This window comes from Micrasema longulum, unplaced genomic scaffold (genome assembly GCF_059751315.1).
Source record: "Micrasema longulum isolate JH-2025_06_02 unplaced genomic scaffold, ASM5975131v1 h1tg000587l, whole genome shotgun sequence".
NCBI classification, from domain to species: Eukaryota; Metazoa; Arthropoda; class Insecta; order Trichoptera; family Brachycentridae; genus Micrasema; species Micrasema longulum.
Genome location: NW_028277783.1, coordinates 1 through 72,089, shown reverse-complemented (window position 1 = coordinate 72,089; position 72,089 = coordinate 1). Strand labels below are relative to the sequence as shown.

At 31.9% G+C, this 72,089-nt stretch overlaps 1 protein-coding gene across 1 annotated transcript; it reads left to right on the top strand.

Annotated features, from left to right (window-relative positions):
- Positions 1-29,371: 29,371 nt before the first annotated feature.
- On the top strand, positions 29,372-66,667 carry para (sodium voltage-gated channel paralytic). Its single transcript, XM_088228495.1, has 14 exons — positions 29,372-29,577; positions 32,768-32,868; positions 33,726-33,829; positions 41,805-41,981; positions 45,411-45,566; positions 47,119-47,324; positions 48,060-48,188; positions 48,915-49,006; positions 50,559-50,771; positions 52,238-52,298; positions 54,312-54,456; positions 54,778-54,942; positions 56,826-57,128; positions 66,357-66,667. Exons 4-14 carry the CDS (start codon positions 41,835-41,837, stop codon positions 66,603-66,605), a joined length of 1,866 nt encoding a protein of 621 aa, XP_088084621.1. The 5' UTR covers positions 29,372-29,577; positions 32,768-32,868; positions 33,726-33,829; positions 41,805-41,834; the 3' UTR covers positions 66,606-66,667.
- Positions 66,668-72,089: the final 5,422 nt, after the last annotated feature.

The window sequence follows — 72,089 nt, the reverse complement described above, 5'->3', positions numbered from 1 at the left end:
AATAAAATAAGGTTTGACAATACGCGAACGTTGATTCAAAACGAACACACAAATGCATATTATATGCACCTACATAATATATAAATAAGAATAACATATAAGTTTAATAGAAATGATTCGGATTATAAAAATCAGGTGTCACAAACAGTTGGCCCGCAGTACGGGGATACATAATTTTATTAAAAGATCTTCTCACTATAAAACTTATATTTGTTTAGGGATAGAGAGCAACGGAGAGGAGGATGCGGATGATGATGCTCACATCAAAAATATTAAATCAGTTCAACATCGATTTTTAGAAATATAGGTTGGAGGTTGGCTGGAGATAAGCATCCAGAGACCAATATTTATTTTACAGAAACAAACAGTCAACAATAATTAAATAACATAATAAAGATAAGGTTTTATGTCCGACCAGCCAAGTTTCTAAATAAAAATCATACGTATTAAATTGTGGTACAACAAAATGGTGTGTTTGTGTGTATTTGTATGAGAGTAAGTGTAGAGTTGTGAGGGTGTGTATTTGTGTAGGAGTAATTATTCAGGTGTGTGTATTTGTTCATACGTATAATGATTTAGAAACTAGCTTAAATATATCTTCTCTTCAAGACCGTCGAAATAAATCCGACCTTCTAGTCCTGTCAAAAATTCTCAACTCGCTCTTTGATGCACCTGAACTACTGAGCTGAATAAAATTTAATATCCCAACTAGAAACCTCAGACAAAACGTACTTTTTCATACCGATAACCATAGAAATAACTATGGTTTCCATTCCTTTATGCCTAGAATTTTTAGGTCTGCCAACAAACGTGCCAGTCTTGATTTTTGTACTTATTTATTTACATACATAAGTTAACTGTCCATTATTTGAGACATAAATTCCAACTCCATGGGACTAAAAGTCCTGCGTTGAGATGGGACTAGCAATTAGTTGACACAGACACATGAATATATCACCACAAATATAGAATCATAAAAATAAAAAATCATTTTAAAAAAATATGTACGATATGTACAATATGTATTTACATGGCACATCAATATGGTAAACAGTAAACTCAAACATTCGGAAAATCAACAAGGAGTTTTCTACTCAAATCCCTCACACTAAGGTAAATCCAGTCCTTAACTACTTTCTTGAAAATAGTTTTTTGTCCTTGAGAGCTAAATACGTTCTTTCAAAATATTAAACATTCTCGGTGCGATAAATGAGTTGTATATATAAGTTGTCTTCTTTCATAAGATCACTGAATCAAATTAAATTCCACTCCTACCAAGTCTACCATATACCATTGTGTCTTTCTGCTTTCTTTTATAATAATTTTATTTGTATATGTATTTAAATTGCCTCTACACAGATACCTAAATAACATAAACAAAAACGACGGGCTTAAATTAAACTCAACATGGTTCCCAGCACTTCATACTACAAAAAAGAATAGAAATGTGCCTACTGCCGACTGCCGACTGTGACACGGTACAAATTACTAGGACACAAGCACAAACTTTTATCTATAAAACACACAATTTACCCTGAAGATGGCTCCTGTAGAGGTAGCTAAAACGTCGGAACAAATCAAACACACGGTCTCACCCAAAGAAGAAACATATTGAAAAAAGTGACCGTGAAAAACTTCGCACCTATGCTATGTGTAAAAGTGTCTTTAAGGGTATTTTTACTTTTCCCGGAAATCGTCAGATGTTTATCCCTTTTCGCCTCCTTTTAAGCAAATAAAAACCCGCAGTAATTAATTAAAAGGGCCACGTACTGCCCCCTGTAGGCTGTAGGCTGTAGGCTGTAGCTCTCCACTTCTTGACTAAATAATGGCCTTATTATACACGGAGGCTACGCTTTCCATTTATGCATGCTAAATATTTCGTTCATTCATAATTACAGGCATTCGTTTCGTGAACAAACCGTTAAAGGACATTTTTTAGGTAATTGAAGTACGGGTGTGGTCTTAGCAATCATCAATTAATTTAAACAATCGATCAGATTTATTCCCCCAACGGTAAATTTATTTTCAAACAGCAGTCAATATTTGAGTATTCTAACAAATCATGGTAAACACTATACACTGTCCCTGTGTGAACTTCAGAAACAGAGATGACTCAAACAAAGTTACTCGATTGTGGAATAATCTATTCACTAATGTTAGAGACGCCACTTCTTTATTTACATTTACGTAAGGATTGAAATGTCACTTTCGAAATATTTTAGTTGTTCCTTTATCCTTCTTCTTTCCTTCCCATCCCCTCTACTCTTTTCATAGTTTAGTGTTATTTTTTTTTAATATTTTTATTTTGGCAATCTTTGTTTTTTATTATGTATAAAATCGTAAGATTCAATACGTCCATGTGTTTTTAAGTTTCTCAAACTGAACGGTAGAAAGAAATTGCCATACCCGCCCTTACGTGTTTATAAATAGTATATGTATATAAAGTGTAAAATAAATAAATAATCAAATCATAATTTTATTTATTAAATTTATTTATGTTTTATTAAGTTACTAAACTTTTAATCACATTACAATTTTTTATCGAAATTTCTCAAGAACATAGTTTTTCATACTAATTTGGAATATTTCAATGCTTTCTTTTTCTTCAATATTTTCAGCACGGTTTTAATTTCTTGCACAATGAGATTTGAGACTATGTTTTTATCCCAATTGCGAATCTTATCTTTTTTTATCCTAGATTCAGATGTATGATAGTGCTGGTTAAATTTGATTACATTTTTTTTATCCCATTAATTCTTTTCTACATAAAAATTACTACATTATATTTTATTTGTTGCTCTACTATGAATGAAAAACATACAAAAAAATTAACGTAGTTATGCAGAAAGCAACCAGTCCACAATTTTGAAAAAATAATATTTTGATATTATTGGATGCAGTAAGGTCAATTCTATGTTCTGCTAGAAACATCCAGACCGCTTTCATACAAAAAACCACCTGAAATAGTATCGATCACAAAAGTGGCATTTCTCAATTTGCAGAAAACTACCACAACATTAGAAAATCTTACGATACCTTAAAAATCATTAAATCTGGTCAAATACATAATAAGATTCTTGTTTGTAATGTTTAAAAAAACTTATGCAATCGAGCAATCTATTTTTCTATGGTCCATTCGCATTTATCATACCTATGCTGTGTTTGGGGTTTTGCAACTAAGAGCAAAATTTCTGAGGTGCAGATTATTCAGAATAGAGCGATCAGAAATGTGTTTCACCTACCGTATGATACTCATGTAAGGGACATTTATTTTGAAACAAAAATCATGCCTTTTAGCATGCTTTCCTATTTCGAGATAACTGACACTATCATTAATACTACTCTCGACTCAATGCACAGTAACATAAAGCCAGCTTTCATTGGAGACATCCATCGGTACAGTACTCGATCAAAAAACAATATTTATATTGGATCTGTGAAGTCTACGAAGTTTGGTACTAGATCTTTACAATACATAGGTTTCAAGGAATTTAATAAATTGCCACAAAAATTTAAAGTACCTATTTCAAAATATAGAAACAGGACGTGCGAATTGAAGAATTATTTTTTCCAGAAGTACTTTGAATAAATAATGTTAGTTTATAGAGAATGCGCATCTTGAACATATACCTTTTAATATTTTACCGTTTTTGCTTGTATATGTAATTTTTAATACTATTAAAATGTTATTTGTGTTTTTCTCTTTTTATATACTTTTTTTGGCTTGTATACATAATTTCAATACGTTTTTGATAAAAAAAAATTAACCTGTATTGGGTGTGCGCATATTTTGTTAATTAAAAAAAATGATTTTATTTTGTACTAGTTCAGTATGTATATATACATCCATGTAATTTTTAAACTTTTTCAATTTTCATTCCCAGATTGCTTAATGTAAACATTATTTTGAATTTATTTCCATGCCTAGTATTCTGTTTATTTTGTTATTTTCAAGTATTTTTCATACCCTTTTTAATTTATAGTATATCATAATTTTAATTTTTTCTGCTTTTGTAAATAATATTATAGATTAAAATTTAAAAACGTCTCTAAAAAAAATATTATCTGAATGTCCCTAAATGAGTTTTTTTTTTAAAAAACTCCTTGGGAATATTGTATATAATTATGTATAATATGTTTTCAATATAATAAAAAATAAAAAAAATAAAAAAATTGTTCATCATTTTTAAAGTCAAAAACATGTCACACTGTTCTATAGATTTAAATAATTTTTTTTTCATAAAAGTGCTATTATCTCAGTTTCACTTTTCTATGGCTGGCTGCTTTCTTCATAACTTCGTTCAATGAAGAAATGCATAGTACGTCTGAATTCAATAACGTATAATGATAATTGATTTTTTTTGTAAATATTACTAGGCAATGTATGCCTAGTTGTTTCAATTTTATATTTTGTACAACTTTCTAAAAGAAAACATTACAATAGGGAAATATCACGTACTACGAATATTAATAAATATGTATTGCTTTTCCAAAATCAATATACATATTATGGAGAAATGTTTTCATATATAATTTATTTTTTATTTTTAATATTATTAAAACGCGACATGTTTGGCATTGATAGTTGTGACATCAAGATTGGTGACGATATTCTTTAAAAAATCGAATGGTTTGGAACAAAGTTGAAAATGAACATAAATCGTGAATTATTGGGGGCGTGGCAAATGGAATGACCGTTTTTGCGGGAATTCAAAATTACAAATTTTTTAATATTTTTTAAGTTACTAAGAAGTTGCGATTTTTTTTACTGGACAGTATTTCATAGACCCTTTTTAGTTTAAAAATGTAAAAAAAAGGTAACTAATCATTGCAAAACGTCAATATTTATAAATTTCATATTTGAAACATTAACTGTGTGGTTATTTATTATATTGATTTATTATTATATATTAGTTTCTGTGTACCTGGTCGTCATACCCGCCACAGATCTCTTTTTTGTTCTGCAAGTTCTAGGACCAACTATCACATGCACTCGCCTATTCCTAAACTCCACAGATATGGTAATCCGTATGAGGACAAGGCTGATATATTTGGTTCTGGACTTGATAGTTATAAAACGAGTCTGATTTTTTCTCTCGCAATATAATTCTTAAACTTTTCTTTATACTTAAAAAATGTTTTTTTTTTTTTGCTTTTTCATATTTATGTATTTATTTCGTTAATATTTTTGGTTGCTTATGTGTATTTACCTACTTGTTTTTATTGTTGTAGTTATGCAATTTTATAATATTTTGTTATGTATTTATATATGTATTTTTTTGAACATATTTATTTTCAATATATGTTAAACAAATTTGTTTTTCACCATTTTTTTTTCTACCAACAGGTTTCAAAGCTATACAAGCTTCTCTATCAAGGTATTTTTAACTTATGAATTCTATCCTATTTTATTCTATCAATATTGTGTTTTGTATGGAACTAATAAATCAAGTCTCTTTGTCTTGTAAATATGGGAAGCGTAATTTGAGATGACAAAGACAGAGATGCTTAAAACTAGACAAGAGTGGACTAAAGGAAGTATTGTTTATTTAGTTTTTTTTTTTCTTATTATGCATAGCTTTTTTAATTTCTAAGATTTTCAAGTTGTCTTCTTTTAAAAATTATATTTTCAAAATGAACTTTTAATCCAGTGTCTTTATATATATTACATTTATTTTCTATCAGATGATTTGCGAATTCAGAAAAATTATAATTATTCAGGTACCTTAAGGGTTCTTTTACTCTAATATAATAGTTTCTTTTTGTTTTTTTAACGTTGATTGAATCGCAACCATTACGATTTAATTGGTATATGCCAGATTTTATATATTTATGTTGCGGACTCACGGGCCGGAGGTCCGAGGTTCAAACCCCTCTCTACCGCAACTTGATTTCCATTTTCTAATAGTGAGTTATTTACAACTCGTTGGAAAATGCCACCAAAATTTAAATATTAGGGTAAATTATAAGAACGCTAATATTTATTAAAAAAAAAAATAACAATGAAATAATCTAGAAACATTTTTTTGTGGTAAATATTCCTTTGACGCCATTTACAAATATTCGTGTAGCAGTCGTGGTGTCATTGGGAGATTCAAACACTTTACATAATCACGAAAGCACTGAAAAAGCAATTGTATAATTTAAGTACCAAGATAAACACTCAGAAAAAAACTACCAAAGTTTTGTAAGGTTTAATTTGATCTTTGTTTTTTGGAATAAATTACGTAAATATGGATGTTGTTCTACAGGGCTTTAAATTTATTACCATCGAAGGGCGCATTCTCATTAAACCTGTTTTTCGTTACCACAACTAATACCATTTTCAAAAACAGTGGTATCAATTTAACCGAAGAGCATTAGTTAGCAATTAATGGATTAATTACGTGATTAAATTAATACAAAATTACAGAGTAAATATAATTGAAATTATATTATTAATTAAATTAGCATTAACATTGTGGAATAACATGAAATTATCATTGTGTACCGTTTATTGACTTATATCCGTATTCTAAATTATTGTTTTTCTAACTTCTTCTAATTTTAAGATTCTTTTAATATAACTTATACGAAAAAATGCACTTCTGTTCTCTCCACTACAATATATGTATGTATATATTATGTATACCCATACATAATATTCACAAATATGTAAAGATAATGATACTCGGCTTCGTGGTGTAATGGTCAGCGTATTAGCCTGCCATTAAAGGGTCTCGAGTTCGTTTCCCGACAAGGTTGATATGAAGTATTTATTAAACAGGGTATTTTTACACTAAAATATTTCATAGTCCCTGGACTGTTACCCGAAGCGTAAGACTGATCATCTTACCTTCATGTAACAAAAATTATCAAGATACGCTGCTATTGGTGTACCAATGCAGTGCCCTATGAACCATTGGGTGCGGAAAGGGAATGATAAAAGATTTTTTTTTCTTACTCTTCTTAATTCATTTTTATTTTTTGCTATTTTTGTGTAAAATACTTGTCTTTTTTATATTTAAAAATTCACTTCTGTTATTTCCACTGAAACATATGTATGTTCTATATGTTTAGTATACCCATATAATATATTTTATACTAATATGTAAAGAAGTTTTCTTTTCATAATTTTATGTTTATTTTTCTGCTTAATATCATTTATATTTTTGCTATTTCTGTGTAAAATACATGTCTGTCTTTATATGTATGTAAAACATGCAAAAGCCTACAAGGCGTTTATATAAATAAATGAACCTACCTTCATGTAACAAAATGATCGAGATGCGCAGCGATTTATGTACCAGTGCAGTACCCTATGCACCATAAGGTGCCGGAGGGAATGATGATGATATTGCAACAAATTTTAAACCATTTTTATGATTTTTTTCATACATTTTCGAGAAACATCGCCGTACAATTAAATGCTCTAATTTTTCAGAAAACATTTTCCACATCCAATTTCCTATATCGCTGAACTTCCTTATTCAGAATGCAGTCTTATAGCATGCGGCAGCGCCTCCTGGCCATCAAACTGGGTCAAAGTGCCCTGCCTACAAAAATACGGATTGACTTTCTAATGCTATCGTGTGAACTGTGTACTTGTACTCGACTTAAACTAAAACCGTTAAAATTATATGACTATTCCACTCAATATACTTTAAAAATCTTTTTTAAAGTTGAAAATAAAAACACCGTGTTTTTAACCACTTATTTTCACCGATTTCGAAACAACCCAAGCTTTCTTATCAAGATTAACAAATTACAACGGGGATGGAGAACATTTAAGAGAAGAGGGTATGGAAGTCTAGATATTCGCAGGGCTTATGACCTGTCATTGGGTGGTTTAAGTGTCCACTTTACACACTATGCAACATTCACCATTTTGCCTATGTTTGAACATCGATTTTTCTTCAAGTCCATCTCTTGATTTCAGTGAAGTTAAAAAGCGGAAACCTTTATTGTTGCGATAAAATTCATCTGATTGAATTATTTCACATTCTAGGCAACGCCTGAAAACAATTTTTCAAATTTTTAAACTTTTTCTTTGACCAGTTCGTTATATTACAATACTTTGAATTTTTCGAAATGTTTGTAGACAAAAGATTGGATTTCACCCTCTAGGGAGTCATTAAGAATAAAAAAATACGACAGAGATGGAGAAAATTTAGAAAGGAATATGGTAAGATTGGCATTTAAACCAGCCAATGACATAATTCTTGTAAATGCCTAGACTTCCATATTCCTTATCAAGTTTTTTTTTTGTTGTTGTGAATGTTAAGAACTAACTGTTAACTGGCTGTTACATGCTAGAAAATAAGCAATACTAAAAGAAGCAATTTAAATTTAGAAAACAATGTAAACATTATCGAAAACTAAACGATTTACATACATATTTATGAACAACAACAACAAACAAAGAGAGCAGAAAGGATAGAACGCCATATGACTCTGTCTTTGCATACCGGCTTCGCTTCTTCTACATTCATAAATCTTCTCATGCACGCACGCCGACAATTCCTACTCTAGATTTGTCCATCTTAATGTAGTTGTTAGATTCGATCGTGCCAAATATTTCTAGATCTTCCTCGTTTTCTGCATCCATCAAAATTCGCATAGTAGATCCTTTTAGCCGTTCTTTCGATGTCCTCGTAAAGTAAGCAAACGTTTAAGTTTGTCAGTGAAAATTCTTTTAATAAATATAGTAATTTATTGTAGAAATAAAAGACGAGAGATACTCTAATCCACAAATTTGGAATATCCAGTGACCGGTTTCATCGCTTTCGCGACATCTTCAAAACCAGTCTCGAAGATGTCGCGAAAGCGATGAAACTAGTCACTGGATATTCCAATTTTGTGGATTAAAGTATCACTCGTCTTTTATTTCTTTAGTTAGCAAACGTTGTTATGGCGCAGCCAGCTGTATCGCCTCCGCTTGATAACAGTTGTCACTGGAAGTTGCTGCGCTTGTCTCTTATTTCTCGATTTCCCACAAAAATAAACCACCGCCCCCTCAAGAAAATTTTACCTCAGTATTCTAAGTTTTGGGCCCCAGAGAAGTGATTTAGTATGATACAAGATTTAGTTAGAATTTTTCAAGTTAGTAATTTTGAGAGCCGAAATAGAAAGATAATTTTAACTCGGAATGTCAGACTGTAAGACCAGTTTTTCTTTTGAGGTTTCCCATACAGGGGACACCCCGGTACTGTGGATGTCATTCTAGCATTGAGAAGGGGAGAGGGCAGAAACCACCCACTTTACTCCGTACGGTCAATATCTTTTAAGGCGTCTCAAGATAAGGGCAATATGATTTCTTTACATTCAGAGGGTGCATTTTACAAATCAATAGTTTCTTATCTCACACGAACTTACTATAAATTTAAATTGTTACATTAAAAAAAAAAACAATAATTATATAATACAATAACATAAAATGATGTATGTTTTTATTCCATTACAATGTACATTTAAACATGTAGGTATATTTAGTTAATCTTACAACTCTAACATTCCAAAAAAAGAGACTAGCTCTTGTGCTTGGAGAGAGGCTTACACTGTAATAGTTATTTAGTAATTTGACCTTACATAATTTCGAATATACACGAGAAAAAAAAAAAATAGAAAAACAGAAAATAATAACACAATAAAACTTATTAAAATAGAATGCTGTTTTTACTGGGGTTCAAAAAAATTATTTGAATTTATTTATGATATAATATTAATATTATTAGTTTTAATAGTTTTTAGTTCTTAATATATTGAGTTTTTTTACTAACATTTCTTGGTGGAACTGCATTTTTATTACAATAATAAAAATACTTTATAGTTTTATTTCTTTTTTATTAATATTTTTTTTACCAGTGACCGGGTTTTGTCGAGACCGACATCGTCGGACTGGTCTGACGATGTCGGTCAGTAAAGAAAAGTATTTTTATTATTATAATGAAGACTTTAGTTCAGTGCGGATATTATCCGTGGTTGTACCCGTCTGACTTCATACTGCGAATGCTTGGCTACAATAGTTTGGAGAAAATAAGAAATGCATACTTGCTAATGTATTTTTTCCGATTGATCCGTGGTATTACGATCAACATAGGTGTAACGGAGAGTATTTTTCTTTGTGTTCCTAATAACCTTAGACATAGACAGCTTAAGCTGTTTTATCTTCCTGCTTGCAGAACCAACCTGCCGATGGTAATGCCAGTAGGAAGAGCAATGTCTTTACTCAACCGTATCTCTTCGGATATTGACATCTTTCATATTAGTGAAAAAAAGTTAAGAGAGGATAACATTCTTTCTCTATAATTGCTGGGTATTTTTATTTTACCATTTTTGTATATTTAAATTTTAGTATTATTTTTTTCGTTTTATGTATGCATTGAACTTTTTTGTAATGTACATAAACGTTTATAAAATAAATAAATTGAAATTGAAATAGAAATTGAAATAATTATATTTTATTATTTCTCTGAAAACAAAACTATTTAATCCATTATTTGTGTGGAATTTCAGAATTTTGATATCTGAGTGATTTATTCACGTCAAATTCGTTTATTTTTTCTTATTTGTAAATTTGTATAATATAATTTATTTTGTAAATAGTGTCAGACGATGTTAAGTCCCGCATCTTTATTTAAGTCATTACTAAAATTGATTAGGCAATTTGCGAATTTGGATAAATTGTAAATATGAAGACACATCATGTGTTCTTTAACATGAATTTCAAATTTTCTTGGTGTTCTTTCAACGTAAACTGAAAGACAAAAATTGCATTTGAATTGGTAAACACCTGAATTATTTATTATATTTAATATCAATAATTTGTTTTATTTATTTCAATATTTTTACAACGGCGATGCATTTATTTCAATACTATCATAATGGAGATAGTAATTGCATATGCGTATTGTACGTCAGTATGAAAAGACTAGAACTTACCACTGTAGGTGAATTAGGCAACTTTAGTCCGATCTATCCCAAAAACACAATATTATTATGTAAAAAAGAAGTAAAATAAATTTCCTAATTTTGGTGAATGTTTACTTTACGTCCTAATCAAAGAACAGTTAATAAAAATATTTGAAAACCGTGTTATGTCATAAGCCAAAAGATGTAACCCAAACGTTAAATATAAAAATAACAAAATATTTTGACGATAACCTTATTTCAATAAAAAACAATTTTATTCCAGTAAAATGGCAAAATAGTGCAGAGCCAATTATTCTACCTTATAAAAAATAACATTTTTCATTTTAATAAAACAATGCAGATATAACTTACGCAAATTGTATAATATACGGCAACTACAAGTGGATCGGACCATCTTCTAGGAAATTAGCAAACACCATGTGTTTGCACTTTTGCGACACTGCGACAGTGACTAGTGACTACCTAAAAAAAAGCTACCCTTCGGATATTTTTATCTGTTTGTTATTCATAGTGTTGAAATGCTTTATCTATTAAGTTTTTAATTGTTTACTTTTTAGCACGAACACTTTACAAATTTTGTCAGTCATTCACCCTGCAGTGGCATGGAGAAGCGTGTTGTTGGAGCTTTTTTCAGGCGTTTCCATGGGCTTCGGGCTCTTTTTTTTGCCAATTAAGGCAGTGAAGGTGTCTAGCTGTAAACATTTCGGAGGCGGCACTGCAGTATCTAGACAGTCTAAATAATTGCCTGTATGCATTGTTATTAGTGACCCTTAATTTATTCCACGCCGCTTGCGTATTATTATTTTAAAGTTCTGCTATATACGTGGATGTCAATTTCATAATTGTAAAGAGGATTTTCTTAATTTGAGAGAGGCGTTTTGCTGGCGTAGAGGCCCTGACATTAAAAACTCTTATCTTTCTCTCTATGTCCTGATTATCTTTACAATAATCAGTCAGTATGTATGTATGAATGAAAAATATAAAACTTTAACTGATTTTTAGTGAGTTAGATGAAATTATAATTATAGAGTTAGCCATGAAATTATCACAAAAAAGAATATTGTAATTGATTAAGGAAAATTGTGGTTATACACTTTTGTATCAGCTATTCAATATTTAAGATCCAATTAGTATGCCAGGATTGAATAGCCCAATAATAACGGCTTTTAAATATTATATTAATTATGGGTTAATTCAAATGAACCTCCGAGTGTTATTGAAGATAAGATGAGAAGTATTTGAATATCCAGCTAGTCCTTGAAGAAGATCCGCAAAAACAAAAGAAATTTCCAGTAATAAGAAAATGGTTTATGCAAATTATGTCTGGAGTAAAATCATCTTCTCAGCGGATAATTGGTTTCCCACGGAACTTCTGTTTTAAGGATAAACTATAAAACATTTATTTTATAACAAAAATATGTACTTTTCTTACATTTTACATATTTATTATAATTAAAAAATACTTCTTATGTAGATTATATGATGAAAAAGGAAACTCTTTTTATATTGATTTTATTTTGAAAGGCAATTTAACAAATATACATACTAAAAAACATCTTACTTAAAGGTATTCGTCGATACAATTTCACATGCGCAAATTATCGAATTACACAAAATACATTTTTTATTTTTTTATTAATAACAAATTAAAATACAATATTACAACTAAATACAATTTTTTACATTAATCAAATACATATATTTACATTAACGTTTCCCATTACATAAAATAAATAAACAATTCTTTTGTAGATAATAGGGAGTGACGTCTTACAATAGATTATTTTATTTTGATCAATAATATTTTCAGAATAACATAAATAAATTACAAAAAATATATTAACGATTTTTTCAATCAGTGTTACATAAAGAAGAGTTATAGATGTAATTTTTTACTTCTTTCTTAAATATATTGTGTTCCTGACTGTACTTTTTATTATCTTAGTTCATTTCATTAAATAAAAATATTCCTCTGTAAGTATAATGATGTTGTGCAGTAGTTGTTTTTAATTTAGGGATTAAGATATTAGATACATAGAATTACATTTGTTTTTTTTTTTAAATTTATTTCTTATACAGTATACAAAACAATCGTGAGTACTTTTTAACAAAGATTTATTCCTATGAGATTATTCGCTAAGGTTGGGAGAGTATCATGAAAAATATCAATTTTGTTATTTCGGTAGTATATAGTATGTTCCCGACACATGCGGGCCATAAGTGTATGGTATGTAGTATAACTCTTATAAAGTAAGTACGACAATATTTTTTTTGTTTTTTTGGAGTTTTTTTATTCTTTTTTAATGCGAAATTATGAGGACAGTGGCACCAGATAACGAAAAAAATAAATCTCGTTTTTATTTATTCAAACGAAAAAAAAAACATTGAACTAGGTCTATATTACAATAGGAATTTATAATTTTTATTTAGATTAATCTTTTAAAAAAAATAAAAAATAGCTTTCTTTTAATTTATCCAAATATAAAAATTTTGGTGGCTATTTTCAACGAGTTGTAAATACTAAATGTTATTAAATATTTGTAAATAACCACTTACCGACTTTTCTATGTCTGCCAGTTTCGAGACGTACTCGTCTCTTCGTCTGGTTACCAATCAAACCAGCATGCAAAACCCACTATACACCTTCACCATAGTTGTTGCACAAAAATATAAAACCAACACGAAATGCATTTCAATGAGCACATGCACTGATTAGGACAAAAAGGCACTGATTAGATTATAAAAATATTTTATGCTGTTTGTAAAAAAGTTGAAAAAAAGGGATGGACGGAGGAGCTTGAGTTTAATAAGTTTAGGGTGACCATTACAATGGAATATCGTATAACGGGCTTTATTGAAAGGTTGTTTGATTATTTATCAAAGGAACATATTTTTTTAAAGCTTTCCTAATGTGAAATATTAACGCAGTATTTACTTTTAACCCTTTATTATTTGTATGTAAGATTTTATCTACTGTATTTTTATTAAAATCATGATAAAAATTGATTTGCAAATTCGGAGTAATTGTTATTGTGAAGACACTTAATATTATTCTCTTTAACACGAATATAAACATTTCTTGATGCTCTTCCAACGTGAACTGAAGGACAAAAATTGCATTTTTATTGGAAAAACCCCTAAATTATTTAATAAACTATTTTTGATTGTTAATAACTCACTATTAGAAATCGGAAATCAAGTTGGGGAGAGTGGAATTAGGGCCTGGAAATTTTCCAAAATAAATAATGGAAAAATCACAAAATAATATATAAAATGAATAATATTTTAAGGGACCTCTCTTACTTTTATCTTATATTGCTGAACAGTTTTTGAACCATTTCCTTTTGAATAAATAATCTTTTGTTAGTGACAAAGGCCTATAAACGAATAAAGGAAACTAGGAAGGTTGTACTAACACGCAACGAAACCTTCGTTAAGTCTGAACACTTAAATTATTACCAAAAGTTCGCTGAAAAATCGTTTTTCTCCGGCGGAAAATATGAAATCAGCTCGCTTAGATAGGCCCGCTAACACAACACCACTTAACCCTACTCCGAGTAATGTAATATATCGGATCTGAAACAATTCATAACATTTATATTTGATAGATTTTATTCATTTATTTTAAACTCTTGAACAATGTAGTAATGTTAAACAATAACAAAAATGTTTTTTTATTAAAATTAATATAAATATTAATTTTATATGAATGCATAATTTTAATATTATGCATTATATCAATATTAATGTAGAAACGTGGACAGTTAAAGCACGCGAGCAGGAGAGAATAAATACATTCGAGATGTGATCTTGGCGTCGAATGATGAGAATCCCATGGACAGCCAGAAGAACGGGCGTCTTAATTCCTCACTGGAGGAACTCAACGTGACAGTTCGTCTATCGGCTGTATGCTGCTAACGCATTCTGCGGTTTTTCGGACACATTTTGGCCAGACGTGACCCAAAAATATGGACCCCAATAATAGTCATAGGCAGTGCAGGCAGGCAGTGCAAGGACGAAAAAGCAATGGCAGAGCCGCAGCTTGATGGATCGACCAGATGAAAACAACGTCACGGGTGACCCTACATGCAACTGTGGAGAGGGCACAGAACCGTGAAGGGCTGAGACGCTTTGTCTATGGAATAGCTTGAGAAAGTAACAATCACGACCCTCAGAACAGAGGAACGACAAAGAAGAAGATTAATGGACATTTAAAAGTGTTCACAGTACTGAAGAACAGGAAGACAAAAAAAATCAATTTATCGTCTCAAGCGTTCCTGTCTCAAGAAGAAAAATAACTCTTCCTACGATTACAAACGCAACCAGGTCATAAAATCCATTTACTAAACCGTTATAGACCATGAGCACATTCGGGTACTGCTCCCCACTCTTTTTTCATGGTATTGCCACTTAGGGGGAAGTGTGTGGGGACCATAGACGAAAATGTGTAATTGTCTATGCGCGCAGTGCCCAATGGACCTATATAAGGGCACGCAGCACGTCACTCGCCCTTCTTTGCCTCCAACAGCATTCAAATTTACTTCATAGTATTCTTTTTCTAATTTGGGAAACTACTGTATTTTAGTGTGTTCAATAAATCCAAATTATAAGTTACTTTTATTTACTTATTTCTTGAGGTTAAATTCATTGTACCTTTCCTATTTTTACATAAACCACTAGCAAAATTCAACACGCTTCAAACTGATAGATTAATTATACAAACCTCTACAATAAATAAAATAAATAAATATGTATTCGTATATTTGTTTCGCTCACCATCATCATTACACACTTATTCGCACATTCGTGATTCATATTCTTTTTCTTTAACCTTATTCTCTCTACTGCTGGATAAAGGCCTCTTCCAGATGTCTCCATTCCTTTCTATTACCCGCTTTTATCATCCATGTTTTACCAGCTATCAAGGCAATGTCATCGACCTATTTTTTTGTGACCTTCCAACATTTCTGGGTCTCCACCTGCCATCTTTTTGCCTCGCCAGGTGTGCTACCCACTGCCATTTTAATTTTGCTGCACGATCCACGGTGTCTACGACTCACCTTATTTCGTCATTTCTTGTTTTGTCTCTTGGACATACACCGAGCCTCCATCTTTTAGTTTCTGGTTACTTTTCTGCGCCAGAGGCATGGTTTCTAGTCCGCATGTGGTGACCGGCATAATACACGATTCATAGACTTGTCTTTTTAGGTATACTGGGACTTATTTATTTTCAAAAATATACTTTAGCTGATATACTTTCATGGCGCATAAGGTACTGCATTGGTACACCAAACAAAGCTTAAAGTGCTATTCCAGTAACATTGAAATGTTGCAGAGTAAATTACCATTTCATCATCACTCTATGTCCACTCCCTACTCGGAGCATATGGTGTCCACAAAAAGCCTCCAGGCACCTCTCTCAGCTGCTAGCTTCTGTGCACCCTCCTAAGTCAAGTTTGCATTCTACCCTTCTGACATTGAACGCCAATGAACAATCAGTAGCGGACGTCCAAGACGTCGAGAACTCGATGACTTTTAAAGTAGGTCGATGCGCATGAAACGGGCTTTAAGTGCAACAAAAAATACATCGTGAGGCCCGTAGGCCGAAATTTCAAGGTTTATGAGATTCCAACTAACCGACGCCGACGCCCGCAGGGTCAAATTTTTAGCATGTAAAAGTCGCTTGCTTCTATTATTTGATTTGAATAAAATACTCGCATCGTGATGGGTTTACTCTGTTTATTACTTTTCTTGCTGTGTAATGAAATTCCCGCAAATAATATATATTATTCCTTTACAAAATCTGAAATGTTTGAGATTTGCGGTTAGCCCCGGGCTTAACTTAACTATACTTTATAATAAAAGATGCAGAATGCAAACTGTAGTGATAATTTTTCTGAGAAATACCGTTTTATTTTCATGGTAAACGAGACTTTGAAAATGTCTGTAAAAGAGGGTTTTTTTATATTTTAAATGCATAGAGGTTATAAATATACTCGAACTTAAATGTGATTATTATGCTTTTTTTATTTAATTTATTTATTATATTAATACATGTATATTTGTTTTGAGGAAATATATAACCTATAACACTAAATCATTTCAACGTTAACATCGTGTTTATGAATATATTGTAAACCATTATTTTATTGCCCTTGTTTGTCTTTGTTACATAGTTTTATGTTCTTTTTGTTCAGTTTCCTGTACATGGCTTAGGCCGTATAAATAATAAATTAATATATATTATAGTATCCTTTTGTTATGTTAGACTTCATCGTACATACAAAAATACTAGTAAATTATATTGAAAAAAAAAAAAAAATTAAAATATAACAGTATTTCTGGAATGATCAGTGACTTGGATTGATTAAATTTTCGCCGCCCATTCTGTAACAGTTTATACTAGTATTGATTATGATGTTTTAGTTTTCTTTCCAAATGCGCTCCTAAGTAAAGCGCGTGGAAATCACCAAACGCCTCCAAGAGACCCTATCGCCGGCCAGCACTCTCCAGCGTCCCTTAGTTCCACCGAAAATAACCGAAAGATCGTCATTGTCAGTCTTCCAGGACGGCGGGAGCCCGTAGGTGCAAAGAAGAGGCAACTTTGGTTAGGGCTCTTCTGAGGCATCCGCAGAACGTATCTAAGCCTGGTCCACCACTGCACCCTCAAAACGCTCGTCATAGGAGGCTGCTGCGTCCGTTCTCGGAATTCAATGCTAGTTATAAAATCGAATCATATTGTGCCTAATATTTTCCTCAAACACTTACTCTCTAAACTCAGAAGTTTGATGTTTTGAGATTAAGGTCAGCCCCTATGGGAAATTGGATACAAATAATATTTCCTTACGCGCGGTAAAAATTAGAGCATTATATTGTACGCAAAGTTTATTGAAAATGTATGAAAAAAATCATAAAAACGAACCACTTTGAACGACGTCACTAGTTCTTATGAATCAACCAATGATAAGAGAGTTGTGAAAGATTTCCGGTTTAGGTAAGTCCACGAACCAACCGGGAGAACTAACCGAGAACAAGCAGAAGAGAAGTTGAGACGTCACACGCGGAGTAATTTCGGAAATACGAAACTTTAAAAAATCATAGCGCTGATAATACGATACATAAAATATATTTTTTTTAATTTTGGCTTAGTTTAATAGTCTCTAAACGAATAAAAACAAAACTACTTCCTCATGTGAATGAGTATAGACAATAGTTACAGACATCTTGTATCGTGTTAAATGACGTTTAACCTATTGTTTTTTTTTCAGACAGGCGCCCCCACCAACCACGCGGCAGGGGCTCGACCCCTCAGCACGCCCTCGGCGCCCGCCCCGCGACTGCAGGCCCCGCCCCCGCCCCCCAGTGACATGAGCGCCCGCCCCCGAGCGGACGAGCCCCAACTCTCCCTTCACTGATCAACACAACTAACTTCATGCATTTCAAGTGAGACCCGTTCTTACATATCTCATCATAATCATACATCTAATGCATTGCGACAGCACGCCAAATGCGGCGTTTTTATTTATTGTATGAAAAAAACAGCCATAAGTAATACAATATAAATATTTTTTACACAAAAACGCATAAACCATCGACTAACAATCCTTTCGTTCCATTTCTCTGAATTTATTTTATTTAGTATTTAAATAATTTCTAAGTTGTTCATTATAATTATAATGTTGTTCATATACAACGTCTATATTTAATATGAAGATCCATAACTGGATTGTATCGAGGGGTAGAGACCACTGTATGAGATTGGTTCGGGAATAAATGCATAACATCGCTGCTGTTTTCATTATTATCCATATACGTATATCGTATATGTGTGTGTCATCACTGTCATACGTATTATTATATAACTTTTGATTCCATTTTCGACATATATTATAAATTTTTATCATTTTTATTTTTCTATTATTATTTTGTATATTGTTTTGATTATTTTGCATATTTTTTTGATTACCTGTATATTGTTTTAATATGTCAATAAATATTTTTGATTTATATATCGAAGAGTCCCGACTTAACACGGAATTTTCTAACAAGTCGGGACATAAAAAACATATAATTGTGTCTATGTAAAATTGTGTATTTTGTGCATTAAATAAAAAAAAAATAAAAAAAAGAATTATAGTTAAAATTAATAACTAAGAAAATATTGATATACAAAAAAATATAATGTAGATAAAATTTTAATTCATAATATTATATTCCAAAATTCTTCGCCCCTGTTATCAATCCTCTCCACAATTAGGAAAACCCCACCCCCTCCGCCACACATTGCCTTGCCCCTTCCACCCGGCCCTATCAGTACCCAAGTACTAATCTGTATATATATTTTAGTTTAGTTTATATTTACAGCTGACGATAGGTAATTCAGAATACTTGAAACTCTTATGTGGTGTGAAGGTAAACGGTGTAGCTATCAATAATATTAGATATGCAGATGACACCGTTCTAATTGCAGATAATATACAAGACCTTCAAGAACGGCTTGATAAGATTAATTCCGTCTGTAAACGTTTTGGTTTAAATATTAATGGAAACAAAACTAAACCTATGGTTTTTAGCCGAGAGAGTCATCTTAATGTAAATCTCCAGCTTAAAAGTATCAATATTGAGATAGTGAAACAGTTAAGGTATTTGAGCAGTATCATCACAGAAAATCTAGACCCCGACATTGAGATAAAATGCAGAATAGAAGCAGCCCGAACAGGATTTAACAAAATGAAAAATCTTCTTTGTGACGATAATATAAACCTTAAGCTGAGACAACGAATGGTCAAATGTTATATATATAGTCTATCTTTGGCGATGCGTAAGCTGGTTCTCGGCAGTAGGTAAATAAAATTTTGTAAATATCACAGCGCAAATGGATGCAAGGAAATGGAGTGAACGGACTGACCTTTTTGTTGATTTTCTTGTTTTCTCCGGGCTTAGCTGAGGCGGCGATACTGCCGAGCGAGCGGCAAAACTTCAAACCGAACATGCACTTCAATCGCGGTCCAATCGGACACTGACCCCAGGTGGCAAAATAGTCAATTCAATAGTTTTTAGAACTATAAAGGTGCAAAAGGGACAGGATTCAAGTGGGCGAGAGAAAAGGAGACAGGCATAGGAATTTATTTACGCTGTGACACATTTTCAATCGGCCTAACCAGTCTTACTGTACGGTGTAGAGGCGGGGACTCTTAAAGTTAATATTATAAACCGCTTTAAAGCATTTGAAATGTAAATCCACCGTAGAATGTTAAGAATATCTTGGACCAATATGATAACCAACAATGAAGTATTACGTAGAGCCAATACTAATAGAGAACTATTCACCACTGTTAAGCTCCGTAATATTTCATATTTTGGCCATGTGTTGAGAGGTGATAAATATGCCATACTTCAGCTTGTCATGAAGGGGAAGATCGAGGGACGAAGAGGGGTGGGAAGAAAACAGCTTTCCTGGCTTCGAAACATCCGAGCATGGGCCAGGATTAGAACTGTGAAGGAGCTGTTTCGCACTGTTCAGGATAGAAAAGCTTTCTCCCAAGTGATCGTCAACGTCGGGGGAACCCGACATGACACGTGAAAAAGAAGAAGATGTGGTAAAAATTACAAAGTGATTCATTTTAAACAAATTCAGAATGTTTTTCCACAACGTAAATGCTGAAACAATAAATAATATGAGTATTATCACTATTACAAATTAATACCGGATTGCTTTGTGACAAGTGAAATTGTGAAGTACATAAAATCTAGCGATACAAGTGATTTTCAATATTTAATAAGTGAAAGACACAAGAACTAAGCCAAAATATTTTTATCAGCTAATTAATTGGGCAACTGTTTAGCACAGACGCCAACCTAATTATTTACTTTTAGGCTCTAAAACACATAAATTATTGATATATTGGTTTTCAAATAGACGGCAGTCAATTTCATCGATATTATTATTCGTATTCACCCGATTGCATTTATTGTTAACGAAGCGTAACTCTTCATAACATAAAGAAAATGAATGACATTACTTGCAATAAGTGTTCTAACATCGTGAGCCCATAAAAAGCACTTAAGTGCTCACGTTGTTATGGGAGTACACACTACCCTTGTATGGGCACATCCGCAGCAAATTTACGTAAAATGCCACAAATCACACGTTCAAATTGGAAATGTGATGTGTGCGAAACCCGGGACCCAAGATCTAGAGCATCCAGCTCTCACGAAACTAGCGTCAACCCTACCTCGCCGTGGCCACCACCACCATGGACAACATATTGAGTGAAATAAAATCACTTAGGGAAAGCAACCAACACATACTACAAGAATTCAAAGGCTTAAACAGTAATATTTCCACGGAGCTGAGAGATATAGAGATACAGGTGAGTATGATCAGCTTAAATCAGATGCCACAGTAAATAAGAAAACCGTAAATAAGTTAATATCAGACAACCCGACACTAGCTACCAGTAATGAGTTACTTGTCAGGCAGGTTAACATGCTTAACCAAAAAATCGTAAATGTAATATAGAAAAACAATCGGTACCCGAAGATAAATTCGAAAACCTAACGAAGATCATCCGCAAATTAGGCGCTGCAGTAACATATCCAATTGATGAAGAACAAATATTGGCCTGCCACAAAGTTCCTCAGGCTCCTAAAGAATCCAAAAGACCAAAAAATATTATTTTTCAACTACCGAGTATTCGTACCAGAGATGGATTTTTATCTGCCGTAAGAAATTTCAACAATAAGAACAAACTTAACAAACTAAACGCGGAACATATTGGGACAAACAATAAATCTCCCCTTTTCGTATTGGAACATCTTACCAAAGAAAATAAAGACTTTCTCGCTCCAACCCGGCACTCGGCTAAAGAGAAGAACTTTCGATTAACCTGGGTCAGAAAAAAAAAATTCTTTGGAAAGATGAAAATTCCAAAGTTACACATATACTCATTGCCAGGAAAGAAAATTTATCAAAAAAAAATGTGTACGGCTGAGATATGCATTATCGACAGAATCAAGAAAGGGGTGCTGCATTGGTTTGGACATGTAGAGCGAATGGGCAGCGAAAGAATGGCTAAAAGGATCCACGATGCGAATGTTGATGAATGCAGAAAACGAGGAAGGCCGAGAAAGACATGGCACGATCAAGTCCATCAAATACTTGAAGATAGACATGACAAAAGTAGGAGTAATTGACGTGCGATGTATGAATGTAGAGGAAGCGAGGTCTGTATGCAAAGATAGAGTGATATGGCGTTCTATCCTCTTTGCCTACGCCTACGGGGAAATGGCGTGATGGTTTGTTCGTTTGTTTTGTTTGTGAAAACATTGTTATTTCCCATCTGAGACATTGTTCTTATTAATGAAGGTACTGGGCATTAGACATTTTTTATGAAAAGAGTCATTGACACATTTCTGATCATGCGGCTACAAGAGTAGATCCCAGCAGAATGTTCGTACGAGGTTTTCCTGTAATTTGAATAATTTAATTACAAAAACACATACGACGTTTGCTCAGAGGAGTTTCTAGCAATGTCCTGGATGAACATATTAAGTTCTCCAAAACGAAAGTCATTTTCAGGAGGATTGCACAAGTCTGGATTTAGTCTAAGGGAAGAGACCATTGCAGGAGACTGCTGCGAGATATTGCATAAATGTATATACTACTAAGCGTGTTGTCCAGATGCCCCCCGAAATATATGTATGTTTATGTAATAATATTTAATTTTTATTTTTGCTATGATTTAATTATGTACGTGCTTCCACTTTCCATTATGTTGTATCCCTACTCAACACAGAGCCCTTGGCCTCGTAGAGTTTGGGATACGTTATTATTGTTTTTTTTTTGTAATTTGTATGTATTTGTATGAATGAATAAATAAAAAAGAAAAAAAAAGATAATAAAACGAGATAAAAAATGTAAATGCACAAAAACATGTTTGCTGAAATTTATAATATTATTGTTTTCCTTAGTATTTTTATATTTCTAAAGAAAGAACAGATAAAGTTAACCTTGGGAATGGTAATCAAAATACTGTACATTATTTATACAACATTTGTGTTTATATACTGGTCAAAGTTGACCATATTAATTTAAATTAATTATTCACCATATTTTGTCGTGACCAACGTCTTAAGACTGGTGGTAGATGAAACAAATTATAATGCTTTATACGTACAAGTGAAGGTAGGGGTTTAACAGTCATATAATGTAATCAGGAAGTTCAGTGCAATGGGAGATTTTATGCAAAAAATGTTTTCTTAAGCGCGGTAAAAAATAGAGCTTTTAGTTGTGTTGCAAAGTTTCTAGAAAAAATAAAATAAAAATGGACTGCTTTGAACGACGACACTATAGTCCTTAAAATGTAAGATGATTAGAATGACAGTTGTCAGAAAAACTGACGAAATAACTTTGTAGTAACGTCTAAGGAGTGATTTATATTGACACACGAAAAATCATTCGTATTTGGTAAGATCATTTATTTTTTTAATACAATTCTTGATATATAAATCAACACAAATATATAAAACCAGCTTTGAAACTTAAAAAAAACTAAAATAAACTTAATTATTAACGATGTTCTTACAAGGTTACATCATTTTGCAAAAATGTTAGAGATGGGACAAATTGATCGAATAAAAAAATAATTCGTTTGATAATGTTCACGAAAAAAGTATAAATGTCCTGTTTTTGGTAAATAATTGTATTCAATACACTATAATAGGCTTGTTTTTGCGTTTTTTTTATCAATTTTTGGAAACAGAGTTTCATGATTGCATGAAATAACTGATAAAATCGATTTGATCAGTGATCAGTAATTTCCCATCACTAATGAAATCAGTTTGACAGCTGTCATTCTAATCAAGCTATATTTTAAGGACTATAGTTCTCCGAAATCAATCCGATTACCAGATAGCTAACCCACCAATCAGGACACCCCATCGTAAAGAACTTGTGACTGTGCATTCAGCGGTGCTGGCTGAGTGATAAAAAAAACCGTCCTGGTTGACATAAATTATTCCAAAAAGTTCGAGATATTTAGTCAATTTTAATAATACGTACTTAAAAAAAAAAACTTTAGGTGCAGATAAAATACTAATAGGTCACAATCACCCCCTTTGTATATTGGTCTTATTATACTGCATTTCAATTGCAAAGGAATTTTGCTTTAAGATAAAATTTTATTAATTGAATGCGTTACAATCGGTCCTAGAATATCTACATATTTTTTTAATATCAGCCATTCTAATTTGTATAGCCCCTGATGCTTTCGAGTTTTTTATTTGCCTTATGGATATTATTGATTTAAAATAATTTTGCTTTAGGTAAGTATAAAGTATAAGCTATCAGTGCATGTGCTTATTAAAATGCATGTCGTGTTGGTTTTATATTTTTGTGCAACATCTATGGTGAAGGTGTATACATGTTGGTTTAATTGGTGTCGCGATGAAGAGACGAGTACGTCTCGAAACCGGTAGACGTATAAAAGTCGGTAAGTGGTTATATACAAATATTGAATAACATTTAGCTGTATTATTTATTTGAATGATCAATATTTTGTTAGGCAAGGTTTCAAGCAAAATTTTAGCGTAATATTTACAGGGTGTCTTATCATTGGCCCTTTGATCCGTCGGAAATGTCAGTTTAAACCTAGTTCTGTTATAAATACAATTTTTACGCTTGGAAGCATGTTATTTATTTTCACAATGTTGCGTATGTGCTCTTCCAAAGTATGTACAGCTCACCTTTTCCTTGTCCGCAAGTAAACACCGTCCCACACGTCCGTAAACACAATGATAACACTGCATCGGGATGTAAGCGTCTTCAACTGCAAGTTGTTGATATCCAATATTCACCTTATTAGTCCTTATCATTGCTCTTCTTATTTTCGGGTTTACTTCCACAATATAATTAGATGTTTCGTCAAAATTATTTTTTGTAATTTTCTTAATGCAAAATAAGTCCTCATCTGTTTTTCTTGAATTAAAATATTTATTTCGGAATTTTGCGCTATTATGTCTACCAGGGCTGGATTTCCAAACGAAATTATAGCACGGTATAGCGCGTTTTTGCGTACTAAATACGCATTATTGCGCGCTGTAAACGCGTTCGGAATACCAGCCCAGGAACTCTTCTTTGTCATATTAATTATGTATATTTCCTTTAGGATAACAGTTGGTTTTCCTTTTTTCAATTCACTGACTAATGTCAATACGTCGAATGAATTTAAAGACGTTAATACGTCTTTAAATTCATTTTCTAACCATATTTTTAGCCTATTAGTATCTTCCTTTTTGTCGCATTTTAGTATTCTATATCTAGAAACCCTTTTTTTTTCATCTACGCTTATTCCCAAATTCCTTAATCTTCATATATATATTTTTTAGAAGTGCTTCAGATGATTCGTCGGATTAAAGAGTATTAGGATTGAGGAGTAATAGCGAAACGAGATGACCCATAATGATATTTACAGCAAAAATAAGAGCTCTTCGTTGATCTTTATTAAGTATGTTGTTTCCTAAAAGATCTTTAGTTTATTATTGCTGATTTTTGGCATCCTTTAGACGATCGTTGTTAGAGAAAGATTTCATTTTTAACTCATCAGTACTAGAACTTGTACTAAAGCGTCTATTAGAAGGCATAATATATTTATTTAGTACGTACCATTGTATATCTGCACTTATTGTCACAATAAAGATGCAAGGATTCTTCAAACTATAATTATTTATATCTTGAATTAACTTATTTCATTATTTTACTGAGAACAATTGTTTATTGTAAGTATCTACACTATTATTTTTTGTTAAAATTAAATTTATGCCCCCTATGGTTTTAAGATAAGGCGATATTGTCACAATAACATCGAAATTCAACAAACAAAACTTTTTTATAATGCAAGCAGAGCTCTTTCAATGGAAATATACTCTTCTAAGACACTTTTTAACATAACACTAAAAGTTTTTTGTTCACTATGTCTCAAAAACCCCTCGTAAAACGTGAAATTACAATTTTCATTGACACTTAAGTTAGTTCATGTAAATTTATATATTTTTTTTACAACACAGACACCGAATAACTGATTATTTTTATAAAAGTAACGCGATGAAGGCACCCGGTCTTTTTAAAATAGTGTAAAATACTTGAATTAAAACTAAAACATCAGAATTTATACTATTTTCAAATTTGTTTAGCCAATATAATATTATTTGCGACTGTACTCAAGTAGCATCATCTGAAGACTGTGAATTGTATTTATTGAAAATATATCACTTGCTTCATAATATAATGAAAAATTCGAAAACAACTATAATCGGCATAAAATTAAACATAGGAATTCGTAGCAGCACGCTAATACATGATACACGCTTCCGTTCACGATTGCAATACGACTGAAGCAATGGGTCATCGCGTGTTTCAAAGTGTTCCCCCTTCCACTCCATGATCGCTATTTTTGATTTTGGAAATGCATTTCAAATTTTGATGCACAATTTATTTTTGTATAAGTTGTAAATATATTTGAAAAACTTTACACTTTTTACTTTTTATCGTTAATTCTGAATTTGGTTCCGAAGTGCGACGCTACACGTTCTTCTGAATTAACCAATGATAAGAGAGTTTTAATAATTTTCCGGTTTACGGTAAGTCAACTAAACAATCACCAGAACTCGTCGAAAAGAAGGGGAAAAGAACTTGAGACATCACACGCGGAGTAGTAAAAAAAACAAAAGTTTAAAAAATCAGCGAAGACAATATGATATTTATATACCAGGCGCGTTCCGCCCATATATACTGTGGATGCGGCGCATCCCTAGAATATTTTTTGATAATACTATGAATTTTATTATTAAAAATTATAGATAATAAAAAAAATTATATTTAATATTCCTAAAATTATGGTATAAAATGTTCAAGCGTACGCAATTTACAAATTTAAGTAATATTTTCAGTGTACATACCTACCTATATGTCAGGGCGAACCGTGTATAGAAGCGATTATGCGCAGCTTACCATTATATTTGACAAAACCATAATAATGTTTAATTGAAACTTAATTTACAGAAAAACAAATAAATAATTAACAAATTACAACAGGGATGGAGAATACCTTAAATAAGGGAATATGGAAGTCAACTCAAATAAATAATTAATCAAATAAATAATTAACTTATTTTAAATCATTTCCACCGCTTGTTTTTTTATCCTAATATAAATATAAATTTTAATAAAGCGCGCCCAGCGCCTGCGGTGAGCCAAGAAACTAGCCGATTATTCCGGCTTATTTTTTCATACAAATAAGTATACTATATTTTGAATGTATTAACCCCAGTGCGGGTTTTTTCTCCTAGATTAAACTTGCAGATTACACAAATTATTTAAAGATTCTTGATTTGGAAAACAGTATTTCAAACATTGTTTCATAAGGACTATTTTTCTTTGAGATGGTACTTTTGACATAAGACCATAATTACTTTTATGCGTCATATTGCAGGACAGATAGCGCTCCACGCGACCGTTTTTAGCACTATTAATTACTAGAACAATGCAGCCAGTTGACATTTCAATTGAATACCTAATATCGACTGAATTCTTAGTGGTATTTTTTAATGAATTATATATTGAAGTAATGGATAATATATCTATATAGTATAATATATCACGAAGTTGCATCGTTTGAGTTGATTTCATGGATGAGAGTTGTTGTATCACACAGAACCACAGAAAAATATCAATTTATATTAGATATTACTTACATTATATTATGTACCTCCTAAGTAGGTACAAATATATGATATTTTTTTATAGCTTACCTGTAATTATCACCATTTGCCTCTGCTATATGTACCAGACGCGTGCGGTGACTTTTATTGGTAAGGATGCTGACAAAAACCATCATGTTTCTTATTGTAGCCGATTTATTCAGAATTATTTAATAAGCCATATAAGTTGTCCATTAGAGTAATAATAATAAATAGTTGACAGTCAATAAATTGACGGAGCACAGGCGCGTCTAGAGGTGAAGCTGTAAATTGTCTTATTTTTTTCTTCATTTTCCACTCCTAAGTGGAGCATGTGGACATCACCAGACGTCTCCGGGAGACCTTATCGTTAGCCAGCACTTTCGCCTCCTCCAACTTCAATTCCGCGCCCCTTAGTTTTGCCGAACAAAGTTGAAAGATCCCCATCGATGGTCTTCTAAGACGGTCCCCGAAGGTGTGAAAAGGAGATAAAAATATAAACATCATAACACCTAAAACAAGACTCGATACAATCGTTCATAAATTTGGGCCAAGTGTCAATAATAAACGTTATTAGAGTCGTTTTTTCTTTGCATTATACAAGTTGGATGCTTCTTATCTCTCCGAGTCTCGAAAGAGAAATCTAAAACCTTATAAGCCTAAAGCGCATGCGCGAAAATTTGGACAAATGCTATGGGAACTAGACGCAACTCGATAAGCAGCATTCCGCGTATACAACAAATACTATCAAGAACAAGATACCTAGATATTCAGTACGTACGTTGGTATAGGAAATGCGCATATGAAGCTAGGTGTGTATACTGAAGATATTGTTTGAATCACGTGCACCCGAACGTTCTTAGTGAGAATTTTAGGAATACATATTTGAAGGTTTTATTTCGTATTTATAATGTTTTTTTTGTAAAATTCATATTGTTTTTAAAATTTCAAGGGATGCGCCGCATCCAATGTCAATATTTACAGTTTCTTTCAACTTCAAGAATCAATTAATATAATGGAAAACCTGTAAAGCACCATATTCGTAATATAATACCTCAAGCGTTCTTTACAAAAGTGATTTTGTGCAATATTGATATTAATTAGATATCTACTTAAATACTTACTAAAAGTAAAAAAAAACATGTTTATTTGTTGTCAGTATCCCAACTCATAATATTTATCATACGCGCCTGATATACAAATATTATTTTTTTTAGTTTTTGGTTTAGGTAATAGTCTATTAACAATTAAAAATGTCTTTCACTTGCATATAATATACGGGTTTGTTTAGTCTGCCGCAAGTCTGACAATGTCAGTCATGAGGGAATCCCGTCAGAGGTGAAAATTTTATAAATAAAAGTAGAAAAAACTAAATCAATGATTTTTAACAATACTTTGAGTTGCTCCAAATTTTTGTAAATAAGGACTGGAATAAAGTTTTCAAAAATCAACATATAAAGGAATTTAAGAAATATGGATATTCAACTTATGCAAAATTGCGAATGAAGTGGCGTGAAGTGGCCCCTTAAACCATTTAATGAAAGGTCATAAGCCCTGTAAATGCCTCGACTTCTATATTTCCTTATTCTGCGTATCTGTTGTACTATGTTTATGAGAACTAATTATTCGTTATTACAATATTATTTGTCAATAATATCGATTTAAATTTGAACTACCTCGATCTGAATTATAAACAAATTATATTTCTTGTGATAATTAGCTGTTTATCTTGTCCGATTTGCTCATTAAGTCTGGTTTAAAATTTGTGCCCGGTATGTGTTTGAAAATCAAACGATAAAATTACTAGTTGGGATTCAACAATTAAGAAAAATTCTCTTAACATTTAATCATGAAAAGCTTTTATCCGTCGAATATCGTGGTTCATTAATTTTTTTTTATTGCGCTTGAGTCTCACCATACAGTTAAAAGGTAAAGTAATGTTTCTTTTCGTATAAATATAAGCCCTTGTACATAATAACAAAGGCAAAAAACAAAGCAACCACCTTTTTAGAAAATACAGTTAAGTAATTACTCCAAAACTTATTTGCATCAATATATAATATTACGTTATATGATACGTTTCGTGAAAATTGTTAGGTAGGTAATGGGGATTTTCTGCCCAAACTGTAGTTTTCTATAATACTTATCTGCTTACTTGGTCTATAAGATTTTTGACAATAATTTGTATATTGCTTATTTTACGTTTTATCTTTTCCTACCACTGATAAATTGTTATCCAATAAAAATTCCATAGTTAATGGTTCAGAATATTTCAGGTCAGTGATAAGAGATTTCAGTTTGATATATTGAATGCATATTATCAGACATTTAAAATGTTTCATTTATAAGAAAACTTATGTGAATCCAGAAATATCTTGCATCTGAAAATTACCATAAAAATAAGAAAGGATGAATGTCATACACAAATATTTAGTAGCATTTAGTTAAAGGTGTATTTACAAAACAGTGTTCAGTATAGAGACAGTTTTTCTAAAAGGCTTAACATAAATATTGGTGATTTGGCCCTTTACGAAATGAGAAAGCTCAGTTGATTTATTCATAAGCAAGAATTCGTGACATAGTTTATTTTAATTTATTTTTCATACATTTTCGAGAAACTTCACCGTACAATTAAATGCTCTAATTTTTAATTTGATTTATTTGACTTTTTGTTCATAATGTTAATTGTACACTGGCGGGCTTATTGCCAAATGGAAATTCCTTCCAACCAATCAATTAAATAACAGTTTAATTTTTGTAATTCAAGTCGCAAAATATATTCAATCTTTAGATATATAATTCCTCTGTACGTGTGATGTCACCTAAACGGCTTAACCGATTTACGTGTGGTTTTCAGAGAAATATAGATCTTTGCGCTGTGCATGTTCGTAGATATTAAAATCTTCAATCAAATATGTAAAAAAGAAGTTAGGAGTATAGATGTTTTATTCATCGATCTACCAGGGTTGCATTCGTGCAGAATGCATTTGCAAAAAAAAATGGAAGATATTGTTTTTTTGTGTATAAAAAAGTTTGTTTTTTAATGTTTACAAACAGCATTTGTTTTTATTGGATATCAATCAGATTCTTTCCTTAAATTCCTTATAATTTTTACCCATTTATTTCTTTTCGTTAGATTTTTAGTAACACTAAAATAATATTAAATTTACGGCCTTTTTAAAAATCGTATTTTTACATAAGTACATCCCTTTGTTGGTGAGACAACCGGAGTTTGAAGTTTAAAAAAGAATGCCATATTTGAAAAATATTTTTTTTATGTTTTGGAATTCAACCACAAACAAGTACCTATTCAATATTTTTTTAATATTGTCAATTTTTAGTTTTTGAATTTAATCACAAACAACTATCTAAGTACCTACTTATCAATGAAAAGTCTTATGCCAACGTTCGGGCGGGATAACGTCTGTCGGATCCGCTAGTAGAAAATAAAAATAAAAAGGCCAAAGATATACAAAAATATGAATATTTGTATTTGTATATAAATTACCTTCAATCAATACTATTACTCAATGCAAAAAAGGAAAAAAGAGGTAAAAAGAAAGAAGGATAGATTAAGGAAGAGAAAGGAGATGTTTCTTCAGACGTGATTTTAACGAAGATACTGTCGTAACATTTCTGATAGTGGATAGGAGATGATTCCACGGTTGAGCCGCATGGACACTACATGAGTTAGAGAAGAAAGAGAAATTGAACGCAGTTATGCAGAAATTGCCAGTCCACAATTTTGAGAAAATGAGATATTGGTGTTATCGGGTGCAGTAAGGTCGATTCTATGTTCTGCTAAAAACAACCAGGCCGCTTTTATACAAAAAAAACTGTAATAATCACCTTTTGAAAATAGTGTTGATCTCAAAAACGGCATATCTCAATTTGCAGAAAACACCCACAGTTCTAGAAAAATCTTACGGCACTTTAAAACTACTACTAAAACTAAAATATGTAATGAAATACTTGTTTGAAATATTAAAATAAGTAATGTACTAATTGTTTATCATTTGTCAAAGTCAAAAACATTCGAACTGTTGTGTAGATTTGATTATTCACTGTTTTCATAAACGTGCTATTATCTCAGTTTTACTTTTCTACGTCTGGCTGCTTTCTGCATAACTACGTTCAATTGTGGATGGGTATTAAGAGGGTGCTTTGAGAATTAGAACGAAGAGGTAAACCGTGAACTGATAAGCGTTGACATTTTTCATGGAGGACTATGAAGTAGTAAACAGAAGTGAGAGGGAGTGATAGTCTCTCCGCTGCCTAATTTTGAGCCGTTTCGGTTGCCTCCGATAATCAGAAATGTGGTCATATTTCTCAAGACCAGAAATATACCTTATGCGTGTATTCTGAAGTCGTTCAAGTTTATCGAGTTGCTCACAGCTTAAATCAGTCACGGAAACATCAGCGTAATCTAGAACGGGTAGTAGTTAGGTTTGTACGAGTGAACATTTAGTATTGATGGGTAAGAATGTTTTGCAATCGGCTAAGTGAGTGTAGACTGAAAAATATTTCACGGCTTTATTAATTTTGAATCAATTTTTACAGCGCGTATGAAAATATTTCTCATATCCAATTTCCTTGTGCACTGAACTTCCTAATTTAATCTGCATATGCCAGTTTTATTTCATTACCAAGAAAATTATTATTAATGGTTATAATAATAACAGAGTTATCAAACAAACATTTTGTAAAAATACACTTCAACCTTGCTGTTGGTACCATAACCTTTTTAATTTCTGTAATCATCCACGATTAGTAGAAATTCAGTAGAATCGAGTCATTGATAGATCTTTCTACCTCTATCGCTAAAAAATGTTCGGTATCATGTGTAGAAAAATGCTATTTGTACCTTTCAAACTTCTGTAATCATCCACGATTAGTAGAAATTCAGTGGAATCGAGTCACGGATAGATCTTTCTACATCTATCACTATGACATGTTCGGTATTCCGTGTATAAAATTACTATTGGTACTTTTCAAACTTCTGTAATCATCCACGATAAGTAGAAATTCAGTAGAATCGAGTCACGGATAGATCTTTCTACATCTATCACTATAACATTTTCGGTATTCCGTGTATAAAATTGCTATTGGTAATTTTCAGGTCGGTCATGAGAGATCTCGCCCTACCGCTGATAGTTCCCTATATCACTACCACGACTACGCTAATCATTTCGACAATCCTTCTTCATCTTTGTACGAAAGGTAAGTTTCGTTTCTAATTATTTAAAAACAGTTACATGCTATTAAACTTTCGAAACAATTATTAAGAAGCTACATATAGAGGCTTTACTGTCAGAAAACACTAAGTCATTAAAACAAGTTCCGAGATAATCGCATTTAAAGCTTTTTATTATTTCAATTCATTATTTCTCCCATAATTTTTATATATATATTTTTTAAAGCTTTGAAAGAATAATTTTTATTTTAAGCATAGCATAATGTTTGAAATCAACATCTTGCACCTATATTAAAAAATATTTGAAATATATAAAGACTGTTGACTTGATGCATTCTGTCAAAATAGCCTCGACATTATTTGTTATTTTTAATATTAAATTATTTAGCCTGGTGTCTCTAGATATTCTTTATCTATTATCTAGTTAAAAGGGTTTGATACCAGGTTCAAAACATGGCATTTGAAAATAATATATTATGTACTACGACGAAAGCACCCGCCCTTTTCCCAAAACCGTTCATAAAGACTTATGTCTTACATCCATTTCAAATATTCACTATCAATTTTTTGAAACTAATTAAGCGAAAAATTAATATTTCCCTACAATCAAATCGCGAAAACAACAAAACGTTGAAACTTTGTAAGCTTTCATTGTATCTTTCACTGCAGTATTGTCAATTTGTGATCAATCAAATGCACACGGTCAGTACAATCACCTTTTTATAATTTTCCAGTAAGACAGTGAAAGAATACAGTGTTTGCTCCAAACTAAGACAGCGGCTGTACCTCAGAGTATAATATGTACGCTCCAGATTCCTCTTCGGAAAGGAAGAATACAAACAAACAAACAACGACACACTCTTATGTTTTGTTCATCGGGCAGGCAGTGTGGGGCGCCCTGCTGAGTGCTCCCAGAGCGTGAGGTTGGGGCGCTCGGCGCGCGGCCCCCCGGCCCCCCTCGCCGGACCGCCCCCCCGCTGTTAGCAGGTAACTTCATTCTTTTCCTTTATTATAATCTACCCTTTACTACATTTTCCGATGCTGTTAGGGACAAACTATGAACCGTTCAAGAGGGAAAATAGCGTTAAAAAAATATACCTGTATCTTCTACTTTCAGAATGGAGTTTTTTTTTATTAATCAATATATTTCATAAATGCTTCATGTTTTTTTTATTCTATCCAAACCTACTTTTATGCATCTAGTAAATGTTATAACTGTAACTTTACAAAAAAAGAGACTAACTCTAGTGCTTGGAGAATGACTTAGACTGTTTTAGTTATTTGTTTATTAGAATTTATATAATTTTGAATATTTATTTATTTATTTACATACATAAGTTTATTGTACATTATTTGAGACAATAAGTCCCAACTCCATGGGACTAAAAGTCCTGTGTTGAGATGGGACGAGCAATTTTATGACACAAACAAATGAGTATATCATCACAAATATAGGATTAGAAACTAAAAAAACATATATATGGCACATCAATATGGTAATAAGTAAATATAAATATACGAGTACATGCAAAAAAAAAACTTATGGAAAATAATGGATAAAACAGAAAATAATAATACACTCATTATATAGTTAAAAGACGAGTGATACTTTAATCCACAAATTTAGAATATCCAGTAACCGGTTTCATCGCTTCCGCGACATATTCGAGACTGGTATCTTTATTAAGGAGTTCAATGTATTTATACAAAACAGAGGTAAGGATAGATAATTCAAAGTTATATGAAAGTAAATTAAATAAAGGTATTTTTATCTTAAGGATCATTATCAATTTTTTTTCGGATATTCCAAATTTGTGGATTTGTATCACGCGTCTTTTATTTATATAATACATTGCAATGAACTTCCATCAAGAATTTTCACATGCAAACTTAAATAATAATACATTCGTACTAATTAAAACTGAATGCAGTTTTTATTCTTGTTCAAAAAATTTCTTTAAATTTTCTTTGATTTTTTTTTATTCATATATTAGTTTTAATAGTTTTTAGTTCATTGAGGAGAATATTGTAATTTTTGACACATTTGAAGACAAAGATTTGACTATGACTTGTGTGGAATTTAGAGATTTTGATATTATTTTGGTATCTGAGTGACTTATTCATCTAAAATTCTTTTATTTTTTCTTCTTTATACATTTGTATGGTGGATTTTAAAAAATAAATAATGCCTACTGAATGAATTTTAAATAATTTATAAAGAATTTCCGTATTGAATGTTGAGGGTGTCTTTAAAATTACTTTAATAATAAATTTTTGTACAGTTTTAAGAGGGTTTAATAAATTGGAATATGCACCACCTCATCCAATAATACCATCTTGTAACATAGATTGTATAATTGAGTAATAAGCTATTTTTAAATGACTGATTTTAAGAATATTCTTTGATCTAATAAATATGTATGTACATTTTCTAATACGTTAAACTAGTTTATTAATATTGTCTATCCATTTTAAGTTTTAGTCTATGTATATACCAAGACATTTAATTTTATCTGTTTTATCAAATGCTGAACATGTTAGACCGCATTTAGTTTTGTTGTTCTGTGTGTAAAATAAAACCAGAACCTTGGACGAGTGTTTTCGAGTCGAAGGCTACTTTCAGGTAATCCTGACTAAACAAATCGACTGGAGATAAGTCCGCTTTGTAGTGTAACGGTTGACCCGTTCGCCGACCATTCTTAAAGTAGTGGGTTCGATTCCTGGCAGGGTTGACGTGAAATATTGTTTTCAATTTTTTTTGAACTGCTGTATATCATTCTTCTTGGAATGTCACCTAACCGCCAGGTCACAGATAATCCAATTACGCTGAGTTCGGTCAACCAATGTAGTGTTCTGTGCATCAGAGAGTGCGGAAAGAAAAAATAAAATATTTTTAGTGTTTAAAAAAAAAAGACATTTTTATGGTTTACTAAAATATTTCAATTTTGGGAGCTATTTTCAACGAGTATTAAATAACTCACTATTAGAAAATGGAAACCATGTTGTGGAAAAGCGGGGTGCAAACCGCAGACCTCTGATACGTGAGTACGCGATACTACCCTCGAGACCACAACCCGGTTGAAATATTTTATTTAAGTGTATTTTCCTTTATCTTATTGTTAGATGTAAAAATGAAATTCGTGTGTTTCTTGTTTGTGTACGGTAATTTAATGATAAATAATGTAATAGATCAAATATTGTGCGGGGAAAATAAATATTTGTTTATTAATATAAAGGTGAATTTGGTTACATTTTCTTATTCCGCTCGTAAACAGTAATTATTATTTACACTTCGAAATTCAAATATCTACTGACAAAATTATTACCCCGCTTCTTAACATCGCTGGGTCCATATAACAATGGAAAGTGAGCAAAGTTATTTTTAATAGTTTACGAGTACAAAGTGAAATCAAGTTTTCTATATGAGAAATTAAATATTCCTTTGTTTTTTCTAATCATTATTGCAAAAACCCATGTACCGTGTTAAACTTTGCACCTTGAATCTTAAAATCTCCGGACTCTGTCAAGCCAAATCATCGAAAGAGTCGAGAGTTTCAAATACCTGGCAGTATACGCTGTGGAAAACGGCAGCTTCCAAAATGAATTGGGAGGGCAGCTAGGAATAGCGGGCGCTGCATTCAACAGTATGAAGGCTGTCTGGAGATCGGATATTTACCCCGTGAAAACCAAATGCGGCCTATATAACGTCAACATAACACTTATTCTCCTCTACAGATGCGAATCGTGGCATCTCGCTAAGGCCCAAAACAGCAAAATTCTGAGATTCGAGAATAAATGTGAGGGTTGGAGCTCCTACCCCAGTTAGAGATTGACAGAGAAGTCACGAGGTTGCTGTTTGATGTTTATTTATTACATGGCGAATAAATAATGTGTTATGTCGCACGAGGAGTTGAAGTAACTGCACTTGAACTACATGTTGGAACTTGTGACTGCGTTGAATTGGACTGACTGACTAACTGATCGACTGAACTAAACTGACTGACTGACGTTGCCACGCCCTGTGGTCTCTTTATATGCCACGTTCCTTTGTAGTTCATTTCTTCATGGTGAATATGATATCATTGTACTGCAGAACGATGCTCCTGATTTTATGTGCAATACTGTTAGAGTTGCATTATACGTTGTATCGGATTCTGTAGAAAATAATGACATTGCTTTCTTCGGTCGTCGCACTTTTTAGGTGAAATGTTTTAGCACGTGTGTGTCATCAATTATGGACTATGAACCATACAGATGCCTCAGAAAAATCTTGAGTGTGCGGTGGTTTGACTTTTTAAAGAAATGAAGTAATAAGATAACGGACGCAGCAAACTCCGGTGATAACTGTAATCAAACAGAAAAAAGAAAAAAGAAAAAAGAAAAAAAATATTTAAATAAAAATGAATTATTTTGAACGACGTCATTAGTTCATATAAATCAACCGATGATAAGAGCGCTGTGAAAGATATCTGGTTAACTTACCGTAAAAGGACCAATAAGCAGAACTGACAGATAATAAATGGAAGAGAACCTCTATCTTAAATGCGGAGTACTTTCAGAAATATAATACTTCAAAAATCATAGCGCTGATAATACAATATATGTTTATTTTTTAAAAGGCTTAGTTTAACAGTCTATTAATTTTTGACTCAGTTAAATAATGTATTAACAAACATTTTTAAAAATTAAAAATATACGGCGCTTTGTCCATTTTACACATTGGTTGCGCCTTTCCCAGAAGTGGATGAACGCTCGAACATTATTTTTCTTTCCTGGTTCGCAGAATTTGGCATTGCAATGTGTTATTTTCATTTTGCATTTGAGTATTTATTAAATAAATGTAATTTTTAACATGTCTGTAATAAAATAATCAGTTTAATTTTAATTAAATTTTTGGTGTACCGCAAATTTTCCTTATGATCAAAAGTGCTCCCTGGCTTCAAAAAGGTTCAAAACCATTGATTTAAAATATGAAACTGCGTAGGTCTATTGCTTCCAATAATGCGGTCTCTTACTAGCTATCTGGAAGCAGTTCTAACAAACCAATCCAGTTATTTATTATTTATTTTTTTATAGATTGTAAGTGTTTTATCACAAACAATCGGTTTTTACGAAGGTATTATAATATTAAACAATGAAATATAAGTATTTTATGCTGAAATTATAGCATAAAATTTATTTTTAGTTTTTTTCAAAGCGCTTAATTCATATTGCTGTGTTGGTAATAGGTGCATATTTTAATTATGTATCTAGTATCAAGTGATTGTTTCCCTAATCGAAAACCCCACCGCACGCCCCTGATACCTAAGCTTACCCCTTTCTTGTATAATATTATGGTGTATTATAGTGAGACGTCAGCCTTTCACAGTTCAGTGTAGGAAATGTCAAGGTGGCATTTATGAATTTACAACAATATCTCCACTCCCTTATGTCGTCGTGTTCCCCCATTGCGTTATGTAAGGATTTAAATCACGGCTTGAAAAATATCCGTTTTGAAATTTGGGGTGTAATCAAAGGTCGACGTAAGGACACCAACTTAAGCGGATTTATAAAAATGCGGTTGACATTTCTTCATTTTTAAAGGTGCTCTTTTTCCTTTCCAAACTCTTATGAACATTGAAAATGTGTAGGTACATTTTTGACTTAAAAAACGGACATCGCGCTTCGGAAATAAATTATTTGATTCATGCGACTTTGTCGTCTAATTTCAATAATTCTTGGTCTTAAGAGGATACGCGGAAAGAGCGATTTGATGAATGGGTATTTGAAAATAGTTTTCTGTCACTCTAGCAAATACCTCCTCGAATACTGTGCGAAAAAGACAACAGCATCGCGACGGACTGATATATCTAACTAAAATCGACAAAATCGAGATCTCGTATTCCCGTTTACCCCACTCCAAAACGGAACCATATTGGAGTTATTTTAGAAAGAATGTCTTTTTCAGCAAGTTTTGATTTTTTTTAAATGTTGTTAACTTTTAAAAAAAACCTAAAATTCTATTAATGCGTGACTATTTTTTTTAAAGAAAATATAAATATTGGCGTTTTTTAAAATTGACACAAATATTTCTATCGTGGTGGCCATTTTCAATGAGTTGTAAATAACTCACCATTAGAAAATGGAAATCAAGTTGGATTAGAGTGGGGTTCGAACCTCGGACCTTTGATCCGGGACCACAACCCGATTCTTATTACCTATGTCTTACCCGAAATAATTTTTAGTTATTATAACAATTGAATTAAGTTATTTTTTACCATTAAGTATCCTAATATATAAATATGAAATAATATTATCAATACATAATGACACATTATACATTAAAGTTTTACTAGGGCTGGCTGTTTTCTGCAAATTGCACATTTTGAGTTTTGTGTTGTGTCAAAAAATGTATTATTTATCATTTGGAAAAGTAAAAAATATTCCAACTGTTGGGTAGATTTGATTATTCACTATTTTCATAAAAGTGCTATTATCTCAGTTTCACATTTCTATGGCTGGCTGCTTTCTGCATAACTACGTTTAATTTATATATGGGTATATTATTGTTTTATAAGTAAGAATACCTGTATTTATTATCATATTATTTCTTAATCTTCCCACGAATATTTTTTTTTGATACGTATTGAGAATGCATCTAAAAATTTCATTTTATTTCTAAGTATACTCCGAGACATTTTATTTCATCAACGGAATTTAAAGATTTATAATCCATGTAACTGTCCTTGGAGTGTATGTTTTTTTTAAATAATAAAATATTTTACTTTTGCAATATTAAATTTGAATTAATAAATTATAGGCCAATAGGCTTTTAACAATTTCCTAAATCATAATTTATGTTATTTAATACTGTATTATAATTATTTCCTGATGTGTAAACATATGGGACACGCCAATGCTGGACATTCAATTCAATTCAATCATTTATTGTTTTTAAAAACATTTACATTACAAACTTAAATTTAAGACGTACGTATCAAAAAAATAAACAAATACATAAAAAAGACTATTGTCAAAGTTATTTGGAGAATCCTGCTCCGGAAACTCTTTCGTATACATGGAACAGATCAACGTCAAAAGCATAGCGGTAGCCCTTATAATAATATTTTTAAGCAAACAGCTTAAAGCTGATATGCTTAAATCTATTTTGCCGAAAGTTAGTTTTTGACGCACTTTAACTTTTCAGAAAAAAATCTAGTCCATTTTTTAACACAGTGAGACTGCACGTTGAGATCAGCTCTTGTGGCAGCTTTTTTTTAATTTGATTTTTTTTATTGATTTTGTTTTGTTTTTTTACAATAAGCATAAGAGGTAAAACAGTATTAAAAAAATAAAGCATAATTACATAGCAATGAAAGACATATTAATAGTAAAAATAGTTAACAAAAAAATCCCACAAAGGCATCATTCCAACCATCAACAATTTATTTATTTATTTTACTTTTTGTACATAATGTTATTTGTACATTGGCGGGCTTATTGCCAAATGGCAATTTCTTTCAACCAACAAATAAAATAAAAGTTTTATTTTTATAATTTAAGTTACAGAACATATTTAGAATAGAATAGAAAAAAAATATTAAAAAGCTAAAGATATATAAAAATAGAAATAAACGTATTTGTTTATAAATTACCTTAAATCAAAACTATTACTCAATGGGAAAATGGAAAAAAGAGGAAAGAGGAAAAAGGAAAGGAGGAGAGATTAAGGAAGAGAAAGGAGATGTTTCTTCAGATGTGATTTAAACAGAGATAATGTAGTAACACCTTTGATGGTGGACGGGAGATGATTCCACAGTCGAGCCGCATGGGCACTATATGAGTTAGAGAAGAAAGAGGAATTGAACAATCCCATTGTGTAATAGGAAGTGCCTCTGTGGATTTAGACTGAATCTAATTTTCTCCAGCCTGAGACTGTGCCTCGATGACGATCATCTTGTTCAAGCTTGAGCATGGGATCAAAATTTGGCCAGCTATAGTCACTGTTGAGTATCTTGTATGTCTCTAGACGATGAGTTTTTTGGGCTATTATGCCGTGTGTCTTTCGCATTCGGACACCGGCCTCGATTAGTAAAAAAAAGACTTCAGATGAATAATCTGTGACACGATACAAATTCTAGTTATATACTCGTATCATAGCATATATAATGTCTACACAAATAATATCAATCCTGATGCATACAGGCAAAATCCACCAACTGAGTTTTTAATACAACCTCTAATTGGTCAACAAACTTTTATGGTGGGCTTTGTCTCGAACTGCAACTCCCATTGTAGAATTTGTATGCGCGCTCTGGCGTTGGATTTTGTCTAAGAACAATAGCTACGTTGGTGGGTACCACGAAGTCGCCCTTAGTAGCGCCTACTAGCGTCACTCAACAAAATCACTTGCAATATCTCGGCTACGCCATTAATTTCCTTATCATCACGCGGTCTCTTCTTGCTAGGGACACTGTAATTGCGTGAAGAGAGTTATACATCAACCAATCAGAGGTCGCATTAAAAATTTAGCTGGTGGATTTTGATTATATGCAACCATGACCATATAATAAACCAGATATCTATCGCTTTCACCTTTTAAACTACAAACAGGGCCGGTATTATAATGGGAATTCAACATTTATTTTCAATTTGCATACAAAGTAAAATTGAATGTTCTGTATAAAAAATAAAATGTGTACAATTTTTGTTCAAACATGTTTAATTACAGGTTACCAAAGAGGATACTTTAAAATTTCATGCAAATATACACATTTTAGTAAATAAATATAGATTTTGCTTTATACTGTCTCCGTATATACTATTGAAGGTAGAATTTGTAATCGCGGCCCTGGTATTGATAGATTTAACTTGTAAAAATGGCAATATAAATAAAATAACAGTAAACCTTCTCGATGTACACTTATTTTAAAAGCATGAGTGCGTGGTGTTACGCTTTTTAATTCGTTCGCCGCATTTACAGGCCGTCTGCTGGTAAGGAGTCCATTAGACAATGTCCGTGGACTTAGACTCGATTAGCGAGGAAGAACGGTGCTTGTTCCGTCCCTTCACCAGAGAGTCGTTAGCTGCCATACAGATCCGGATAGCCGAGGAAGAAGCCAAGCAGAAAGAATTAGAGAAAAAGAGAGCGGAAGGAGAGGTATGTGATCGTTCTACCAAACTATACAAATGTGTAAACACACCTATAGAACTAGAATAAGATTTATTCCAAAGATATACCCACCTCCGAAAATGTAAAAACAATGCACCGGGTTCAAAATTCGATAATCGTAATTTATTAATTATCTCTTCACTGAAGTTCAACACCCTTTAGGTTTTGCAATGAACAAGTGCAAATTTACGAAAGCAATAATTTTCACAAGCATGTATCATGTCAATTTGTAATCCTTGTCAAGCTGTTCCATGTTTTGGATAGTTGGCAATCAAGGCACTATATAAAAATACACACGAATGAACTCAATCACTATTGAACTGTATGTTATCTAGTATTCTTACAATTTTTTAACTGATCTGAATTGTACCTGATATTTTATTTTTATTCTATCTTTCTAGCTGTATATTATTTTATTTTATTTAGTAGAATAATATTCTCTACTACTTTACAGAAACGATTTTTTGTTAGAATATACTGTACACTGATTTCTCATTACTTTCTTCCTCTGTCTATGTTTTATGTAAACCTCTTTCGTATTTTCACAAATTGCAGACCGGTTTTGGGCGGAAGAAAAAGAAAAAAGAAGTAAGAGTTGTTCGTTTGCCCCAAATATCCCATTATCTCTACCAGTTCGTTTTTCATTAGATTTGTTACAAAGCAGCCGAAATGAGTAAACACAGTTATCGCCAATTAAGTAAACACTCCAAATTCTGACAAAATTCAAAACTATTAATCTAAAACAACTATATTACATTTCACTTTACCTAATTGGCCAATTTATTATAGACTTGATGATGAACTGATAATTAGCGATAACTTTAATCGAAATGCTTAGTCCAAGCATTTGCATTCCTAGTAAGTATGACACGCTTGACTGCAGTTGCGCTATTAAAGTTTAGCTGGAGTTCTTGGCTCGGTCTGATGGTTCCTAACCTTTTGTTAGCTGAACCCACGCCTTCCTTAGAGCCACCGCTTAGTAACACAGCTAAACTTGATTATGGCGGGGACTATGAGCTTTACAAGTTTAGTATCTTCCCTGGAGGATACCTTATTGCATTGTATCTTGAAGTCAGCGCCCAGAATAGAAGAATGGTATTATAGTGACATTATGCAAGTGCAGTATTTTAAGATTTATACCTTTCATTTAGATTTTTTATAACGGCGCTGAAAATGGAATGATAGATGTATCATTATTTAGAAATTCACTCATGAAAACCTTTTTGGCATTTTAGACATTCATTAACCTTACAAATTTACTCAAAAAATATTCACGGTCAATAGTTTTACTTATCAGCATAGTTACTTTTCTCGGATACGGCTTACTTTTATTTAGCTCTTATTAAAATATGTGCAGTTTAATTCATTTATATTTTAAATATAACATACGTTTTGATTCAGTTGATGGAGAGTGTTATCGGTTGATGTTTTAGATTAATTTCGCATTTTCAGATGTTTTCTATTGGAGCCACAGAACGCTTCGACTATCGGCTAAATTTTGAAGACTGAGAATAACATTTTCCGATTTGATAACAAAACATCAGCCATACATTACAAGCACTGATCAGCCGATTAGAATAGCAATCATTTTCGTCACCTCATTCCACCAAACTGCACATAGCTACGATGTAGAGTGAACGAGTAGAATTGAACATAGGTAAAATGTAAAAACATATGGGAAAATGTAATAATCCTGCTAATTATGCACGATCACATAACATAGAAACATTGTTTCCTCAAGTAGGTATTCGCCATTTCATTTAATCGCATTTTAATATTGCTATGTACATCTTTTTGACATTGCAAAATGTGAAATTAAAATTAATAAACTCGAGATCCCGCAAGAAGTGCAATTTTGTGAGAATATTTTTTAAATAATGTATATCTATTATTCAGATTTTCAGTAAGTAATAACAATACTGTTACACACACAGATAACCTTTTAACTTACACACAGATACACAGATTAGTTTTGTTTTGTCACCACTACACGACTGAGAACAGACTTTTACATTCTATTTTGTAGTTAGCACGAAATGGGTTCATTTCTATTGACAATACTTGCACTATGCCTATATTTAAGAAAAACATTATTCATTATGCAGCATGACAAATAAAACCGAGTCATTTTAGCGAGGGCCGCAGTAAGAATTTATTTTAAACTAACATTTCTGATTGAGGTGACGACAACAGTAATTAAAAGGAGTATCTACCGTCAAATGTTAACATTTTACTATTTCGTATTAAAATATTTTGTGCACTTTTCGCTTTACTTTTTAATACTTTTGTGAATGAAACATAATCATAAAATACCCGAAAATCACACATTAAATATTTTTTTTCGCTAAACACTATCTTTCTTACTTAAATACTAAATCATAAGTAAAAGCCGCTGCCACTTTTTCCAATATAACAAAAGATTTACATCGCTTTATGCTTTTTTACAAACATTAGTGATAGAAATTATTTAAATTGAATAAAACACATTTTTACCAAACTTTTTAACATTAGAAAATTTGTATATTATCACACATACTTACCATAAATTTCCATAGAGTTTTAGTGCAATTTCTTTGTGTACCTACTGTTTAAAACATAAAACAATTTTTAAAAATTGCAGTTCAAAAACTGCCTTAATTTTCAACTTATTCTAATGAAAATAAGTTGTATTGAATTACAATTTTCACTGGTAAAAATATTTTTCATTAGGGATCTTGCATGGATCCTTATTATTAGAAGTTTTTTTTATATTTAAAGTATAATAACTTTAAGAATCATCGTATCGCCTCTTCGTCCGGCCCTTTATTCAACCTCGTATAAAACTGTGATACAATTTACAAAAACCAACGTAGGGCTTTTTTTTTATAAATCCCAGGATAATGAAAAGTCTGGTCGCTTTGGCGATTTGACGATTCCACACATGTCTAAAGCCCAGATTGTATGCATCACGAAGTGGATTTCTTTTGTCTGTTGCATATATTGTTTGTTGAATCGTCTATTGTATTCCGTAGGCTCGAGAGAAATCGCCTAATCAGTTTAACTGACGATCTTTTATCACAATATGAGATACACACAGCCTAAGCGCTGAATGTAAGAATAACACAACATTGTACAGGCAGACATGGTATCAGTACAAATTAGAATAAGTGAAATTAATTAGGGAAAGGATCGATTGCTTGAATATTTAATTTCGCTTAAGAAACACATTTCAACAGACATTTAAAAGGAAATTTTATGAACATATACAATATACACGATTGCGTATGCTATCGAGTCGCAGTTTCATACAAATAAGAGGCCGGAGAATGATTGGGCGTTTGAGGGATTTGACAACTTCGCGCGAGTTAAATTTCTCGTAGCTTAGTGGATTTTTCTCCATAGTGGTCTTGTGAGTAATATTGGATTGGCTCCTTGCAGGTTCGCTATGAGGACGAAGACGAGGACGAAGGTCCGCAGCCGGACCCCACGCTGGAGCAGGGGGTTCCGGTCCCTGTGCGGATGCAGGGCGGATTCCCCTCAGAGCTGGCCTCCACCCCTCTCGAGGACATTGATACCTACTATCACAATCAAAGGGTAAACTTTTTATTAAAAAAAACTCGACTTAAATGGAGTTTCAGTGGATTCCTCGTCACTGGATCAAATGAAGAGATGTTCCTAAATGCAAAACGGAATATTCTGCCAGATTTTCCCACAATAGGGAAATATCACGTTATTTTGATTTATTTTTAAAGTAATAAAGGTCTATAAAATACTGTTCAGTAAAAAAAAATATTTTTTTACTTATTAGTGGCGTAAAAAATATTTTTTAATTTGTAATTTTGAATTCTCACAAAAACGGTCATTCCATTGGCCACACACACCTTATACGTCGGGATTCTTGTTTATTTGTTGCTGACCATTCAAATTTGTTTAGAACATTGTCATGAATCTTAACGTCACATCTATCAAGGCCAAACATGTCGCGTTTTTCTAATAACGTATTTAAAAAAAAAAAAAAAAAAATTGATGTATTAAAACATTTCTCCACACTATCCATGTTGATTTAAATATACAATTAATTATTCTATATCCATTTCATGTATTTTTATCAGTATTCGTAATATGTGATATTTCCCTTTTGTTCAGCAGCTAGGCAGAAAACTTATACAACAAGACACTAAGCATCTATTCGGCTCAAATAAACATCCATATTCACTTTAATGTTTTAAACTGTTACACAGTAAGTAGTTATTAATTTCACGTGACTTTTACATTCGTGCTTCTACTACCATTACTTGGCTATTATTAGTTTCTTGTTTCGTGGCTATCCAATGTAAATGGAATAGATACCTTTTTTGTAAATAGCTACGATTTTTCACGAATTCTTTTTACTATCTTATTTGAAACTATAGGGATACAAACTATTCAGACATTCTTAGCATCTTAGAAAGAAAATAAAACAAATAGCTATTGCTTTTGAAATCAACTTCATCAAAAACAGTGTTAGTACTATTTTTTTTATTTTTTTTTATTTCATTAATGTATTTCATAAAATTAGTATATATATTCAATAACAGGGAATATATATAAAACTAATTAATATAAAATGAAAATGGAGTGTTCTCTGTTTATGATAGTCTCCATCTAACATGGCTCAGCCTGTTCTAAGATGGAGAGTTTTTATCTTTAAGAACATAAGTAGTCCTATACTAATAAAACAATAACATTAAAAAAAAACTAAAGCTACTTAATTATAAATGCCTAGCTAGTCAAATGTAAGAAATTAAAAATCGTTATTATACAAATATAAAGTATATTCATGTGCCAAGAATACATGTTACTTAAATATAAATATTATAGTACAGTATATAATAAAAAACAAATATAAAGCAATGAAATACATAAAATATAAATAATATGTTTACGATTATATAAAGCGCTACATTATTTGATTAACACATATTTTTCAAAAAATCTCTCACTTTGATAATATCTCTAATTGATAATATCAAACACTTGTCGAAACTTATCTACGAGGTCTGCAGTGTTGACGAAGGGCTGCAAGTCATGTTAATTAGAATACAGTATTTATAATTGTCACATTTTATTGTTTAAATATATTTGATTATTTATTTTCTGATTCCAGACATTCATAGTAGTAAGCAAAGGAAAGGACATCTTCCGATTTTCGGCCACAGATGCCATGTGGATACTGGATCCGTTCAACCCCATCCGAAGGGTCGCCATCTACATCCTGGTCCACCCCCTCTTCTCTCTGTTCATCATCACAACCATCTTAGTTAATTGTATTCTCATGATAATGCCAACTACCCCTACTGTAGAGAGCACGGAGTGAGTACCCCACTTGACAATTTCTGTACAGTTTTATAAAACGTTATTTACAACAAGATTTAAAGTCATATTTAATCCCTTATTGATATCCTATAGGTTTTAGATTATTTGAAACATTTTTCTATAGCAAATAATAGACATTTTGTCATTTTGTAAATACCGATTAGAGTATAGAAATTTTAAATTTTCTCGAATAATTTTGTGACAAAATGATACGTATATTTTTACTAAAAATTGTGGTATATTTAATCAGTAAAGTTTTTCTTATTTTTATTGTAACATAAATTATAGAATTTTATTGTTTATTAATCAACAATAGACAAGTTACAACTTCCATGATAAGCTTTTAAAGATGTAGTTTAATAATTGCATCATTTGCAGGATATTTTTAAAAAAATATTGCAGTGTAAATATTTTGATATTTTGATTATTTAGTTTTTTTTTGTAAAGGTTTATAACTTCTAAAGGGTTCAATTTTGTTTTATGTAGTTGCGCAAACTCAAATTTATCCATACTTAAATTTCAAGCGAAGGATTTCAAAATCTAAAATAGGACAGATGTACTGGTTCCAGACAAAGCGAGGTGGGAACTCCTTGATATACTCAGAGATTAAGTGTCTGTTTCAAAACACGCGATAGTTTAGAAGTTATAGACCTTTGTTCAACGATCGATTTATTGAAATTAGACCCCTTTAGAGGAGCTGTGAACCTAAACATGTACTGTTGAACTTTCCAGAGTAATATTTACTGGGATCTACACATTTGAATCGGCAGTAAAAGTGATGGCAAGAGGATTTATCCTTCAGCCATTTACTTACCTTAGAGACGCATGGAATTGGCTCGACTTCGTAGTAATAGCACTAGCGTGAGTAGTAGTGACTTAGTTATAGTCTAGTCTATTAGTAAATCATAGATCATATTGCTCTTCACAAAAGTGCAAAATCATTTATACAAAATAATAAAATACTGGAAACTGTGGCTAAAAGAAATTAAGATATAAAAACATATGTTTTTGAATATAACAAGTCATCACAAATCTGAATAATGTGTTAATCAACTTTCGGTAGAAATTTAAATCTACCATTTGAAAAAAAATATCCACAAATGTTTTCTCCCGATTTCCCATATTTACAATTCGACGCCACCTTATAATGTACCTTGTTAAAGAAACATATTTTATGTTAATAATTAAGAACATATTTAGAGATAGAGAAATAAACAATATTGTTGTTTTAATCAAAGCCCGGAATAGATGAAAATTGGCTTAGACTGTAAACAAAAAAATAATTTGTGTGTAATAATTAGAATTTGTACTTGCATAAGTACAAAGATAACTAAATAAATGTCTTAGTCTGAATTTGTTAGAAGCAATTATAAGTACATCTTAATCTAGACAAAATGTATTTGAATATTTATTTCGATGTGATTTGTTTTAATTGTTGTTTTTAAACAAGAGATCGTACTTTGTAGTTATAATAGTTTCATGATGCTTTCGGTCGATTGGGTACTCAAATGTCAACGGTAAATTTTTGCAAGTATGGTCTCTTTTTTTGAAACAATGTCCTTTTGATTAAACATTATTCACTTGCAGTTATGTTACTATGGGGATAGACTTGGGGAACTTAGCAGCCTTGAGAACATTCAGGGTGTTGAGAGCGTTGAAAACTGTTGCTATAGTTCCGGGTAATTATACTGTTGTGCATGTTTGTAGATTATTAAACAATCATTACATATCCATAGATATTAAAAAATTACATGACTAGCCATAATTACTATATTTTTTGTTGAAATTTAGCTCGGTAGTATTAGACCAGTGTTTAAACAATTAAAAACAATTCCTAGACTTCTATATTACCTTCTCTAGAATATTCTTAATCTCTGTTGTAATATGTTAATATTAACAGCTCCCCAGGGAGTCAAATCTAGTCCTTGCGACAAAAATTTTGATAAACTCAAATATTTTGATAAATCCACCTGGTCCATGAAGACGCATAGAAACTGAAAAAAAAATTCAAGCGTTGCCTAGTATGTAGGTGAAATAAATCAATTTGATGAATCTCACCCGCATAAATAAAGGTTTCAGCTCTTTAACTTCACAAACATCAACAGATGATAGAGTTGAAGTACGAGTAACATAGATATTCAAATACTTCAAGATTACCTTCTCTAAAATGTTCTTCATCTCTGTTGTAATATGTTAAAGACTATTCCGTACATTTTTAATGAAAGTCTTAACGTACATTCTGTATTTAAAATTTCCGCGATTTTTTATTTTTAAAATTTTATTTACAATTTTAAGTTTACATTTGGTCCATATCACTTTATTTATGAAAACAAAAAAATACCCACATAGGCACTGTCTGTGCGTGGGTATACTAAATCCAACTAATTAAATTAGTTATATAAATAAATAAATAAATAAAAATAAATATAAATAAATAAATGAACTTCCATCAAGAATTTTCACTTACAAACTTAAATGTTTTTAATTAAATTAGTTCTTAAAAGGCTGTGATAAAAAATTCCTTTCCACGCGGTGCTGTACTATCGAATTATCCCAAGCAAAAGACAGAAGATTCTGAAGTTCAGACATTTGAAAAAAAAACATACTGGTCAATAATTCCTTTTCCATAACTTGTAAAAAAATATTATGTAATTCAGGCCTGTTATATCCAAATAAATTAAAAATTATAAATACGCCAGTCATTTAACTATCGTGCACTCCCGCACACTGCCAATAACCGACTTGTTGAATGAATTTCTAATTTTGTTTTTGTTTCTTTCACACAAACACCGACTACAGAATAGATTTTCTGTATTCCTTGTTATAAGTTCTATTCTCCTGCTCTTTCTTATCCAGTTAAACAGATTTATTGTGGTACTGGCATCACTTTCACTTATATAATTATTTCTTTGCATATAATTATTTTTTGTTTTAAAATCCTGCATATTTATTCAAATGTTACTTTCCATATCCGGTGTAAAAATTTCCATTTGATTACAAAAATGTATAATGTCTATAAGTCTTGTATAATGATACGTATGTAGACTCGTGTTAAACTACAACCATAAAGGTTTCTAAACACGAACAAAATTATTAGACATCTATTTTGAATAAAATTTATAACTCGGCTAAATATCCTGAAAAACGTTTGAGGAATTATTTTAAACGTTAATAATATCGATGTCACATTTGTGTTTGGTGGTATTATAACATTACGATTGTGAATTTCAGGTTTGAAGACTATCGTAGGAGCTGTAATAGAATCAGTGAAGAATCTCAGAGATGTGATAATTTTAACAATGTTTTCACTTAGTGTTTTTGCCCTCATGGGTCTCCAGATCTATATGGGAGTTTTAACACAAAAATGTATCAAAGTGTTCCCTAGTGACGGATCGTGGGGCGACCTGAACCACGAAAACTGGGATAGGTTTAATAAAAATGATTGTGAGTATGATTTGATCTACAAAAGCAACTGCATGTCAAATCTTCATTAATTTAGCACCAATATCATTATTACTTGATACAGATTTGAAAACAATTTAATCAAATTAAGAAATCATGTTTTTTGGACTAAATTCGGGTTTTCATTTATTTTGATTTGTAATAAAATTAAAAAAAACAATTTTGTTCTTGAGCACTTATTTTTATATTGATGTTTTTTGTACATATTTCTTGATACTTAATGATTCAAATAAAATAATTGATAAAACTTCTTAGTTTAGTTTAACTTTATTTAAATTATAATAATTAAATTCGTATATAGTTTTATTCCACTTTTATTTATATTTTTTTACCAGTGACCGGGTTTTGTCGTGACCGACATCGTCAGACTGGTGGGAGACTAAACAAATTTCTATGTTATATGCAAGTGCAAGCAGGGGTTGTAAATCATGCTTTTATATAATTATGGAAATAAAAGAATTTAAATTAAAATCATTTAAGTAAAAGGTAATAACAATTCGAATCGGGTTGTGGTTCTGTGGCTTTTGTCTCGGACTCACGGATCAAAGGTCCGTGGTTCGAATCCCACTCTACCCCAACTCGATTCCCATTTTCTAATAGTGAGTTATTTTACAACTCGTTGAAAATGGCCCTCAAAATTAAATATTTGGGTAAATCATAAGCACGTAAATATTTATTAAAAAAATAAATTATTAGAGTTTAAGTTTTGTTTGAATGTATATAATAAAAAGTGGTGTAAATTTTATAATTTTATGAAGTTTTATAATGAAAATGTATTTGAATTAAATGTATTTAAATTTAATTAAAACTATAACAGGGGCCGCTGGTTGGTAGTTCCATCGACAGCTATGTCCTCCGGGTCCGAGGTAATTAAGTGATTCTCCGAAAGCAAAATTGGAATTGAAGCAAAATTGGCAAAATTGGAAAAATTTAAAAGAGGAATAAAACTTTATACGTATTTTTATTATTATAATTGAAATTCACTCACACCAAGAAATGTCAGTAGAAAACCTCAATATAACGTTATTTAATTTTCACCAACGAGCGCTTTCGCCACAGAAGGCATCTAACTGGTAAATTGTTTACAACATTTTGAACTTTTATAATATTTGTTTCAAGTTTTGGGTATAAAAAGATCACATAAGTATTTAATAAAGGACAGACAACATAAATATTATTACCAGTTGTAATAATATTGATGTGATCCCCGTGAAAGCGCTTGTTGTCAAAATTAAATAAAGTGAAACTAAATCAATAATTTTTATTGATAATTTTATCTATATCACCTATTTTTTCTTTTTTCTACCGACCGGTTTCAAAGCTATTCTAGCTTATTTATCAAGGTATACTTAATTATTTTATTTGAAAAAATAAATTATGGATATATATGTATGTGCCCAAGTTGAATTATCAAAATATATATTTTTACAACATAAATTATTTTCTAGCAAATTGGTACACGAACGAAGCGGGTGACATGCCTTTATGTGGGAATTCTTCTGGTGCTGGGTAAAAATAGCTCCTATAATTATTTAGTACTTTTTAATTTGATGAGATGCTTGAAAGTGTAAAGAATGAAAGAAAAACTATTGATTAAAAACAAGATTTTATGTGTATTTTAATAATGCAGTATGGTAAAAAATAGTATATAGTAACTAAAATAATTGTAAATATTAGTTAACATACAAAAATTTAACATTAACTCATCAAAATGTTGTAAAACCCCTTTAAAACACGTGCAAAAACCAGTTGTATATTTTAATCTGTTTAAATCAATTATACATGGGATAGATCTTCCCGTTTTTCACAGATCTCTTCGTCAGCAGCACAGTATGGGAATGTAGGAGAAGTGACATGGCTTAGCTCAAAGGCCATGACCTTTGAATATCTATTTAAACCGCGCCTCATGTCTGAGGATGGTGATCACGCCCGATTTTAGGCGTGGTTCGTCTGCGGACAGTCTCCTACCATCCGGATCGGTCTTGCGCTGTTCTGTAGGCATTTATCGGTTAGTTTCTTATAATTCGGTGACCAAGCCGCTCCATCTTGTCGGTTGACGTCTATGCAACCTTGTCACTTCGATACTTCCCAGGAGTATAGTTTTCTCCAAACTATCAGAGTTCTCCTGGAAATATGTCCAAAGAACTGCAAGATTCTTTTCTCGCACATGGATGTTAGTCTTTCTCTTATGTCTAGTTTCTGGAGTATAGATATATTTAAACGTCTGATTGTCCACAGACTCCATACCATTGTTGTATCGTCCTCGTTTGTATTTGTTCCGTCAATTTATGCTCTGTGTGAGCAGTTACTTGTGTATCATTCTTTATACCATAAAGTATGTATGGCATTATAATATTTAACATAATTATTTATAGTCTAAAAAAATATTTATTTAAAGTATTATAAGATAAAGAAGTAAATAATAAAAAATGATGGTCTGTTTATATAAAGTATGAATGTTTCCTAACTTGATTCTGACAAGAATATATTTTCCAATTGTATATGTGTTTATTTTTAGAAATGCTTTTTTTAAATTTTATTTTATTGAAATAAACGGCACTTAGTGCCTTTTACATATTAGTTACAAATACAATTAAATATACATACATGTAAGCATAAGTAATACAGAGCATTTAAAACAATATTATTAATGAACAAATTAAGAAAGTCTAAAAAAGATAAACTTTATTAAAGAATAAAATATTACCAGTTATAGAATTATCGTTAAAAAAAAAGATAATTTGGTAAAAAAAGATAATTTAGAAATACTTTGAACCAGTTAAAAAAAATCTTAGAAAATAATTTTGAATAACATTAAAAAATATATATATTTGTATTATTATTTAAAACTAATACTTAGGTAAATAGTATCTATTTATGTATAAAAATATAAAATGATGTAAAAAAATGATGAAGAGAAATATTTTGTACTTATAAATTGATTCAAGAAAAGAAACAAAAAAATAAGAAAAAAAACACTAATAAAGAAATTTAAAACAATTCTTAACAATGGTAACAAATAGTTGCCTAGAACTATTACCAATGAAATAAAGAAGAAGAGCCGTTCTATATGTACTAAATTTCATGTGAAATGAGTCACCAACGTCCTGGTGCTCATTGCCTAGAGGGTGAAGTCTATTAATGACTGCATTTTTACCATATGATGTCGAAGTATTGTTGCCACAGTATTGGTAGGTTTGCCTAGTTGTCCTTTTCGGTACATTAAAATTAATAAGTGATAAAATTGCAGGGGTGTCAAACATAGAATGGATTATTTTATATAAATTTAATAAATCAGTTATAACTCTCCTATCGCTTGGTCTTAATAATTTCAAAATAAACAGTCACAAATTATAATTTAAAAATTCATTACCAACACCTAATTTAAAATAAATCAATCGTAAAAACTTATTTGGACCTTTCCAATACAATATTGGTGCCTAGAATAATGGGGAGCCTAGATTGTAGAGTTTTACTCCAAAATGCTTATAATTAATACAATGTTTAATTTATACGTTTCAGAATGTGTGCCCCTGGGTATCACTGTTTGCAAGGCTATGGGTCAAATCCTAACTACGGGTATACGAGTTTTGATACCTTTGGTTGGGCATTTCTCTCTGCGTTTCGCCTTATGACACAGGATTACTGGGAAAATCTTTATCAGCTGGTAAGTTCTATCGACAGATTCCATTTGAAAAAACCAAATTAAAAAAAAAATATGCTTCTAGCGAATAAATAAGTAACATAATAAATGTATACGACGTCCCACAAGGATCAGCACATGGTCTCAGTCTGAAATTTTTTTTGCTTTATCAATTGTAAAAACATGTTTTATCGAAAAAAACGTAGATGAACTCATTGTTGAAATTGATAGTGGAATTTTTTTAGATTGTAATGATTTGGACATAACAATCTAACAAGAAAATGTTGTCTCCTTTGTTGAACCGGTATGTTGTTGACTAATGGGTACGATTTTCGCTTTTACCAGGTTCTCAGATCAGCGGGCCCGTGGCACATGTTGTTCTTCATAGTTATAATATTTCTGGGATCATTCTACCTCGTGAACTTGATTTTGGCCATCGTCGCCATGTCATACGATGAGTTGCAGAAGAAGGCAGAGGAGGAGGAAGCGGCGGAAGAAGAAGCACTGAGGGTGAGTTTATTTTCAATCCTTTGTTTCAACCGAGTCATGATTTCCCTTAATTTAATACACTTTTAAGGACAGAAGTAAATAATTGATGATGATGATGAAAGCAGGCGAGTGTGCAAATCCGAAACAGGTATAAATAATAAGATTAAGAAATAGTCATTAAGATGAATCGGTCATGTAGAACGCATGGATGACGAAAGAATGGTAAAACTATTATACATAGTTTTTCAAGGCCAGACCGCGAAACTTTAGATGAACATTTCTCATGGTAAGCTTTAAAAAAAATCCTGATAAAAAATTTCAACTACAAAAAATAATAACCAAAATGTAGTAAATCAGTCCCTACCCAGCCACTTCCCTTGTCCGCGTCTGGTACGTATCGTTTCGTTGGTCAAATACGTTTTTATCGCATTTTTTTTTGTCGGGGAGGGGTAGGAGTTTGCGGAAGGGATGCTAGTACGAGAAATTAAAAATATACTCTCTTTTGAGATCATAAAAAAAATGTTTCTTTTTAAATCACTTTTTGGAAAAAAATTGTAAGGATTTTTTTAAAGCTTACCATGAGGAATTTTCCTCTGAAGTTTCACGGTCTGGCCATGAAAAACCGTGTATATAAGAAGAATGAATGCTAACGTAGAAACCAAAATCTTAAGTTCGTGTATAACCCAACCGAAGGGCATGTGTGACAAGATGTATGAATAAGGAAGAAGCTAGGAATTTATGTCAGGATCGACTTGTGTAGGGATCCATCTTCTCTGTCTGTCTCTACGGGGAAATGGCATGATGATAGTATTAGTAGTGGCAAATAATTCATTCACAAAATTGAAACATTTCTGTTAGCATTTCAATTTCTAGATTTATTTTACTTGACGTATACCTTTAATAGATTCTATTCTATCCTTTAATATAAAATATATGTTAAACAAATTTAAACAATTGATTGGTTTTATATCCTTTTCAATAGTTAATTTTCTTAGCTGATATTGAGAGTTTTTCGCAATGAACCTTGGAATCCCACAAGGGTCCATACTCGGTCTCCCCTATTTTTTTGAAATTACAACCAAAAGGATAGTATGATGTGATTTTGAATTTTATATGTACACAGTAAATCTCAATTTATCCGGATTAATGAGTGCTAGACATTATCCAAATATACAAAAATCCGGATAATTGAATTGACAATTAAAAAAAAAAAAATGACTCAAATACCACTTTTTAATTGCTTTTGAAATAGTTCAGTGAATTAGAATCATATCAAAAAATTACATGCCGCAACAAGTTAATTGCTGTGACAAAGAAGCACCACCGCCCCTTTTTATTTGTTAGTACAACATCTCCCTTATTTTTTGTTTTCCTGATAATGATCAGGATATTTGGCAATCCGGATGGCTGGAGTTCAGATGAAGGGAGTTCTAGGTAGTTTATATTGAGCAATCGTATCAAGGTCTCTACTGCTACAATGCTCCCTTTAATTCTAGTCTATATTTATTTATTTAAATTTATTATTGTGCACGCAGTTCTATGTTGGAATAATACATGGAAATTATTACAAAAAAACATAAACCTAACACAGTTCCAATTATGTAGGTACACAACGAGAAAATTAAAGCTAGGACAAAAAAAATAATGATAATTACTACCTCGAGACAAGATCTGGTCTCGAGACAAGATCTGGTCTATCTTAGTTATTGTTTAAATCTAGAAAGACTCACCAAAAAAATCCAGATCCTGTCTCGAGTTTACAAAGCGAAGTAATGAGGATAGGTATCTGCAAATGATTTTTTTTTTTGTGAGTTTGGAGTGTGGTATCTTGTTTTTTTGGATTGGAAATTTTAAATCTTATATCGGCCTTTGATTTGTGGTAATATTTTCCCGTGTGTTCTCAGGAAGCGGAGGAGGCGGCCGCAGCGCGCGCGGCCAAGCTGGAGGCGCACGCGGCCAACGCGGCGGCGGCCGCGGCGGCCGCGGCCAACCCGCCCGACGAGGCGCTGGCCAAATCCCCGTCCGACTTCTCCTGCCACAGCTACGAGCTGTTCGTGGGCCAGGAGAAGGGCCACGCGGACGACAACCGGGAGAAGCGCGAGACCGCGTCCGTCCGCAGCGAGTCGGTGAGCGAACACCACCACCAACAGCAGATGATGCTGCAGATGGCGCAGGGCCGCCCGCCCCTGGCGAGGAAGGTCAGCGCGGTAAGTGCGCATGCCCGCCGCCGCCGCACGCTGCCCCCGCTTTCCTTTCGCGCTCTGACCCGTGTTTTGAACATCGCGTGATTCTCAACATCCAGTCTTCTTCGATGGCATATGGTATAAACATTAAACATATATCTTTGGGCATCGAAGTGCTTAGAGTACTCGTATCTTCTTCTGGTGCCTTATCGGGGCCCCCCGACGTTAGCGATCACTGCAGCGAAAGCATCTCAGTCTTGCGCTACTCCGCAGCCAGGACAACTGCTTATTGGATGTACTCGCCGCAGTGATTCCTGGGAAAAGATGACCAGAATAGTTTCCATTTGCCTTCTCTGGTGGATTTTTCTGTCGAGGTTACCTACCCTAAACCGGTTGGTTCTGGTTTGGAGGCGCAAAAAACTCGCCTTTCATCCTCTCGTTATCTGCTGTGATCACACCGTTATGAGAGTGACCCCATTGCCCGGGGTTCGTGACGTGGACGCTAACGAGTTGGACTAGTCAGTAGTGTTGCCGGTGGAATGCAATTGAGCATTTTATAGAATCACACCCTTCAGCAAGATGTGACTCACTGCGACCCTACTGACGGTTCTAACCCCTCTGAAGTACTCGTATATCTAAATAAATTGTCAAATACGACATTTTTGGTATTGCTATGAGGAACTTCAGCCCTATGGGAAATTTGATACAATAAATGTTTTCTTGCGCGCGGTAAAAATTTGAACATCAAAATGTACGGAAAAGTTTCCAGAAAATGTTCGAAAAAAATATTTTTACAAATATTTTTTTTGTTTATTTATTTAATTGTAAAAGTACGCATGAATTAAATTATGACATAAAAAACCTAATAAATACAAAAAACCCCACCAAGCCACTTTTTGTAGCTAGTTGGTGAAGTTTACCTGTATAAATATTTAATCCTAACAATTTCAGTTAAAATAAGGGTCAGTAGTTAGGCTGTATCCGCTAAAAAAAGAAAGAAAAAAAAAGAAAACAAATATATCATGAAAAAAATAATTTGCAAATTTGAACACAATACTTATAGAATATCAATATAAAAACTCTTGATTAAGAATAAAAAACATTTCAATAAAAACTAACTATTTTGAATGACTCCACTGATTCATATGAATCAACCAATGATATGAGAGTTATGGAAGACTTCCTGTTTGCTTACCGTGGATGGGCTAATGGGAGGAACTGATCGAGAATAACCAGAAAATAACCTCTGAAGTCACACGGGAGTTATTTCAGAAATACAAAACTTTGAAATATCGTAGCGCTGATAATACTATATTTAAAAATTTAAAAAATAAAATATTAATAGTCTTTTGACAAATAAAAGATAAAAATAAACCTTGTGCGTATATTGTTTATAAGTAAAAGTTTAATTAGTTGTTCGAATTTACATTTTTTTGTACAACTATCTAAAATACATGCATTACATTACAATTATTGATACATTACCCGCATACTTTTGGAATTATAAATATTTGTAAATTTTCTAGGAATTATTAGTTTTTAAAAAAATTAAGCGTCTTTATTATGACTATGCCCTAAAATAATTGTTCCGAATTCTGATACATAAACCAATGCCATCGATATGAGAACTTCATAAAACGTTTACTTTTAAGCCCAAAAATACAGCAATGCTGTATTATTATAAAATGCTCATTGGAGCTTTGAAACTATCACGCGATGTTCAGAATGCGACAAATTACTGGAGTACATTCAATGGAAATATCAAGTATGTAAAAAAGTATTTCTATGACAATCTTTAATATGATTGAAGTCGTAAAAAAAACTTCTTTCAAAAATTTGTAGGTTATAATAGGAAGTAGGTCTGTTCTGATATTTAAACATCAGACCTTATATATTTTTTAATTCTTACTCATCCCGACCCTAATGGGATCAGTGACAATTAACAAGCATAATTTTCTTTAAAATTTATGATGAATAAATGTAAGAATTTTTCTCTCTCCAGTAACTTGTCTTTACTCATGTTTACTCAAGGAAATTCGTTTTTATTACAATCTTGTTCTAACTACATACATAAATCAGATTTATAAACACGTAAATATCACATAATATTTTCGCCGTTTATCTCAAACGATAGTTAAATTGTTTTTTTTTTATCAATTATTTGTTAATTTTAATTTTAAATTAATGAATTGAAATTAATAAATAACATTACAGACTGAATGAAAATTTTGCGCTACACCAGGTGTAATTTTAAAATCTACGGGATTCATTTTTTCAACGTACATATATATTTCTTTTCTACAAGAAACTCATTGATTTAAAAAATACATGTTAAGTTTATTTAAAAATGTTGTGTACAAGCTTTTCCTTTGCAAAAATATCTCAAACAAAACATTCTTAAATAATAAACAGTATAATTAAATACTGTATAACTGTATAATAAATTCATTAGTAGGTAGTCATGTTATTGTGATTTTGCATAACAATGTCTGCCTTAAAACAGGTTGTACCTAGTTAGGCAGACTAGACATATTCCGAAGACATCTATTACCTAAAATACGTAGTAGATAAAGTAATTGTAATTAATAAATCGTGATTATCATTATTAAACAACTATTTTACAATTGAATGTGATTGTGATGGATAAGGCATTTCTTGATTTCATGAAACCATTCATTGTCGAATTGCGTGATTTGTCAAATGTGTCTTTTAAAATATCCACAATGACAACTAAGGTCTCATTTCATCTTAAAATTACTAGTTTGGTTAACAGAATGTCGTTTTTATAAAAAAAAGCAGAGAGCTTGTTTTTAAATGAATGCCAACATTAAAATAATTACATTAATCCGTCTGAATTAGTACCACATTTGAAGATAAACATTTAAGAAGCAAAATATGTACGTAATTTTGTATATTAGTCAATAGGTACTCTGTAACAGGTTCAAACCCTGGAGCAGAATTGTATATAATCATATATAAATATCTTGAAATGATGTTTTGTGTTATTTTTATTTTTCGTAAATACATCATTATGGACCATTTTTTTGTCATTTTGGTGCATTTATATATTTTTATAGAAGAAATATTGTCATGAAACTGTTGCTTTATTTGTTTAGAAAACTGATGTATTTCCCGAATGGCTTTAGATGTTCGATATTCCGTCCTATTTTATTGTTTCACTGTCATTATATGATATTCTATCATTATAAGTTACAAATTTTTCATCATATACTCTATATATGTACATGTTTTTATTTCCTGTTTTATAAGTGTCAAACCATCGAGCGTTAATGTCTAATTCAGTTCAAATATAAACCAATATTTTGGTTAAGGCAGTGGTCGGCAAACTTATAAGTCAAAAGAGCCAAAGATCAGCATTACGACGATTAAGATTTATTTTGAGAGCCAATTTTCTTTTCGTCTTAAACTGTTTTTTCTTCAAAGCCAGCGAACCATATTGTGCAGTGAAGATCCCCATATTTACTCTCTGTTATTGAGTAAACATTATTTTAATTAGCCGTGTAAAGGAGATTTAACGACAATTGTATTGACAATATTGATCACCAAATCCATAACATTTGAAATTTTTCGCCTCTTGATGAATGATGCAATGTTAAACAAGTATCTTGTGATTAATATTTTCTTTAAAAATAGAAAAAAAAACATTTTTAACTTTGGTCAAACTTTTATTTCCATTAACATATTACAACAGAGATGAAGAACATTTAAGAGAAGGTAATATAGAAGTCCAGGCATCTACAGGGCTTATGACCTGTCAATGGCTGGTTTAAGTGGCCACTTTACACACTGTGTAACATTCACCATTCTGCCTATATTTGAACATCTATATTCCTTCAATTCTTTCATCTGCTGATGTTTGTGAAGTTAAAGAGCTGAAACCTTTATTTATGCGGGTGAGATTCATCAAATTGAATTATTTCACCTACATACTAGGTAACGCCTGAAAATATTATTTTTTCAATTTCTATACTTCTTCATGGACCAGGTAATTTATCAACAATATTTTGAGTTTGTCCAAATTTTTGTAGACAAGGACTGGACTATATTACCTTCTCTTAAATGTTCTTCATCTCTGTTGTAATATGTTAATATAAACAGCTCCCCAGGGAGTTGAATCCAGTCCTTGTCTACAAAAATTTGGACAAACTCAAAATATTGTTTTATTTCCATATTATGTTGAAATTGAAATAATTTCATCAAGTTTAATATGATGCTTCTCCAAGCATTCGATTACAGTATTTGCAATATCCTCAATAATTCAAAAGGCAATAGTTCTAGAAGTTCTTCTATAAAACCCGTAGACTAAATAAATTGAACAAAAAGTGTACCTTGCGCTGTGTGAGCCGCACTCGAGTGACTAAAGAACCGCATGCGGTTTGCCGACCACTGGGTTAAGGTATCACAAATAATTGAATTTAAAGTTTGTTTTTATTGGCATAAAATGACTGAAGAAGGGTTGAAAAGATTTACTTTAATTTCCGCCTTTCTGTAATTCTTGAATCACAATATTTATATTACGAACAACTTTCTAAATAAAATAAAAACCATTCGACATAATTAAAATCTTGTGGATAGGGTCATCGCCGCGGTACATCAAGGTATGACTTCAACTTGCATAAATCAAGGTGGATTGTTCGTAGGTGTTATTTAAGGAACAGTAAAACTTACTCAGTGTGATAAGTAATTATTTCTCAGAAAAGACAATTGACATTTAGTCTCTAAGAAAATTAAAATATTAATTTGAGATCTATCTTAGGATAGTAGTATTAAAGATAAGTGCCAGCTACATAGATTATCCTCGTTTAAAAATTTTATAATTATATTTTTTCATGGATTAGAAAAATAAATTATATTGCATATCATGGGAATCATTTTGGAATGTTTTTAAGCGTATTAATTGATTTTTAAACAAAAACTCTCATCCCTTCTTACAATGCTCTAAAAGTAGGTACCTTCATACTATGGTGCCTTTCGGAAAGGGGTAATTATTATTAAAACTGCAAAGTTGTACATATTTGTTTAATTTAATTTTTATGTATTATATTCAGCTTGTTTTCATCTTTAATAAATGCTAAGCTTTAACCGATCGCAAATTCGCAAAAACCACTTTTGGCACATTTTTTAGATATAATAAAAAAGGTGTAATAACCATCTTGTCCCAGCAAACTCATCCTATTTGCAATTAATCATTGCTTTTCAAAAACACAATGTTTCGAAAAAATACAAAATTTTCAATCTACACTCATTTATTCGACCCGTACACTGCCAGCGACTTGTAAGAAAAAACTATTAAGACTCACTTATTTAGACATTGTCATATTAACAATATGCTCATGTGCTTTTTGTTATGAAAACGTTACCGAATAAATAGTTTAATTTTCCAGTAAATTAGTAATAAATGGGTGAAAATATAACAAAACATGCGTTATTTTTCAATAACTTCATTCTTATTATTGTGATTTCTTTCAACTTTATTATAATCGTTAAATTATATCGTATTCTAGAATCATTTTTATAATCACGCATTATATCATTATCAGACTAAGCAGTGTTCTTCTTTTAGCATTTTGGAAACAATAATTGTAATTATAATTTCTTAAATATTCAATGTTTGCTTAAACTCAAATTAGATTTTTAGCTTGGTTTGTAGAATCGTTAGGAATTTTTAACACTCTAAACCTAAACGATAAATGTCTTTTTATTTATACAATATATAAAATTAAACCTAGTAAAAATATTTTGTAAATACACAAACAATAAAAAGGCATTTATTGACTATTCGGAAATATCATTGAATCATTGTTACCTGATTTTATTAGCATCCTGTCATCATATCTTTATCCTACATTTTGCATGACTAAACTTCTTTTGACCGATTTTTCGAATCATATACCTATTAGTTCTTAGTCTTCCAACGACTTCCAGAAGAATAATTTTAATTTTCTCACTCAGAGTAATAATTGGCTTAATTCGATTGAAAATCTCTCAAAATTTTGAATGAATGTCTTCTGAGGTCTTTTTCGCACTTCATTAGATTAGTACTGGGTATACATAGATGATCTTTTCGTCGTAAAAGGTAGGTAAATGGCTGAGAGATTTTCTAATTTCGTATTGTTTAACAAAAGGTATCTGACAATGTATAATAAATACAAATGGACAAGACAACTGACTGCCTGAGATGTTATTATTTAAGTATTTTGGTAAGATATCAGATTGATTCATTTCATTATGCACGAAGTTGAATAAAGCAACTTGCACGATTACCGAAGGATTCGAACAGACAAGGCATGGTAGATCTGCAAACCAGGACGGCAAACACCTCGCATAAAGCGATTCTATAACCGAGACAGGTGATTTGTTGCTTCAATAGATTGGTAATTACCCTTTAAGTAAATTTAAACACAACTCAAAACTCCGGGAAGCTACACAAAATAAACTGTCTGAATTGGATAAAAATGAATAGATTTAGCTGCGCAGCAAGCTGTTAATACCGTTCGGGCGTTCCTCGGGGTTTTGAGTTGTGCCAAAAGTTGACGGTGCGCTTTTTGAGAAATCCCTTTAAAGTAAGTAACCGCAACCATACTCGTATCAGCTCAATGTAGAGTGGTGCATCACAATGTATGAAGCATGCGGAATGCGCAGGCGTTCCGATCTCTCGACAAGTCCATCTCTCTGTTACTCGCTGCTCCTTCCCGAGGCCTATGTTATCTCTATCTGTCGATGTTGTCTCTATATATAGCACCCCGTCATTCTCTCTAGCGCTTGCTTACAATCGGTGTTGTTGGATTATCTGTATAGGAAACTAGGAGTTGGGTAAATTACCATACTTGATGTGTAATTTCATCACTTGTCTCTAATTGAAGGTCCCCCACCCAGACAGAGTAGCTAAATACGGAACAAAAAGCCAGATATGTTATGCGTCCTTCCGAGATGGCTCTCAGGTATGTGGTGTCCGCTCACTACTACCCTCTCACATCTACCCGTATCTCGTGTGCTCTACCCCGAGAGGGTCTGTACCCTCCACCTCCGCCTCCGGTACAAAGCGTTGCTTTATATGATACTTTGTTTTGCACCATTCTGCATGTCTCTATTATGTATAAACTATCGACCCTTGTCTCGATAACTTTAATTTATTTTTTGTATCTTATAATTTCCGGAGTCCAATTCTATTTTAAATTCAGTCTATTTTTCCCTTAGACAACTGTCACAATATTCGTTGTTTTATGTTTATTTATTTACGTATAATTATTTATTATTTTCAATCTTCCACATATAAACTACATACTCGTACTTATTCCCTCATATTCTTCCGTATGCACCTCTATTGAAGTAACAATTTTAATTTGTTTGATTTTAATAAACTTATAATGCCGATCCTGGTCTATTAATAAAATACCCTTGCTTTTGTATAATTTAAACAATAAATTATCACTGGTGGTATATATAATTATTTTTTATTGGTCACATTTTCGGTATTCTATAAATACCTACGTTACAACTGAATACCTCCCTTTCTATTTTTTACTAAAAGCAAATATATAATAATATATTCTTAACATGGGTATGAAATATTTTTTAATACCGAAGAAACCTTAAGTGTGACCATTAAAATATGTTTGTGTTTTTATCAAAAAGCAGCGATTCATTGATGTGCTTACGGACCAGAATGATTTTAATCAATCAAAAATATCCGAATTGTCGAATAAATATATTTCTGTTATTAAAGATAATGCTTAACTTTATAAATAGGTTACAATAAATTGTCCATTATATATATGTATTTTTTTTATTGTTGAAATTAAACCAGATTGATATCTCAACAGAACCGAATAACCTATCTGAAAAGAGAATCTAGTTGGGATTCAGAGGACTTTAACATTTGTGAAATCAAATGTATTAAAACCTTTTGACGGACAGATCCTGTACCAGTAAAAAATCATCTGTTAATATTCAGACAAATAAAAAATAAAAAAAATATACGAATCAGCTGCGTGAATATTGCTTTTTTTATTTATTTTTTGTGATGCAACTGACCCTTACAAGTTGTTACAAAACTCTTTTTGAGTCAAAAAAGTTTTTTTTAATAATTAAACTAAATCTTAATAAATCGAGTTTTTCTACTAACAATTCTTCGTAGAACTGCATTTACAATAATAAAAATATTGTTTCACCAGTCTGACAATGTCGATCATGACGAAATCCGGTCAGTGGTGAAAATTATAAAGAAAAGTTGAAAAAACTACTACTAAAAACAGTATTTTTATTATTTTTAGTTACTTCCTAATAATTTACCAACTAATTAAAACGATAAGGTTCAATGCTATGGAAAATTCGATATAAATAATGTTGTACGGCGAAGTTTCTCAAAAATGTATTAAAATTTTATGAAAATCAGCTATCTCTTGCTAATCAACTAGAGCAATGGATAGATTTCCGGTTTCCAGGAAGCCAACTCACTGACGACAACTAGTGACGTCAGAGGCAAAGTTCAAAAAATAAAAAAACTTCATAAAATCAACGCGATGAAAAAACGATACATAAAAAAAAAATTGGCTTAGATTGATTGATTTTTTTCACAATATATTTAAAAAAAATATTTATTATAATTTCTTTTTTGCATTTTACAATAGGTATACATTAGTTACAAATACGAAAAAAACTATTTTAGTAGCACAAAAAAAAGAATCTCACAAAGGCATGGCCTGTGTGTGGGTATACGTTTTATTTTCAATTGAAATAAAGGCTACTGGAAGAATAAAATAGATATCAACAAGTTAAAAAATGCTGATATTAGAACACAATTTTTTGTCACTAAAAATTATAAAACTAGAGTAAAAGTATATTCTATTCATTAAAAAAGAAATAATAAAAAATAATTTCAACAAAAATTCAATCGAAATATATTCAAGTAATTAATATCTATCATACTGTTCAAATGAAATGCATTGAACAATTTTGGAGCTATGAAAAATGAGTGTCTTTGCCCGAGTCTGGATTTACAATAAGGATTTTAAGTTAACTACTTAACCTTTGACTAGATCTATCAAAACTTTTAGGAAATAAATGTTCGCGCATAAAAACATATTTTAGACATTGCTGGCAATATTTGACTTTAATATTTTTTGATGCAACAGACCCTAACTCAATCATTCTGGTCTTGTATTTTTCTCATTCCGTGCTTGTTTTCTCAACTTTTCTGGAGGGGTGTTTTGAGCGTGGTGTGTATTGCAGGCCAGCCTGTCCCTGCCCGGGTCTCCCTTCAACCTGCGGCGGGGCTCGCGGGGCTCGCACCAGCTCACCCTCCGGAACGGCCGGGGGCGCCTGGTGCCCCCCGGGGCGGACCGGAAGCCCCTCGTGCTGTCCACGTACCTGGACGCCCAGGAACACCTGCCGTATGCGGACGACTCCAACGCTGTCACGCCGATGTCTGAAGAGAATGGTGCCATCATTGTTCCTGTGTATTATGCTAATTTAGGTTAGTTTGCACGCGGTACTAACTATATAACAGCAGACACATGGTTAAATAAAGAATACAGAGGACTTTTATTTATTTTAACTAAGTCTTTATCGTCGTGTAGTGGTTAACGCGTTCGCCTACCATTATTGAGGTCCTGGCGTCGATCCCTAGCGGGGTGGATGTGAAATATTGACTGCAAAGGTTTTTTTAAACTGTAATATTTTATTGTTCCTGAAGCGTAAGACTGATCCCTTTACCATCATGTAACAGATGGTAGAAACACGCTGCATTTATTGTACCAATGCGATGCCTTGCGCACTACTTTAAAAAAATATATATGGGAGTTGCATTATTTTTTACCTTGCTTATAATATACAAGGTTGATATTTCAAAGTCTAGACCCCGACATTGAGATAAAATGCAGAATAGAAGCAGCCCTAACAGGATTTAACAAAATGAAAAATCTTCTTTGTGACGATAATATAAACCTTGAGCTGAGACAATGAATGGTCAAATGTTTCATATAATATGGTCTATCTTACTGTGCGGTGTAGAGGCGTGGACTCTAAAAGTTAATATAATAAACCGCCTTAAAGCATTTAAAATGTGAATCCATCGTAGAACGTAAAGAATATCTTGGACTGATATGATAACCAACAATTAAGTATTAGGTATAGCCGATCTAATAGAGAACCACTCTCCCCTGTTAAGCTTCGTAAATTTCAATATTTTTAATACGAGGCAGACTTATCTTCCCCCGATTTCCCTTTTCAAGAGTTTTATCTGAGAGTAGCCATCAAGTCGAATACACTCGACCGGGCTTTTAGTTCTATTTCATCCACCGAAATGTATTCTTCATCCACCTGGACGCAGAGAATACATACATAGTAACTTACTTAAATAATACAACATACGAGTACAAATACAAAACACAAGGGAAAAATAAAAAAATAAGGATAAAGTTCATAATTTACTCAAGTATATTGGTACTCGGCATCGGGCGAAATATAAAACAGATTTCATTAATTACTTTATTTATTTGTAAGTCACCGATAGCATCTAAGGAATTCAATAAATGATAAAATTATTATAATGATGACTGTCCAACAAAAAATAAGCCTCGTTGGTCTATGTGGGACACGAAATATTATAAAGCCTAACGCTTCCGAGCAATCTATAGTATTATTTAATATTTATAAAAGGAATAACTTACATTGGGTTGAAATTGAAATTAGGTATTAACTTCTGTAGTTTCCGCGTTTAAAAATTCACAAAATTATTTTATTATTAGTTTATTGCCAAATGACAATTTCATCCAAGAAATCAATAAAATGACACGTGTTATTTATAAATTATAATTTTATAGTCGTTTAAAAACGTATTAGAGGAAATATTACCAATTAAAATGAAATAGATATTAAAAATAGAACTTGCAATGCGTGTATATAAATTAATTAATATCGATACTAGTCTTCAATGGGGAAAAGGGGAAACGGAAGGGGAAATGAAGAGAAATTAATTAAGTGAAATAAAATGGTTCTTCAAATATAAACCTATATTTGAGTGATTTAAGAATATTAAAAAAATCGTTGAGTCCAAGGCCGCGATTGCAATGGAATTGTATGTCCAGGAAAGTTAATCATCATCATCATTCCCTTTCTGCAACTGATGGTATAGGGCACGGCATTAGTATACGAATTGTAGCGAATAAATATCATTTTTGTTACATGATGGTAAGATGATCAGTCTTACGTTTCACGAGCCAGTCCAGGGACTATGAAATATTCTAGTGTAAAAACACCTTTTTAAGTAAATATTCCATGTCAACCATTTCGGGAATCGAACCCGAGGCCTCTTACATGGTATGCAAATGCGCTGACAACTACACCACGAGACCGACGGTATTGCAGTTTAAACAACCTTTAAAATTAATATTTCTCGTTCACGAACGCGTCAACCACTACACAACGAGGCGAACTCATCTCTACTTAATTTCCTTATTTATGATTTTACCTGAGAGCAATCATCGAGTCGAAAACACTCGTCCAGGCCTGTGGTTCTTTTTAACACACAGAATTATAGATATTCTTCATCCGCCTGGACACAGAGAAAGTACTTATCTGAAAAATAGTTTTTTTTTAATGTTCTTACATTTAGAAATTTACGAAAAATTCAATCATTATCATTCCCTATCCACACCTAATGGCGCATTGGGCACTGCATTGGTACACCAATCGCAGCATATCTTGATCATTTTTTGTTACACGAAGGTAAGATAATTAAGTCTTACGCTTCAGGTACTAGTCCAGGAACTATGAAATATTTAAGTGTGAAAACACCCTATTAAATAAATATTTCATATTAACCCTGTCGGAAATCGAACCCGAGACCTCTTGCATGGTAGAAAAATGCGCTGACCATTACACCACGAGGCCGACAAATAATTAAATAGCGTATCATTTTAATCCTCTGTATTCTTTAATCATTGAGTCACGGGCATTTTCGCACTCGCAAATAATTATTAAATTTGTGTACATACATAAAACTAATCAATTCAACACAATATATTGGTGCTTATACTGTATGCTATAACAATGATTATGAATGACCTCAGCTTGAATTGGCATAAAAAAACGAAAATATTTGAATAAGTTTTAGCAAGTGGTGATTAGAATCCATTACGAATATTATGAGATAACAATAACATATCTTTGATGGCCGGACATAAGAGTACATCAGTAAAAGTGTTACTTTTCTACCTAATAAAACAACTAATAAAATATAATGTAGCAATTTTTAAACATGAAATGAGGGCATTGGAAGCAAAAATAGCAAACTCCAAAAAAAATTTTTTTTGGTTATGATGTCATTCTGTGGTTTATCAACTTTATTTTTATAAAAATCATGACTTGAGTTGCAAATGTAGTTTAAAATCGTACATTTGATGGTTTGAAAATAGTGTTTGGAAACAAACATTTTATTCGACCAATGACAGGTTTGAGATTTAAATTTTCAAAATAGCCGTGCCATACAAATATCAAGAAAGTTTTTTGAATTCGTGTTTCTATTAAAGCTAATTTGTTAGTATCTTAAAGTTTAAGTTCAGTGAAAATAACATTTCCAACATAAAGACTCTGTTTGGCATTAGTTTAGCAGTTTTTGTTATTTTTTTCGAAAACGCCAAAACGGGAGTTTGCTATATTTGCTTCCAATCCCCCTTAAATAATTAAGGGGATGAATAAAATAAAGATCATATTAAATTTAACTAACAATGTCATACATATGAAACTAGGGATACAAAAGATAAGATTACCAATGAGGAGAAAAACAGAATATCAAAACTCATTGTACAAGAGATTGAAGTTGTACAATGAGGTACCTGAAGAAATAAAAGAAATATAAGGATTGAAATTGAGACCTTAAAAATTGTGCACAAAATAACACTGGGAAACATACAAGACGACGACATAATATTAGTCAAAAATGCTGACATACATAAATATAACACCAGACAACAAAAACACTATCATATTGAAAAAGCAAAGACAAACACAGGACAGTCAAAAATACTACATAATGGACTTAAACACTACAACGACCTACCTTACTACTTGAAAACTTTTAATGGAGACAAATTTAAAATCAATCTGAAAAAGCACATGATGACTGAACTAACTAGACTAGACGAGACATAAAATGACTAGACAATATTAAATTTCTAATGTAACCCTAACGGGTTTTTTAAAATTGTAAATAAATAAAAAAAAAAAAAATACTTTTAATTAATTCGAAAAAATATGTTCTTGAGAAATTTTGATAAGAAATTGTAATGTTATTAAAACTTGATATTTGTATCTAAGATGTTATGAACTGACTTAATAAAGCATATTTAGCTACGGAACTCATATTTTGCGAAATGGGTTAATATTTACAGATCATTTCATCTGTGTAACCGCTTAAGAGTACCTACTTGAACTGTTAAATTAATATGGGACAGAAATAAGTCCACTTATTCTACTAGAACTAATTTGTACCACTCAATGAAATTAGTGTATTATTTGTATTACCATCTGGTACTGTTTGTGCCACTGAAAATATGACGCAAATGCGCTTACTTATTTTATTAAAACCAAAGTTTAATCGGCACAAATTTGTTTATTTAAGTTTTGAGTTGTCGTGTAAGTGAGTGTTAATACCATCGATGCAGGCATACACATATACACAAGGAACATTTTCTCATATACGAGTAAATCGTAAAATTATCAAAAATGAAGTTATACCCTTATGTCCGCCCATCGAAGACATTTACTTTGAAATAACGAGAAAAATATGCTTTTTTAATTGCTGGCTTCATTCAAAGGTACCTAATTAAGTCATGCTTTACTGTGTAGATATTATATATTAATTAATATGTACTTAAAAGTAATCAGATATTTTAAAATTTTAACTTTATTCAAATGTTTGCAGAGAAGGACTGGATTTCACTCCTAGGGAGTAATCAAGATTCACATATTAGAACAGTGACGGAGAACATTTTTGACAAAGAAAAATGGAAGTCTAAGCATTCGCAGGGTTTATGACTTGTCATTGGCTGATTTAGGTGTCCACTTTACACATTGTGGAACATTTATCACTCTGCCCATGTTTCAACATCCATGTTTTTTCGATTATTCCAACTGTTGATTTTGTGAAGGAATATCCGACTGAACCCTTTATAGGACACATATTTTATGTTAATTTACGTCTTGCCAACCTTATAAAATATGTAATTCATTAATCTAATAAACCTATTGCATTTGGGCCTGAGTAGAAGACTAATCTACCAGTGTGCGTTATTACGGCGGCCTCCGTGGTGTAGCGGTGTGGAAGCTTGACTCACGCACGGAAGGTTCTGGGCTCGATTCCCGGTGAGAATACAAAAATAAATTAGATTTTTCTAAAGCCTGGAGTTTAAGTGCTGTAATTCACCGCTGTAAATGGGTCTCTTGGCCTGTTGTGGTGTAAAAAAAAACGATACTTTTTTGCCATAACACTTATTATTAATATGAAATCTTAGAAAATAAATACCTCAATTTATCCTGGTGATACATTTATGTATCATTTTGTTCTAGGTGTCTTATGAAGGGTAAAGCCTTCCATGCGATATGCAAAAAAAAAATCGAAGAGTAGTCAATATAGTTAAATGCAATTAAGATCGCAATTTAAATTATATTTTTAAAAAGTATCTAATTTATTGTCATTTTTTTTTTGTATGAGCGAAACCGATAGGAAGACCCTTGGTTTTCAAAACGGTTTTCTGCTATGTGGAGGGAGCGTTTTCACTGTTGATTTTTGTGACGTTCAAGGGCTAAAACTTATATTAACGGTTGTTCAAACATACTCAGAATCGTAAATGTCACTCAGCATGAAAAGTGGGCACTTAAACCAGCTAGCAACACCTATTGATTTATAAATTTATATAAAACGCTTTGACTTTTGAGTTATACGTCGACCGGTTTCGAGGCTAC

Coding starts and splice junctions, on each gene's coding strand:
- para (XM_088228495.1), top strand. CDS start 41,835: ATGTCCGTGGACTTAGACTCGATTAGCGAGGAAGAACGGTGCTTGTTC. Junction 47,325..48,059: donor CCTACTGTAGAGAGCACGGA/GTGAGTACCCCA, acceptor TGAACTTTCCAG/AGTAATATTTACTGGGATCT. Junction 49,007..50,558: donor AACTGTTGCTATAGTTCCGG/GTAATTATACTG, acceptor TGTGAATTTCAG/GTTTGAAGACTATCGTAGGA.